The sequence below is a fragment of the Falco peregrinus genome, chromosome 6, assembly GCF_023634155.1.
Source record: "Falco peregrinus isolate bFalPer1 chromosome 6, bFalPer1.pri, whole genome shotgun sequence".
NCBI classification, from domain to species: domain Eukaryota; kingdom Metazoa; phylum Chordata; class Aves; order Falconiformes; family Falconidae; genus Falco; species Falco peregrinus.
Genome location: NC_073726.1, coordinates 59,447,830 through 59,517,292, shown reverse-complemented (window position 1 = coordinate 59,517,292; position 69,463 = coordinate 59,447,830). Strand labels below are relative to the sequence as shown.

The following is a 69,463-nucleotide window of genomic DNA, read 5'->3' as shown; positions in this document are numbered from 1 at the left end:
CTTGCTAAAAGTAAAATGGCATTCAAAACATCCTGCAAACAAAGACCTTAAAATGTTAAAGACAAATTTACCACAGCATTCCTTGAAAGTTTCAACATGAACTAGAGGGGGACTGGCATAGTTTAGCGAAAACATTTTAAGCAGAAGGAAGAAGCTAAGTCGCATGAGAGTTGCATGTAGGGGCAATGAAAGGTTAACATACATATTTTAGAAGCAAAGTGATTACACTAAGTTCACATACTATGTAAGCAAGAGCTCTCACCTCAATAGACAAGATTACTTACATAGATCAGTCCTGAGTAGTATCTCTCCTTTAAGTTGTGAAGCACAGAAGCCTCATTCAGGCATGTCAGCTCCGCCATATCTTCCACTTTAGAGAATTTGGGGGGGTTCATCTTCTGGATGTCATCCTTATTTACTTTCACCTTCTTCCCATTCTCTGCCAGTTCCACGATGGCTTCATCTCCTACTTCTTCCTTCAGGCTAGCTGCCTCAAACCCATTCTTCTCTGAGGGAACCCATACCAACTTCTTAGCTGCCCAGTCAGCCTGAGTCAGAGGGTTATTAATGATGTTTTTGTCCACATAAAGGTACTTATCTGCATCTCTTTGCGACATTGTGTTTTAGAATTGGGGACCTGTGAAAAGAAGTGGGGGAGAGATATTTTTAAAGCTTCAAGATGCCTTGAAAATTCCTAAAGGCAGACAGGCACATGCTAAGTACTCTGAGTCCCTGGTCATCACAGCATGCCTCCTCCTCGTTTAGTTTCATGTCAGTAAGCACTGGTAAGTTGTCAAACTTCCAATAAGGTCAAGGTTTTGCTTGCCAAGAGGATGAAGAAAACCAAACTAGCAAGCAGTTTAAAAAAAAAAAACAAAACTGCAATCCAACAACACACTGACCGTTAAGTATTTGGAAGATGTTATTTGGCAGAAAAAACACATTAAAGTGGCAAGCATCAAACACTTTGTAAGATGCGCCAATACCCATAGCATCAGATGCTATATCAGTAACGTTCAGGTCAAGATTAGCCCTTCACTGCTCTACTTAGTAGAGATATTAGCTCAGAAATATAATCATAACTGTTTAATCAACACTTTTACCTCCTGTGTTCTTGTTCTGATAAGCTATGAATCAAATACCACAACTTCTTCCAAATGCCTTATACCAGTCCAGACAATACATAAGACATGCTCTACTTCTAAAAGACATCATCAATAATGAAGACACCAGTTAAGACCAACATCAGATATTTCCTATCACCAGCTTAGTAGCATCATCCAGCCCACCAGTCTGAATCTTTTTTTCTAGACAACGGTCAGTAGCAGAATACCTCCAAGACACTAACAGAATAAACCGGTGGTCAGGAAATTTAACAGCCAAAAATCCTCTATTGGGATCCTTCTACGAAGCTATGGTCAGGTAGAGGAGAAAGTATCACTCCTCAAAATGGAGATTTAGGCAGTATGCTCCAAAAATGGCACCCTAGATTTAGTGTTTCATCAAAACCATAATGCTACTGCCAGGGATTTTCCAGTTTATAAGGCAGCAATTTTATTGGTGCCATTCAGAAATCCTTTCAATCAGAAGAAAGGACTGCATACGTCAAGGCTCATTAACCACGTAACAGCAGCCTCTTTACAAGGTCCCATAAACATTACTTCTTGAATCCTTCCTCACAAAGATACCAGTGTCCTCAATATATTTTTTTCATAGCTTGCATAGAAGCTAGAGCTCCCTACCACCAAAAGAAAAGGAAATGAAAACATCAATATTCACATCATGGAAGGCTGTCAGGATCTACAGGGATCACTTTTCTACAGAACGTACTCGTATTTACAAACCAGCCTGCAAATCAAGTAAGTGAAGTCTGACTATAGATACCACAGACAAAAAGGTACTGAGAGCAGGACAGAAGCAGTTCAACTTACAAAATATGCCTGAGAGCAACAATAGTTGTTGAGTCCCAGCATTAGCAAGCAGTGAATGAAGCCAGAAAAACATTAGCTATAATAACGACGGGCACAAATACCCACACCATTAATTTGTAAGCATGTAGGGAAATGCCCTTCAACAAATCTATCACTGTAGGTGGTACACAACTTTGAGCCAGAGACTGTATGGATAGCTGTATATTCACAGTCAAAAACTCTTTAGCTAAGAAAGAGAAAATTACTCTATAAATAATAATATCCTTTAGCTTGAGCATAAAATCTTTGCCTTAAGCCTTACAGGATATGCCAAGCAGCTATGCCACACTTTACCTCACCTTTCCTTCCCCACTGGGTTGCTGACACTTCCACTTCAATCACCGCAATGGTGATTCTCAGAGCAATTCCTCCTCCCTAGCTTTTCATACTTTTATTGAAAAATCCAGATTTTAATGGGTACACAATGAAGAGATTTGTTGCAGATAAGATGTAGTAATCAAAAGGCTGACATGAAAAACTTGAGCTGTCAAGAGAGCTCCAAGATCATGCCACAACAGCTAGCCTGACAGAATATGTAGGAAATAGAGAAGACTAACAATTCAACAGAAGATATTGCAATTCCATGACACTGCAGCGTAGCATCTGCAGGTTGTGGTCAAAGGGTTAAAAAAAAGGGAGTGGAGGGAAGAGGGGGGAAGAATATTCAATTGTGTCCAGAGCTGTATCAGGTTTGGCAAGGCAACAGCTGTGCTCTGCCCTCCATTACAGAGTTTCCTGCCTATGCAACTCCCAGAATCTAACCAGTTGCCTTTTTTGGCTATAATCAGGCAGGACACAGAGGCAGTATGCTTCAGCTAAATTCAGTTTCATCATTTCCTGATGAATCCTAAGTAACCAGCCATCTGAAGTGTCCTACATTACAGTGAAACATATTCCTCACTTCCTTACTGTTAAGAGTACATGCATTCAATCCGCCTTGGAGATTTATTCTGGGATAAAGACTAATTCTTTTTGGATAAGAAATACTTAAGACCACAAGAAATCTTTCAAGGGGTATCCCCAGCCAGTTCTAGATCTGAAGAGAACTAAGGAAAGAAGATAGCTGCAGAGAGGTTAAATGCCTCGTAGGAAGAGAACCCTGAATTATCTCGCATACAGCAAGACTGCATTCTTCATCCAGTAAGGGATCATTCTATAGCATCTATCCCTTTTTATTTGGAAAACAACAACTTTCACAGTAAGAAGAGAAATAGCCTAACATAGCTACTCTAAAATCTCAAACATTTAAGTTTTTTATGCCAGTACTACCAAACAGTGGGGCGATTCAAAGATGGTCTGCATCTCAAACTTTAAACAGACTTGAAAATTACCCTGTTGCATGGCGATAATAGGGCTGTGCGCTGCTGCCATCTTAAACTAGTTTTCATACTCTCCAGAACAGAATCATCAGGTACTAGAACTAAAAAGCTGGAGAATCATGCTAAGATAACATAGCATTAGTGCTATTCTCGAGGCTGACTTCTAACCCACAGGGCCTCTAAACTAGCAATACCACAAACCAACCATTAATTTGCCTTCTCCACAAGAACAGTACCAGAGGAATCAGATTCAGCAAGTTCCATCTCTCAGCCTCCAAAACTTATCTTCCTAGCTTATGCTGCATGTCACTGGGCATTTCTAAAAACCCCTTAAGTGGTCAAGGAAGTAAGCCCAGTAAGCTCTTGCAGCCTTACAGCAATCCTAACAAATGCAAGTCATGACCATTTTAGAAACAAATTAGGAAGCAATTTGTTTGCCTAGTAGTTTGCATTTTGGGTGTAGATAATTATGTGAGGTAAGGACATTTATCTTTACATGACTATTGTGTAACTGCCAGATGAGAATACCGTTAACAATATTCTTTTTGATGCAACACCAGTCTATAGGTAAGACGACCAAAAAATAGAGAAGGAAGACACACCATCCTTATTTTGATTTTAAATGCCTCCTTCCTAGTATTGTTTCCAAAAATGAAATACTGCAGTCACTTCCCTGTTAACCCAGTATGCTCCCTTTTTGTGGTTCACAGCAGTCTGAGAACAGGCTGGTCAAACATTGCTTGTTTTCCATTATTTCAGGCACCAAGACACTCTTTTGCCATTTAACTACATAGTTGTCACAAAGATGCCATATAGTTAGAGGTGAAGGCAAGGCAATCTCTACAGTCATGAACAGAATGGGACCCAGATATTAATATGCAGTCCAATACTAAAAAAAAAAAATCCAAGAACCCTTTACATACATATTTCCCTGCAGATTCTTTTGCGATTAATGAATTAAACACTGACTTTAAGCTAGGATGCTATATATTCCCATTGAACTAGGCAGAACTACCCCAAACCCTCATTTGAATACAATCATATGGACAGAAGTTTGCCTTCGCCTCCTACAATTTCATACCCTTAAGGCTTGAATTATGAGCCACTTTGCACACTCCTCTCCCTACTTAAAGCATCAAGTGCTTCCCAAAAACCTGGACACAAACACCTTGTCTGGATTGGAAAAGCCTAAAAGCTGACTCTGCTATATGGTCCCTTCCTTTCAATTACAGTGTTTTGCAACTACTAAAAGCATAGAACATTATCTGTTTATAATTTTCCAGAAATATTTGTATTATTCCCCCCCCATGTTTATTCTGTCAGCAGCCACAGAATTGCTTCTGGGACTGAGCCACTGCTCAGTAAATTGAGCTTGGGCTATGCTAAACTATCGAGCTAAGAGCTGAAGTAGAAATAGAATATTCAGAAGAGCATTAATGGCAAAAGTTTAAGCATCACACTTACTAACAAGTATTAGAGCACTAGCTAGGCAGAGAAAGCACTTCTAGTTCTGAGTTATCTGAACCACCATTAAAAAAGTAAGGATCTCCAGACTGTTCTTTTTAGGCTTCAGTCTCTTTATTAGCAAAAATGCATTATTGCATTGGAATAGACCGCTTTAATCACAAACCATTTCCCTACTTTAATGAATTATGAGAAGTTTGTGAAATACTGGGCTATAGATAGCCAGATACGTGTACTGTATACTTTCTGATTCAGATCACTATTTCAGAACTTCACTAGAAGACGGAGCCTGAATGAAAGGGCACGTATGTCAATAAAGTTTTCTTCTGCTTCATATCTACTAGTAAGGCACTGTTATAAAAACTTTCTGTGATTGCACATGAAATGATCCCCCCTCATGGTTTGTCTAGTGGCTTTTATACTAGCAGTGCAAGAGGAACTGCCATAAAGATCAGGGTGACAAAAAGAATGAAAATAGCATACACATTTAGACTAAGTTAATTTCCCTTTGTTCATACAGTTCACATTTTAAAAGTATTTCTGGGACACAATTCTCATGCCATTTTCCAAAGGGGCTTACCTTTAGCAAGTGGTGAGAGAATGCAGCACAAGACAAAAGGCCTTTCACAGACCAATAGGAATGTACACCATTTCTACAGCATGACAAGACTTTTACACTAGAAACTACTTTTACACTAGCACTACCAGTCACTTACAGTCCCATTTCAGCTACAACTAAATTGTCCTCAGTGAAGAAACTTGATTCTTTGTTAATACACAGCATTTAAAAAATAATCTGACTTTGAGAAGAAGCTAATGATTCAAACTAAGTCTGGTCAGTAACATTCCTATGATGGGAATCCTTGTTAAGTGTACAATCCAAACAGCTAATACTTGCATTATATTTGCAAACTCAACTATTTCACTCTCCCCAGCCAGCTGAATACAGTTCATCAAATCAACAGAAACAGTCGCATTAAGCGCAGCTAGAAAGCACAGTAAGTAGACTTTAGTGGCCAGACTGCCTACAGTGACCATGAACTGACAACATTACAAACCAAAAACCTAACCCACCAAAAAAACCTCGCTACAATTCCCTCGTATTCACTAAGAAACTGTTCAGATCTCATCTGTTTAGGACATAACTAGGCTGACACTTCACAGCTCCATGTGCCAGGATGTTTATGGGAAAGAAAACTGCTAAGTTTGTTAGCACAAACTGCTCCAACTTCTGACACCTATATAAAAACTGAAGTCTGAATCACTAAGGGTGAGAAATTAATCCCGGGGGGTGGGGGTGGGGGAAAGGGAGAAATGGCAGGGGAAAAGCTGGCAGGAAGCTGAACTGATGGACTGACTGGTTGTAGCTGCTTGTTTCTCAGTACATTGTGACACACCAGTACTTTATGCTGAACTAAAGAATCATGAATTTCAGTTATTCCACTAGAGAATACAACCACCAGTCAAGTACACGAGTTTGCAATTAATACTCCCCCATAGATAGCCCCTCGGAGCTGAAGGCATTCAGCTACACTTACCCTTTTTGTTCAGAACACTGTGCTGCCACACAGATCCATTTCTTCTAGTTCAGCTTTATTTGGGATTCATAATGATTGCTGTTAGGCTTACTGTAGTTCACTGCTTTCCTCTCTAGTCACAGGCTGATGTACAAAATACATTGTTGAAAGATTTATTTCACAACTGGAATGCAGATTGCTGGCAATTACTGTTGCATATTCAGTTTGACTGTAGTGCTGCCCAGACTTGCCAGATACCATGTTTACTACTGTAAGTTAAACTCAAGGTAGAGCACTAAAGTGCCCTCTCTGTATGCACAGGGCTCCAAAAATCAAGGAGGACTCTAATATGTAAATGATACCTGTGTTACACAAAAGTAATCTACCAACCAGACTACATGTAAGACACATCAAACAAGTTGAAGGAAATTCTGTATCTTCCAGGTGACCTAAAGGTACTTAGCACGCATCCTCAGCACAAGAAACATGGAATAAACGTTTCTCAGTTTCTGCATAGCCAGCTCTCATCAGCTGTCAGGCACCACTTCCCGGTACATGTGAAGCAGCACTTGTATATTCTACTGTAACAGCTGACAAAGGAGGTATGCTCTGTGAAAACCTGAGACTTTCCATCACAAACTGCAAAGGCCAAAAAGCCACATACAAGTAATACACTGTCCTTACATGCCACTTAGCAGTCACCTTTTCTCTCCACTGGGTTCAAATGAACGGCAAGATTTTGGAGAACAGAAGCTACAAGCACAGCACACGCAGAAGCAATGTAAATTAATGCCAAGCTGAAGAGGCTAGTTTTGGGTAGTAAAGTGTGAAAATGGCATAGTGCAGCCTTCACCACAGGCTATACAAGAACAGAAATGATCCTGGGTAACTGCACTGCACACCATAAAGAAATTAACCCGTGCAGATTATGGGCAAATAAGGCCAGGCATTGCTTCCCCAAGTTAATGTTAGGGAGGGTATGCGTGACCCTATTTTAATTACACCTTCTCAGTTCAGTGAGACACAAAGACACATTACCATGTAACATGGCACCAATGAAGTTAATCAGTTCTGTGAAGCCTGTGCACATTGTTTAAACACACCAAACACTGGTTTAGGGAGGGGGAGGGTAGCCTTCTGTTGATTTCGAGTCCAGTCTTTAGCATGACAAAGCTAGGCTGGCTGCCACCCAACCCCATTCACTTTGAATAAATATTCAAAGTTTACAATCCTGCATAATACACTTTCTGCAACTGTTGTTTCTCATTAGTGCGTGTACAGTACATGCCTTCTCAGCAGAGGAGAGAATTCCTCTTCCAGAGACAGTGTGCCCACAAGGAAAACATTCCAGGGGGAGAACACATTCTTCGTGACCACTCAGCAAAGTAATCCCACTTAAGGAGACAGCTGTAGTTCAGAAAACTGCAGCCCATCCCTGCTGTTCAAGCTGTTTTGCTGGAAGACTTGTTTTCAGGAGGCATAATGGACTGCAAAAGTTCTGATGAGGCATGCAGAATTCCCTAGGGACACTGCATGAGAGAGGGAGGAAGAGCTTGGAAAGTTTCAGCCTGTCCTTATTATCTCGGGGTCACTTTTCATCCCTTCCATAATATTCTGATTTAAGGCTAAAAAGCTATCTGCCAAGAACTCTCTGGGGCACTGAAGTGTAAGGTAGCTCTTCCAATACAGAGTTCTATATCAATTAGCGCTCCCTACCATCTTTGTCAATGCCAGGTTTCATTTCATCACAAGAGGGAACAAGGAATAAAAGAGTTACATCTAAAAATACAGGAAAAACACAGTTCTGGTTCACTTTTTTAGAGACAAATATTTAGCAGGCATGTGGCTAAGATAAAGTCATCTTACAGGAGCAATTATTCTTGCTTACATTAACTGAAAAATTACTTTGATCACAGCATCAATAATACTAACTTTCTTCCAGCTCATGTTAGAAAGAACCAAGAATCAGTGCAAATTTGTCTGGCAAACCATTTTTAAAAAGATTATTTTTACACTGGAGCAGGGAATCAAGTTTCTCTAGACACTTACGGCTTAATCTACTGTGCCAAACTATGACCCTGTACAAACAGCCTTCTGCTATATCTTGTATTTTATTCTTGTTTCCGATAGTTCCACTCCACCATTAACAGCAGCTATGGTGGTGGTAGGCAAAAACTCTGGCACAAGAGAAGCCTACCACCTTTACAGGGTCTAACTTTAATTTTCAACTCTTCTAGCCATACGTAAGACTCATTAAGAGGATGTGCCTCTGTTTATGAAGGTGATCTTGGGGGGGAGGCAGGAGGAAAATTGCTGTTTCTGGATATGAGAACAGCAAGTCCTACACCGAAGGAAAAACGACATAGCCTTAAGTTCCAGAATGTATAAGGAGGCCAAGTTGAAAGCCTTGCAGAGCATAAATATCAAGTTCAGAATGGTGTGAAAAACCTTGAAACATTTTGATTGTGACATTTCCCTATTGCATTCAAGGTCTTGCAGAGCTTCATGGCCCCTTACTTAGCGATCCATTATAACCAATGTTCTAGAGAAAGCCTCTGCTGCAGCAGAGCGCGCAATGAACACTTCCCTCATCGATACCCTTCAGCCTCACAGTTGTTTTCTGGTTAGCTTGTTCCTTTCCTGACCTGTGCTTTCTTCCTCAAATGTCAAATATATCAGTCTTTAAAAAGGAACAGCATTAGGCATTTCTTGTTTTAGAATTCATCCAGCCATGTCCTCCTGTCTGGATCTCCTGATTTTTGCATTAAAAGAAAAGAAAGGACTCATGTTTCAACCTGAAATGTGTAAAAGCAGGGGTACTTGGAGTAGGAACCCACTGCGAACTGTTACACTCATGGCTATATGGCACATAAAATCTTCTCTATCCTGGTGTTACAGGAAAATACATTTTTGGAAAAAAACAGAATTATCCCTTTCTGACAGGAGACTGACACTATGATATTCCACGGTCCCAATAAGTGGAGGCAAATACAAATTGAAAGTTTCCAACAAAGTTTTGCTTTCTGGCATAACAGGATAAAAAACAACATGAGGAAACACTGACCACAGACTAGCAGAACTGTTTCATGGGTTTCTACCATAGTTAACAACATTCTCCACAACCATATACACTGCAGTGCTGTGGTGGTGAGGCACTGGAGCTGGTTGCCCAGAAAAGCTGTGGATGCCCCATCCCTGGCAGTGTCCAAGGCCAGGCTGGATGGGGCTCTGAGTAACCTGGGCTAGTGGAAGGTGTCCCTGCCCATGGCAGGGGGGCTGGAACTAGCTGATCTCCAAGGTCCCTTCCAACCCAAACCATTGTATGATTCTATGATATGCTTTTCCTTATCTACACAAGCAAGAGCTGAACCATTTACTGCAGTTGTACATCTTCCCGGTAGAACTGCATGGTAATATAATACAGCATGGTAATTTTTATCAGTTAAATCTATATCAAGTTTTTAGAGCATTAAAGAACTAAAATTTACCCATATAGTTCTGCCCATTAGGAAAAAACTTTAAATTTGCCATGCAAAATAATTTATTCCCACTATGTGAAGGAAGAAGATAAACTGACTGTGTACACATATATACCAGTGCTACACAGACAATATGTAGATCATTTTTTAGAAGTTACACCAGTTTGTCTCATATTCTGGCAATCCCTTTTTTAAAGAAAAAATATGACTAATACAACTTCCTCATCACATTTCTGTGTTCTCATTTTACATTTCCCATCTTATACTGCATTGAACTGCAAACTCTGTCTTGGGAAGGGTCATAAAAACAATTCCAGAAGAATTTACTGCATAATGAAAGGTCAAAGATTTTAGTATCTGCTATAAACATTCATACTGCAATATAACATAGATGATAAAAGCCAAGTGAACCAGTTTAACTCACAAATACTAAGTCACAGTTTAAAGAGGTTTCTGTACCTGTGGAGAAATCTTATTTTGTACTTGTGCTCCTCCAAGAAAGAAAATTCCCTTTGTCAGTAAGCAGACACATCCGTTTGAAACATGACAGTTTCAAGTACCCAATTACTTAATTATTGTAAATAGTCTACCATATACCTGTATCTATAATCCCATATCCATTTATTTAAACAATTCTGTAAAGTCTGAATAATTTTACTTCATGTCAAAAAGAGATAAAAATATCTCTATCCCTGAACAACAAAAACAAAGACATCTGAACAACATCTATGAAGAATAAAATACATTAAGTTGTATTTGCTAAAAAAAAAAAAAAAAATAATCCATTAATAAAAAAAAATAATCTCGTGGACTACTTCAGATGCATTTACAAGCAAAAAGTAACTAAAGTTGTTCTCTAGATAGTTACCTGCAATTAGTAGTTTATTAATTAAATTGCCCGTTTCTGGATACCTTCATCTCAAATCCACCCCTTCTGATCCGTTCCACTAACTGTGAAACATACAACTACCCACCCCCCCAACCACCACCACCCCCCAAAAAAAAGGAAGAAAAAAGACCAAAGAAAAATGTCAATACCTTCCTCTACATTTTAAACTATGAATTACATGGCCAAAACGGAAGCCAGAGAGTATTTTTCTCCATGTACATTAAAAAAAAAAACCTGTCAAAAGTCAATTTACCTCAACCACCAACTAGTTCCAAGTGCTTAGCCAGGAACTTTCTCATCCAGTTCATCAGTCTGACTTCAGATTTACATTCAGTATTTGTTGCCAAGTTCTTACATTTAAGTATCTTATTTTGTTGAAATATGCCTAGTCCTAAGACAGACTATCAATTTAAGGAAGAGAAACACTACCAGTGAAACTTAATTTGTATTCACACATTTCAAAATAATTGATTTTATGCATTCTGAGCACAGCAAGACTGGAATCTCCTGCACAAAATGGCAAGCAGACCTACAGTGTTAACAGTCCCTATCAAAGAGAGCTTACTAACTGAAAATTTACCTACAAACTGATATAACAGTTGTTTTAACTCGGTCACATTTGGAGAAAGAGACACAAGCAACTGAATAATTATTTTTTTTTTACTTAGAATTTTCCTGTAGGTTTCCTTTTTTTCCCCTTGCATATTTAAATAAACTCCAAGTATGTCAATAAAACTAGCTGAACTGAATGTTGGCCACAACCAACTTGAACCAAAGTCAAATCTACTGCACCTCCAAGGTTGATTAAAAGAGCCTAATTTCAACTGAACTGGTGAAGTCTTGACCTTAAAAGAAAAATACAGATGAATGTACTCTCATCACTACAAACAATAAAAAAGGGAAGTAAACTATTACAAGAACATGCTTTAAATCTTGTATTTTAAACAGGAAGCTACCCAACAGGAAAAAAAATTAATAATCTGACTTGACAATCCTGTGCAAGTTGAGCTGCAAAATTTCTCTAAACCTCTTTTCTTACAAGTCTGAACGCCGCCTTTGCTTTCATTCAAATCAGAACTCCAGTTCTGTGTTGAGGCATATATCATAATGGATTTCCTGCCGAGACTCTTTAAAATGGTAGTTCTTGATGAATAGAAGTATTCATCAGTTAAGGAGACTTTACGATACAGATTTTCAAGTTCAGTTTCCCTCAACGTATATTAATTATTAGCTTGAGTTTACCGAAATCACTCATCCATGTGGTTTTATTTACTACTCTCAGTAGAGTCAGCATACATGCATTAGGAGAAATTTAAATTTCTAGTCATGAAGACAAGCAGAATCCAAACCCTATGTACAAAACTCTAGAGGCATAAATTTCATAAAGAGGTCATAGAGTCAAACCACAGTGTGCAGAGTTGTATTTCATTATACCCCTCTACATCCAACAGCAATACATCTAATATTTCTATAAGAAATAATTTGCAGTAGGCAAGTACGCTAGATCAATTTTACAGTTTCCACCTTGCTATGTTTAAAAAGGACATGACTTAGCAGTACTAACTATCATACAATGAAATCAATCACAGTTCCATCACCGGAAAATTGTAGACACTACTATTTCTTTAGACTTTTTAGGATGCTCAGAAAGGCAACACACTATGCTGAATAGTATCAGGCCAAAGAGCCATTAACTAACAACAGGGACTAGTCCATTACACTGAATATGGCTGGGCTGGAGTGAGGTCAGAAGACGCTAAGCCACTACAGTAGCCTAGGATTGCAAGACAAATCGTTGCTGAGATTACTACTTCAAGTACTCAGAACAAGTTCTCACAGTCACTAAAGAAAAAAGTGAAGCGGATAAACCATAATTAAGATGAACTTGTAAATCGATGCATTTCATTTAGTTGGACAACACCCATTTGCATTAGCTTCCAGGGCAGAAGTTGCATTTGTGTTTTTGTCTCATCATACTGTATTTAAATCAGGTTGCTAGTTTCCATCTCTTTCTACACTAGGAAACTCAATTAAAATCATGGTGTGCTTAAACTGAAAAGAAATTTGAAGTACGAGGTCACCAAGTCACCATTAAGCTAGAGCAACTGCCAGCAAAAACAATGCCGCTGTAGGCAATCCCATGCTACTATAGTTTTGTTCCAACCCACAGAAGACTTAACGTTAGGCACACAATTTCTCTACTTAACATGTAAACAGCTGTGCCTCAATTATGAGCTAAGAAAACAAAGACTAATAAGGTATTTATACAAGAAATCAAAGACAAAATTGGATGTTAGAGGGCACCAAGTGCATTATTGAGTCAAATGAACAAAAACGTATTACATCATAAACTCAGGATTAAGCTTTTGGACACCTTTTAGTAGACATGCACACTAACTCTGAGCCTCTAAAATGTACTTTAGTCATCAGTTAGCTTTAGCACATTACCCAATAACCTGAAGTTACCACACAAGAAAGCAGATGTAGTACAGACGGGTGGGGGATAAGATAACCTTAACTTGTGACTTCCCCTTTCAGTAAACCTTGCATTAACCAGATCGGTTCCCGTACCTCCAGTGGGTACACTTACAATCTCACCCTATTATACTCACACCAACTCGTAAGTGACACAAATCTGGGCAAGACACAGGCCTAAGAATGGGGATAGAAACACAAGATTCAGGAGAATCACAATACCTACATGTCCTGTCCTATCTGCTTATTATCCTGGAGATTAACAGAACAAAATTTTGGGGTTTAGACAGATTACTTTAATCTCTTAGTACAACTGAAGTATGTTTTCATGTAGTTAATAGCCATGCTGATATACATACGCTCCTTTGTACCTGCATGTGAATAGTCTGACAGAGGACTAACCTGTGAATGACCAGTTATTATAAACATTTAGTGCATTATTTTTTAAAGACCTGCCAAGATAATAATCATTCAGGTTTTCAAGATACTTTGTTACAGTGGTAAATGTACCTCTCCCCATTTGTAGTAGAAATATTTGCAGTGCCAAGTGCTGTTGCAAAGAGATTTAAGCACCTGCAGTATCTGACTCCACCATAGTTTTTAACTCAAAGATGAATCTTGTACCGCCTGCTACACAGCTTGAACAGTCTAGAACATTTTACATAATATCAAATAGATGTGCTGGCAACCAGCATATTTTAGCCTCCTAAGTGAGAAATTCTTGTAATTTGTTTCCTACAACTTTACTGAGCAAGTGAAGTTATTTTTTATTATTATTACTTATTCATTAATGGTTTAACACTAAAAGAGAGGAGATTTAGATTAGATATTAGGAAGAAATTATTTACTATGAGGGTGGTGAGGCTCTGGAACAGGTTGCCCACAGAAGCTGTGGATGCCCCATCCCTGGCAGTGTTCAAGGCCAGGTCAGGTGGGACTTTAAGCAACCTGGTCTAGTGGAAGGTGTCCCTGCCCGTGGCAGAGGGGCTGGAACTTGATGATCTTTAAGGTCCCTTCCAACCCAAACCACTCTATGATTCCCAATTCACTTAAAAGATAATTGTGTAGCTCTCAACCTATTTGTCTTCTTAAAATGTTCTCAAGCTTCTCAAAATCTACCCAAATGAAATAATGAAGAAAAGCTTATGCTTTCTTTTTCTCTTCAGATAAAACTATCACTCTGGCAACAATTTTCTTACAAGAGCAACCTGAAGTAAAAAAAAAAAAATAAATCCCAGAACCATGATAGAAATATCCTAGCAATCTATGCAAACAAAGTCCAATAAAAGACCTTCAGTTTCTACACTCATTCTTCTGGAACTGACAGAACCTGACTATTTAGTCTTCCTGTTTATACAGAAACAGCCACATGCTACTCAGCAGAGCAAACTCTGAGGTCAAAGTCTCTTCTCCAGGGAATTTTCAAAATCAGATCTTGCCTATACAAGTCAAGCATCCAAGAGATGACACCATATTACAAGAACCACGTAACTCACCGGCTTGGTGTTGGTCATACTCACTTTGAGGTTACAGATCAGTAAATATGAGAAGTTCAGACCCCTGTTTCCATCCACTACTAGCAATTTTGCAGCTTAAGAGTTACTGAAAATTTTGCCTGTCCACCTCCAGAAAGACACACACTATGAATAAGTGCAACAAATAAAGCTATGAAGAAGGAGAACAAGTCAATTCAAACAGTTCCACCTGACACGAAGCTTCACAGAACTGTTTCATGACTTTAGTTATTTTTACAAGGTCAGATTAGCAGCACAATCTTGTGACTATATAGTTTTGGCAATTGTGATTAACAACTTCAAAACTTTTGTGCTAAAGGCAACCCCACTTACATTTATCAATTGCTTCCTCCTCGTTACAACTTTGTATTTTAAAAAATTTTTGCTTATGTCTTTTCAACTCTGGGAGAGAGCACTACAGTTGCAAACAATGCATCTATGAGTCAATACATATCTGCACCACAATTTGCCATTTTTACTGGAATGCCATGGGTTAGTGAACTTAGTCACATTGTTACCTAGTGACTAATTTCAAAAGCATCTTTACACAAGCAGTAACTGATTTAGAGTGCTGTTACTTTGGTGAGAATTAAGGATGTGTAATTTAATCTTTCAAGCCATGGTTCAATAGCCTCCATGCAGATTACAGTATTTCTTTATAGTGTAGGGCAGAAGCACAGAAATCATAGTCTGCAGGCCAAAGTCCATCTTCTACAGTATCTCTTCAAGTTTGAAGCACAAATTTCTTACACGATACTTCAGAGATTACTTTGTTTAGGACAGACCTGCTCACTTAGAAAGAAAGCTTAGGTTCTTAGTCTGCTCTGATGGAGTGCAGCTCAGGACGTTATGACAAAGGATACAGAAGAAAAATCTATGGAGAAAGAAAGATGAAGAGCACAGTGTTTTAATAGAAAAAAGGGGGAAGGAAAGGAACCGTAAGGGAAAGGGGAGTGGGGGGGGTGGGAAGGGAGTGTATGTAACAGCCACTGCATTAAGAGCTTCCTGACCAAGGCAGTTTACTTCTGAAAAAATCCCACTTCATTACCAGAGTCATGTTACTGCCTCAAAACTCATGTCACCCTGTATTTAGGAAATTAGGAGCAATCCTTATTAAACCCACTGGCTACACACAGCCCTCGGGGACTATGAAACTCCTTACCTTCCACACCTACTGGAGACAGGTTGGTAACGATATCACTAGAATCCAGGTAACTTTCCCTACTCTGTCGGAGGTGATGCCTGAAAGCACACGCTATCTGCAAGAGTTTTTACTGCAAGCTTCATCTTGCCCTGTCACTCCCTCCTCCCTCTCTCCTGGCTTCACCACACAGACCAAACCGAACGAGGAAGTGGAGATCTGAGGGCGGAAGCCAAGCCCATTGCAAGGTCTGCAGGAGGATTGTCAGCCTGTGACTCAGGCTACAGCCCTGACAGCTGCCAAACGGTCCTATTTTCCCCTGCCCGTTACTTCCAAAGGACGGACACTCGAACGCGAGGGGGGAACTGGGGGGAGACGCACCGGGGGGGAAGAGGACGGTCCTGTGAAAAAGAGCGCGAATAACAGCACCCACCCCACCTGCGGGGCGGCCGGGCAGCAGGGCGTGGAGGGAGGAGACGGGCAACTCCCTGGGCATAATGCAAGCGTGCGGCGGCACACACGCTTCCCGGGGAAAGGGGGAGTCCGGGGGGGACGGGGAGCATCCCAGGCACTGCAGGTGGGCGCCCAACCGGGCTGCCCGCCGCCCGGCTCCGCGGGGAGAGCGGCAGAGAGCAGAGGGGGAGCGGCACCCGCTCGGCCGGCCAGACAAAGAGGCGCGAAACCCGCCAGGGGGGAAGCACGGCGCCAGGGGGGCAAACCGGGGGCACCCGCGCCCACCGCCCTACCCGACCGGCTTCACCTGGGCCCGGCTACTGCGGAGGGAGGGAGGGAAACGCCGCGGCGGCGGCGGCGGCTGCGCTCCTCGCGGCGAGAGAGTGGCGTCCTCACGCTGCCGGCTCGTCCCGCAGGCACCGCTACCGCCTCTCGCTCACCGGCACTGCGAGGCGCCCGGCCAGGAAGAGCCGCCGCGGCCCAGCAACGCCGCGGCGCAGCAACGCCGCCGTCCCGCCCCTCCCGCCCCCCCGGCCCCGCCGGCCAATGGCGGCGCCGGCTGCGGAGAGCTGACGGCCGCTGCCGTCAATCGGAGCCGGCCGCAGGGCGGAGGCGAGCCGCCGAGGAAGCGGCGAGCCGTTGAGGAAGGGGGTGGTGCCTCGCGCCCTCTGCCGTTAGCAACGGCCGGGCGCGCGCGGGGCCCGCCCCTCGGCAGCCCAGCCCAGCCCCGAGGTCGGTCGGGTGCGGAGCGGCACGGCGCGGTACGGGCCGGTGGTGGCCGCCGAGGCTCTGGGGAGGGTCGAACGGCGCGCCCCGGCCTCCCCCCACCGGCAACGGGAGCGGGCCGAGCCCCCCTTCCCGCCGGGTCGAGTGGTGCCAAAAGCCGCTCCCACAACCCCCCGCGCCAGGCCGTGCCAAGCCAGCCCCACAATGCCCCGCGCCGGGCGGGCACCGGCGGCCAGCGCCGGCCTCAGCCCTGCGGGAGCGCGGCCCGCTGGCGCTCTGGGAGGCCTCGGGCTTGCCGGCTCCAGCCTGCCCCCAGGGCTGGGGCAAGGGAGCTCGGGGTCAGCCTCTGGGAGCAGGGCCATGGGCTAAGGCCCCGCCCGCCGAAGGCCATGCTAGAAGTCCTCGGAAATTCGGGGGGGTCCCCACCGGGTCAAGTTGTCCCTGCTCAACCCTGTTGTCTTATAGTGCAAAATAACCACGATAGGAAGGTGCGAGTCAGAATTTTGTTTCATCCGGCAAAGGAACAGTGTAAGCAGCTCCTGATGCTGCTGAGGTGTTTGGATAGCTGGTGTGTGTTAAAGGAGGCCCAAAATGGATTAAAAAAGGCGTGCCACAACTGCAGAGGTGTGAAAAGATAGAGGTGGCGTAATTCTGCCTGTTTGCATTTACTACAGCACTCTTCAAGGCTGAACTACAGAGCAAGTAAAAGGGGGAAGCAGTAGCTAAGACACGAAAGTCCTTCTAAAAAGAGTATAGCATATATAAGTTTGTACGTCAGATCCAGCTATGCAAGTGAGGTTTACTGCACATTTTACAAGCATGAAGAAATACAAGGCTCCCTCCCTTTGGGCCTTCCTGCTTTCTGCAAGGAGGGCAGGCTTGCAGATGTAGGTGCCTGTGACAGAAAATGTGAGGTGACGTTTACCAATGACTATCAAAGGTACAAGTGGAAGAGGCAAATGAAGTGAAAGAGGCTTGAATAAAGTGAGAAGTTAGTGGAGAAGTGTCTCGTGTGAGCACCTCTTGTCCAAGTGAAACACTTCAGGCTTAGAAAGATTCACTGCAGCAGTTTGGAAACAATGCTAGACCTTTGTATCTTAAAACACAAAAGGCAGTGGGAGAAATCACTGCAAGATTTGTACAGCAGTGTATCAGATACAGCGGTGTCATTGTTAAAGACAGAGATGAGACATGTAAATACAGGTGCAAAACAGAAATGAGAATTTGATTTGGCAGTGAGAAGGGAACATACAGGATAGGACTTTGCTAGTACATCAAGGCAAAAAATGAAGCTGGAATTCTGATAACCAGAGATACCAACGTAACCAGATACCTTAGGTGGTGAAACGATCTGTAGTATCCAGTGAGTCATTTTGATCCATGAGAAATAAGTGATCAACATATGGAAAGGATATTTACTGGTTGAACAACAGGGGTTTAAATTCTCCCATGAAAATTAAGCAGAATGAAAATAGTGGAGGTTACTACATATATCAAAAACTTTTTAAGAACAGGAGAGGCTGCCTCTTCAGCCAAGTAGCTGAGAAAAGAAAGGGAAGCAAAGGAAAATAGTAAGTATGAAGTCTAAATAGAGTTCTTAAAGGAGAAAAATAGCACATTAGCTGGGAAAGCTAATACAAAAGGCAGAATGAACTGACAGCAGTAGTAATGTGGGAAATAAAAGATGACTGCAAGTATGAAATAAAGACATAAAAAGGCTGCCAATAAAGTCATTTTTGAAGAGTGTATGATACTGGGCATTTAAATTTTTTAGGTTCTTTTCTGACTCATAATTCCATATGTACTCTGGTCTTCCTGATGCTAAGATTTAAGTCAAGGTAAGACTGGACTGGTGCTTCCCCCCTGCTGCTCCTGCCCCCCCCCCTTTTTTTTTTATTAACTTGAGAACTTGGTTATACTCCTCTTTATATCAGAATATTCTTGATGACTTCAGCAGTAAAGCATCAAAACTGAGTTTACAACAAAGATTGCTGCAGTTTTAACGTATATCCCACCTTTTTTGAAAACTCTGTGTATTTCCCTTGTTGTCAGATCTGTAGATGTGCAGTAGATGAGGCAAGTCAGATTTTCCACAGCTTGATTACTTTGAAAGTAAGTACAACAGGTTATTGGGTCGATCTGGTGGCAGGAAGTTACCCAGGAAAAGAGACACACCTCAGAGAGAAACAAGTATGAGTAAAAAAGCTATCATCTTAATTTTATACATCTGTTACTTTCTACAGATTTGCAGGCAGGATGTTTATTTGGATCCTTCTGATCAGCTTCACTCATATTTTCCATCAATGTTTGCAAGCCAGCATCCTTTGGAAGAACAAGCTTGTAATGGTCATTGAATTCTGATAAACATCATCTCAACAGCAGACAGATTTACCAGTTTGGTGGGAGTATATTAATGGTACTCTGTTTCTAGAGGGGAAAAAAATATTTACGAAGCAGTGAGCATGCAAAGATGCCTCTTCAATTTGCCAGCCTTAATTGCAACCCAAACAAATGCCTATTTTGCTGAACTGCGGTGTTTTCCTCTATGCTGGTCTAATCCAAGACAACTGGGCCTAATTTTGTTGACAAACGGCAATCCCTAGGAGAAGCCTGCAATTCTGTGATCAACAATAAATGTAGGGACATTTGATTTCTGTATCTGACAAGCAGGTAAAGTGGCTCATTTCATTTTGGTGAATAATTTCTAATGCGTTGCGAGGCAGAAGAAATCTCTTCCAAAACTAGTTTCTTACTGACAAGCTTGAGAGACTGAAACAAGAAGAGTGACAGAGACAAAAGGTGTTTACTTCATCGGAGAAGTCACATTGCTAAATGTCAACCACAGTGGGTTTAGATAGAAACCACAGATCTCTACAGATCTGGAGAATGTCACAATCTGGTATTGCTAAGCCTGCTTTTGCAAAAGCCTGCAACACCAGTAGTTTCAGAGCAGATTCATAATTAGAAATTCTCAAAAAAAGCAGCTCTGGAGTGGCTTTAATATGTACAGCCATGCAAAGCAGCACCTATAAATGCAGATGAGAACCCGAAGGGTTTTCATGTACCGTAACAAAAGGAAATAGCTCTTTGAAGCTGGGTCTGTAGAAGAAAGCCACGTATGTCTGTGGACTTCACACCTGTATCCTCTGAACAACTTGAAATTTGTCTGCAATTTAGGCACCATCTATTAGCACATAACTTCCTTTTCCCCTTACACTGATTCTTTATTGTTCTGCTCCTCTAACAAATGCCAAATCCAAATTGTGAGAGTGCAGAAGGTGGAAAACCATGAACCTAAGGTGTGGAAAGAGTGAAAGCAAGTGATGTTTCCACTGGGAGGTCAGAACTTACAAATTTAGTTACTAACCATTTAAGCCCAAGTTCTAGCTCAGTTCATCCAAATTCTACCTGAAGCAGCTGACATAGAAGAGCTGCACTGGACCACAGTAAGGGAAATGTGGCCTGGTAACCTGCCTCAGAAGCAGCCAGTAGCAGATGTGAGGAGGCGAGTAGTCCTTTTCTTACAGAATGATGTTACCCTTAGCATGAACACCCAGCTTCTGGCATGGCTGTGGAAAATGTATGGCTTACTTGGCTCATTTCCATATGTCCATGTAAGATGTTTATTCTCCCACTAGCCATTCATTCCTAGTCATAGGAGGAATGACACAAGCTGTGTCATGGCTTACCACTGCTCCAGCGGATGTTTCAAAAGCCATATTGTAAACTGGATCACTGAAGTAGAGTTAAAAAAGAAGGTTAAGAAAAAAGATCAGTTCACTGATCTAGTTTATAGGCCCACAGGGAGATGCATCAGCACAACTGAAGGGATTAAACTGAGGCACTGTGACAGGAGTCTTTCAAATTGACTTTGCCAATGGAGAAAATTTAAGAGGGAACTATACCTGCACCCCAGGACTGGGGAGGAGCTGTACCTGGCATACTCTAGCATTTAAAACAGTTATTTTACTTTTCACCTCTCCCCAACCCTCCACCCACACAGCCTTGTGTGAACAACCTGCTGAACTCCTGCTCCCTCATTGTGGTTCTTGCTTCAGCTTTAGTAAAAGAGGAACTTGTTTTCACTTTCTTAACACGTTAATGACAGGATCTGCAGCTGAAAAACAAAGCATTTACATAGAGCATCTCTGCTCATTTGGGATACCATTCAGAGGCATAAAGCTCCTATCCATTGGTTGTGTAGTGCAGTAAGTACATTCATCTTGTGCCAGAGTTCCTCCTTTCATGGGAGTGACACCATCCTTTAGAAGGGACCTTTACTGGGGAAGCAGGTTATCAAACAGCTGTGCTCTGAAGTCATGAAGTATCCTCAGAAACACACCTAAATGAAAACTTCTGTCTTAGGCAGAGGAAAACTCTTCTTGGAGCTTTGAGTTCCTCCAAACCCTGAGATGAGATTACAGCTCCAATATGCGTGGTTAGAGACACCACATTCCTGATCTGACATACTAAGAATAATGGCCCAGGGCTCTTTAACTCCAAGCAATTCTAATATAATCATCTCTTCCATTTAAATGCAAGCACAATGCTAAGCAACAGACATTTTTTAGTTCAGTATATCCCCTTCCTAACCATGTTTCCTTTAGCCCCGTTCTCTTGCTGCTCACTATTTTCTATTCAGCTTTAAATCTGGAGAAAGCTAGCATCCAACACAATTATACAGAAGGGCCAACAGGAAGACAAGCCACCCAGCAAAAGTATCGTTGCCCCAAACTCAGTATTTGGAATCTGAGTTTTCTGCCGTGGGCCTACCCAGACTTGTCCAAAATGGCAGCAGAACACATCCTGTTACCTGCCTTAAATAAGCACAGCAACCCTTTGCTGCAGAAAACTGTAACATTTTCACACAATCTGTTACAGCTTAACTCCTTCAGTGATAATTCCGTGAGTATGATGCATGTAATTTTAGGCTTGTCTGTCCTAGCCTCGCAACTCCCAGGTTCAACAATTGCTAAGGATCCTTTATCTCAGATACCTCCTTTTCCTTCTCCCTTTCTCAGAGGGGATAAGAAATGCTTCAGATTCCCGAGTTTAGAAGGGCTTGGGGGCATTCTTCTTACTCAGCAAAGGATAAGCTGAAAGGAGAATAACATCCCTCCCCATCCCTTCTGTCAACCTGCATGCATCTGTTATGCTTGTGACTCTCAGATAGCAAACATACTTGCCAGGCTTGCATCAGATATTGATAAAGAAAAAATATTGTAAAGAGATTGAAAAATCAGACTAAACGCTATTTAATTCATCCTGATAAGGTAGGGCTGTGGAGAGCTTTAACGCCACCTTTTCTTCTCTTTTCTTTCCATAGCTCTCAGGCTGGGCCATGTTTTCACAGAACCGAGAACTCAGTAGCAGGGTGACTGCACTATTTGGAAGTTGGGTCTACATACAGAGAATACATAAAGGTGATAGTATTTAACTACTTCACAATTTTTTTCAGTGTTTTAATTGCTTTTCAGTATCAGTCACCTTTAACGGACATCTAAACAAAAAGCATCTAACTAGATGTTCACTGCCCTTTTCCTCTCCCAGCAGGAATTTAGTCTTCATTTCTCCTCCCCCTCACCTACAAAAAAACCAAGAGCGCCCCTGCTTTCAGCTTGCTGCCTTTCCCGAGGTTACTGTGTGAGCTTTTGCTCTGCTAATGTTGCCTCTCAGCTTACCTCATGTTTGCTGTTTGGTTTTGGGTTCAGCCTGCAATAGTAATCAAGGCCAAATATTTGCTCAAATGAAGTGGCTCTGTGGTTCTCATTCCAGGGAGCTGGCTGAGGACAAAGTGAAACTAGCTTTAAATATTCTAGTATGCCCAAGAGATGCTAGGAACAAGGGATTTTTCCAGTGCTGTAGAAAGTCATCCAGATTCTTATTGTAGCTTTGTTGTGGGAACTGCAGGGGAACTAACTTGTTTATAGCCTGCCACAACTAAAGACACCACTTTTGCCTGCCAGAAACCAAAGTCAGTCCAGTCAAAGCCAAACTTTGGGACCATTCTGTCAGGCTGCAACCAGAAAGAAGACTCGATGTGAAGTTACACGAGCATTCATTCTCTCTCTCGTGCAAAACTGAAGCCTGCATTTTTCTGATAAGAGGAGTCTACATCCTTTGTGCTTGCAAGTCAGTGGCAGGTCTTATAAACACACCCACAGATTCCCAGCGTAACATATTGCAAGCTCTGTGCATCTGGAGCCACTGCATGCTTTGCTCAACAACCCCCCTTTCATTTCTGCCAAGATTCCCTCCCACATTTGGGACTTTTTTCCTGCTCCCTTGAGAGCCTCCTCAATTCTCCCAGCTCCTCTGGCCTCCCACTGTCAGCATGGACTGTTCTGCACAGCTTTGCCGGTCTGCTCTGCTTTCAGAAACATATGGGCCAGTGCAGGAAGCTGGGCATAAAGAAGATCCGTGTGTTGCTCTTATTCTCAGCCCTGTCTTTGAGTCAGGTGGATGGACCAGAAGACTGAACTGACTGTGCTGGCACAGAAGGCAGAAAATTAGCCAGGACCTACTGAGGTGCTAGCTTTGTAGGGTTGAGAAAATACCAACAGAGATACATGAGGTACCATCACGGTGGGAAACCACCTTTTAGCCAAGATGCAGATGAGTTCCATTTAACACAGCCATTTTGTTTCCCATTTATCAGAACATCATTTCCTGGGATTATTCTGGAACAAAGAAAACAACTTACTGGGCACCCTGCGTGTTTGCATAACACACATCTCCTGTCAAAAATCAATCCCTCATTGAGTAGCAGCAGGCTACGGAGCTGCCCAACTGCAGACTAGCACCTGCTCTGTAATATTTCTCAGCTACCAAGAGACAGAAAAGTGTTAAAGGAATCAAGCCCACAGGACAGAGTGCTTGGGAGCATCTTCTGAAATTCCTCTATGTGAGGTAGCAGCTTGTGTTAGGCTGGGATATAAGGAATCCTGGCAACCACTGCTGCTTTCTGCAGTGGTCCAGGGAAAAAAAAAAAAAGTTAAAAGTTTTTTTGTGGAAGAGAATATTTGGACTTTGAGTTACAGACCCAAGTGTGATACAAATCTGAAGCATGAAATAGAAAGACAGGTCTGCTCTCTTTTACCTAGTGGGTCAAAGCATTCAACCCATAGTAAATCCTGTCCACTCCCTCCTTGTCTTTTCTGTTTACACATGAAGTAAAAACATCCATAAACCTCCTGCTACTCTACCATTCTCCTCATTACAGCTGCATCTAACACTGAACTTGAAGCACACACCTGTATGTAAGTTTGCTGCTAATTGCGAGACAGCACAGAGGCCTATAATTCTTTGACTCTTTATAGAGGAATGTATATATATAAAAGCCTTCTGAATTTTCATAATCCGCCTTTTAGATGTGGGATAGCAAAATACAAAAAGATGAAAACAAGATGCTCACCCGATGATTCAGCTTTCCTGCAAAGTTTCTTCTAACAGCCATCATAACCCTGAAAATAATCATCCCAGCCCCTTTTTCCTGTGGGCTAAAAACACATCAGCAATGAGGATCATAATTTAAGGGTTTTGTTCCTACTAGGAATCCATGAGAAACAAGCTTTGCATTACATGGAGAAAAAAAAAATCATATGTAGGAAAAGAAGGTATGTGTATGTTTGGAGTTTGGGGTTTTGGGGTTTTTTTTGGTTGGTTGGTGTTTTTTTTAATTTAAGGAATGCTAAATCAGGTTTGGCTTTGCTAGGGGACATACCAGCTGTCTCCAAGCTCTTTTTATTATGATCTCTCTTGTACCTTAATTGAAAAAGCAGGGTGTGGAAGTTTCAACAAAGGCTCCCCTTTGAGTGTGTTAATTAGGCACAGGAGTTAACAAAACCCCTCAGTTATAAACAATTACCTTTCCCCAGGCTTACTTTCATTTTCATGCTGCTGCCTTTTTACTAATTTTCTATTGGTTTTCCAGAGTGGACAAGACTCATTCCTAAAATTAGTATTGTAATTAGCAAAGAAAAAAAAAGAAAAAAAAACCCAACAGGAAAATATGTAAAGCAGGAGGGGGAGGAAAAAAAGGTATAATTAGAAGCACTTAAAGATGGCTTTTTTTGTGCTTCTTCAGGATATAGGAGCCCAAGGCCTTTTCAGATCACTGTAAAGTCTCCTTTAAAGCTGTAAATCTAGATTGTAGTCCCCTGGAAGTGATTCTAGACTTAAATGCCTGGGGGTCAGAAAGAATCTGATCTGTGTTTGTGTGCCCTGAAATGAGTGCAACCCTCACCCCCGCAGGAGGAGGCAATGGAGGAAAGCGAGAGGGGCTGCAAGCTGTAATTCCTTCAGACCCTCTCCACCCATTCCATTTGCAAAACAACGTTTTCTTTAAAAAGAGGGCCCTGCTTGGCTGTGTCCTGGCTGGCTGCTCAGCGTGTGCTCAGACCCAAAAACACACAACAGCTGGGAAGGGAGAGGCCTCTGCCCTCCTCCCTGCCAACACCACGCTTCCTTCTGATGGCGATGACCTCACCTCTTGGCACCGAGCTGTCCCACAGGAGAGTGCCAGCCACCCTGGCATGGGCACCCCTCCTCCTCCCTCTGCCTTCTGGCAAGGGAAGGAAGAAACCCAGGGGTTTGGAACAGCCCTTCTGCCTCAAAAAGAGGCAATCCCAATGACAGAAAATACTATAAGGACAATTGCCATCTTAATGCTAAATGTTTTACACCCTGCACTGGCTTGAGACCTTTCACATTGCTGCTCTCTAATCTTGTTCTCTGTTGAATTTCTGGAGAAAGGTCGAGCAAGGCACTTTAATCCCCAGTATCAGGAGAAGCACATTATGATTCAGTCCCCAGTCAGCGTCACACACCTTGTCACCTGTGATAGTGCTGTTTGCCCAAGACCTTTACAATGTAGAAGGCACCCAGATATTCAAGCATAGATGAGGGGCTACATCTGTGTTCCCTGAAAGTTGCCTTTGCATCCAAGGAGCTGCCCAGAAAGCAAGGAGCAGTGTTTATGTGGGACTGGGGAAAGAGTTTCCAGCAGACCTGGAAAAGACTGTCTAGGGGAAAACTCATAATTCTCAGTGGCAGCTTCCCAAGCATAGCAGTTCTCATCAGGAGCAACCTTGCCTCTCCTCTCTGAAAGAGACTGAGGATAGTCTAGTGAAGATATCTAGTGAAGATAGGCATTCCCCCCTTTATTGCAGCACATCAAATACAGTCCTCCTTTCTCACTGTGTTGTGTGGTAGCACAGACCGATTCTCAAGCCAAGATCAGCTCCTGTTGCTTTCCCCAAAGAGCTTTCAAGCTCAGATGGACCAGACAAACTCCATGTGAGAGAGCAATCAGAAGGGAAGAGAGGCTGAGGCTGGCCCCGGTGCCTGCAGTAGGTCCCAGGCGGGAGCTGGGTACAGAATCCTACCCTGACTGACCAGGCAAGCCTGGGAACCAAGCACTCCATGGCAGCACAGAGCTGCTTCACATATGATGGGAAATGTTTAAATTGCTGTAGTTGGGGCCCACAGGAAACTTTTGGGAAGTGTGCTGGGTCTAAGACAGGAACCAAGAGAGTCAGTGTTTAAGATATGCGCTGACAATGAATTGCTTCATTACTTAGAGAAAAACTGAGAAGCGGGAAGGAGAGAATTGAGCCCCATCAGGAAACAGGCAAATAATTGTCTGACGGATGCACCAGGTCTCCTGACCGCTGGTCTAGGGCTTTGGTGCTGCTCAGCCCACAGTGTCTTCCTCATAACGACAAGCTTCTCCTTCCAGGAAACGGGAAGCTCTCCTCTGCATTTAGGCATTCCCCATGGGAAGGCACTGCATCTCGGAAAGGGCAATATGCCCTCAGATGATCATTTTCCTAGAAAGAAAAGATGGAGGAAGGTGGTGTTTGATGGCTGACATGCTAAGCGTAAGACCCTGAGGACAGCCTCCTCCCTCGACACCAATAGTCGGGTCTGAATGGCACAGCTAAGTCTCCTCCGCTGTGTGCCCCCATGTGTCTCAGGTCCCCAGGGGCTGTGTAGGGTACAGGGGACCCTGCCAGAGAAGTGTCACAGCCATGCTATGGGATTAGGGCTCAGCAGGGTGGTGTGACCCCTGCCTACATGCTGATCAGCACAGCTCTTTCCCCATCATGCAGTACCCTGCCCGAGTGCATCCTCTCCTGCGGGATCTCACGCTCTGGAAAAGAAGCAAGAAGAAATGTCTTGCGTGGGGCTGCTTACTGTCTCTGCTAGTGTCTTGGTTTTCCCTGCTGTACTGTTTTTCTTTCTTCTTCTGCATCTTCCCCTATACATACACTTTCAATTGAACAATGGAAGTGCCACCCTTCAAACTAAGGAAACTTTTGGCCCGTGAGCTGGTGAAGAAAGGTATGTAAACATGTGAGCTACAGCCCTCCTCCTGCAGCACTATGTAAAGCAAATGAATAGTCTCAGGCAGGAGCTTTCTACACTTCAAACAGTCCATGGCAAGTTGTGCAGGGCAGAGCACCTGGAGAAACTGGACCTCATGACCTGGCCTTGCACATCTATGAGCGGAGACATGGGAAACGCTGCCTTTCGGGAGCTGGGGTGGGGAGTGCTGGAAGCTGCAGGCAGGAAGAGTCAGCCTTGGGAAGGTGCCCAGTCTCCGCAGAGGAGGCAGGTAACGATCACACAGCTATTTATGGCTCTTTTTGGTTGTGACAGCCACAGCCGTATATGGCCAAGAGCTGCAGCGGAGGCAGGGCTGCGGAGGTGGAGCCTCAGGGGGCACTCCTGGTGCTGCTCCCAGGCTATCTGCCTGCACAAGCCGCTGACCTCCTTCCTGGGAAAAACCCTGGGAACCCTCGCTGAATCCAGCTGTTTAAATTTCAAACTGCCGAATGACCCAGCTCCCCTCCCCTTCTCCCCCGTAACTCCTGCTGGCTGGAGCTGTGGTGAAGCAGCAACGTCTGCATTTGTCATGTTGTGGGTATCTGGGGGCACTGGGTTGGAGAGTCCCCCCGCATCTGATGTGGAAACCTATTCCCATCTGGTCGTGATAGCACTGAGAACCGGAAGAAAAAAAGAAAGGAAAAACAAACAACGCTCCCCTCGGCCCCCCCAGTGTTGCTTGTCAGGCACTAGCGAGTGTGTGAAAGGCTGCAGCTGGCAAATCTGGTGCACAAACTTCGATCCTTTTGCCTCTGGATGTGCTTCAGAGCCCCTCAGTGTCTCTGGCTGAGCTGCCAGCATGCGCACTGGGTTCTTACACGTTTCAACCCCATGCAATCCACCCAGCTGAACTACGCTGGAGACTGGTCACAAATAAAACCAAACATAAACATGATAAAAATGTCACTGTCATCAGATAAGGTTGCTATGCACATAAAATTCCTGACACAAGTTCATTAAACCAACACATGAAAAGTTAAGTGACATGCATACAGGGGCTGGGATGGGGAGAAGGGTACGCTCAGTGGGAATTCAGGCTGTAACTCTGTTTTTGGGCCGGCTGCAAGCCCATAGGACATCACCTTGGTGTGACTCAATTTCTCCCAAGGGGGAGGAAAAAGCTGTCACAGGACCCGTCCCCTTCGGTGAACACTGGCATATTTCAGGAAGGAACAGCAGGCGGAAGGCAGGGGTTAGCCGTGCCACTTGTGAGCTGCAGAAGGCTGGCCTTCCAGAGGACAAAGCACATGCTGACTGCCAGCACTCAGCAATCTTCACCAAAACCAGTCACATTTAGCACTCCAGGAGGCAGTTATCTCTGTTTTATAAGAGAGGAAACAGGCGCCGAGAGCTTCCTCTATAATACGCTTCTTGTAGTTGTAGCTACATTAAAGTTGCAGAAACACAGGGTTGAGTGGGCTAGATGCTACTACATGGGCTTACCAGTTCTGACACCCAGGTTTGCACAGCGGGTGCATGAGCTGCCAGGTGAAATTACCTTCCCTACCATGCACTGAGTTTTTATAGTTCTCAAGCCACATATTTTAAGAGCCAAGGGGGGCAGGAGCTGTGGAAGTGATTTCAGGTGATCCTCCCCATCTCCTGCGCTTACCACAGCAGCCACCCTTTAGCTGCTTGCAGGCTGTTGGTGGCTCAAGAGATGCTGTGCACCCTTCCGCTGGGGATGAGTGATGTGAGCTAGGTTAACCTGCAAGAGTGGAACATCATACTCCTCCTCAGCCTCATAAGGGTCAGGGTTGGGCGGGGTTGACGACTGTGTGAAGCCAACACAAGTCTGAGCAGCCCCTAAAGGGCTGTTCCCCTCCCTCCTCTGCTCTTCACACTCACTGCCAGCCCCAGAGGACATAGCCAGCTGATCCAGCTGGAAACAAACTTGAACCAAAAGAAAGAGAGATGTTTCCAGCTTGATGATTTCCTCAGTCCATTTGACTACCTGGATGCTAAAGAGGTGCTGGAAATGCACGGTCATGGGCAGCCAGAAATAAGCTGGTCAGAAACTATGAGGGAATCGCAGCCCAGGAGGGTCCAGAAAGCCTCCTTTACAGTGAATATACTCCTGCTGTGTGGCTGGTCACAGGAGTTGTTATAGCACCCCACTGGCAAGTGGTTGCAATTAGTGTCTGAATTAAGGAATGTCTACTGCCAAGCATATAGGATTACCAAAATCACAGCATCATTTAGTATAGGAGGTAAGTTTGGAGGTCTCCAGTCCAACCACCTGCTGGGAGCAGGACCAGCCTTTAGGTTAGACCAGGGTGCTCAGGACCATAACCAGCTGGGTTTTGAACATCTCTGAGGATGGCAAATCCACGATCCCTTTCCTGCCTCTTGTCCTTTCCCTGAGGACCTCCGGCAATCTGGCTCTACCTTCTGCATAACCCCCATTTGTGTAGTAGAAGGCGGTGGTTAGATAGCCCTCCCTCACAAGCCTTCTCTCTTTGCAAACCAGCCCAGATCCCTGAGCCCCTGCTGATGTGTCAGATGGTCCAGCTCTCTGGGTAGCTTCATGCTCCTCCACAGGAGTTGCTCCAGTTTGCTAATGTCTCTCTTGCATATGTAAAGAACCACCTGGTGCAGCCTGAGGAACTATCTATCTCACCTCCTGGAGGAGAGCAGGTGTCTCTGCCTACTTTTAAAAGCACGAGTAGTTGTGAGTGTGTTTGTTGGGGTGTGCATGCACAGTACCACCATATGTCAGTGCATGTACACAGTGTCACGCAGGGAGCTGGTACGTCTGCCTGTCATGTAGATGTTGGCTCAGAAGATTAGGTCATAGAAATGGGTGCAAATTCACTCAGGCCCGCGGAGCTGTGCTGGTTTCTGTGAGCAGAGCTGTACTGCAGGTACATTGTGTGAATGCCATCCGTATACATACCTGTGCACCACATGCTTCTCCTTCAGCAGCTCTGCACCTTAGCAGGCACAGATCCTCCTTCCCTTATTATTGGAGATGTTTACAGTCAGGTCTAAATCTGGTCGGGTAGCTTCGCGATTACTCACTTCTCAGCTATTACTCTGCTCCAGTAATCCTGAAGCGCAGGGAGACAGGGTGTACCAGGCAGTAGCTAGGACTGGAAGTCTACAGAAATCATGTTCTGCTCTGCTGGTGTTGCTGGAGGGCAATGCATCACTACCGTGATGTCATAACTGTGAGGCACAACCTTCAGAGCGTAAAAAAGAACACCCATTACTCAGTGGGCCAGCAGGTGATTTCAAAGGAGGCAAGCGAGGAGACCTCAAAACTTTTACCTGCTTGCTGTCTTGGAGATAATGGTAGGCAGAATGACGTGTCACTGAAGATCAGTGATGCCTTTTGCAATATCAGGATTGCGGTGTGATGAGCAATACCTCTGAAGTCTTCACGACAGATGGGAAATGGGGAAAGCTGAGATGAGCTCCAGGCCGTGGACAGGGAAAATGTACCACAAGGATGTAAGATGTCAGGTATGAGGCTGACAACCAGGTCATGGACATGATCTGCAGGCAGGGAGGGAGGAGGGAGGCAGGGACAGGGCATCTCTGCACTGCCAGCTCAGCTTCCCGCAATCTGCCTAATGCAGCTGAAAGCCCCATCAGGAGGAGTCCCTGGAGAGGGGGCTTGGAGCGATTCAGTGCAGGCCACACTCTTGTTCCTGTGGTGTAGATGGACTGGGCAGAGTAGAACCAAGGCTGAACCAGCAGCTGCCCCAAGCTGTAGAGGCTGCAGCAGAATGAGAAAGCTTGAGAGTGCTGGTTCTCGGCCAGTCATGTCCGCTCCCCATTTTGCAGCAAGACCTCCCATCCCACCTCTGTCATAAGGAGCTTTGGTGCTGCAGCCCAGGGTGCCTGGATGTCCAGCACAGAAGGACAAAGGGTGCCAAGTAAAGAGCGCCTGAGTGTTAAGCCCCAGGCCAGAGGAGGAAAGCAAAGCACTGCAGTCTGCTATGGGGAACAGAGATGTAAACCTGGGTTAACGCAGGGCGAGGTATTTAAAGGACTGGCCCAGTTCAGAGTCAGGCAGTTTTCTCCCCAGCTATAGTTTGTTACAGAAATGCTATAAAATAAGTTTGTCCTACAAGCCAAGGACAAGAATCACCAACTGTTCATGTTGCCCAGCTTCCTTTAGCCCAAAACAATTTGGGGACATGAGGTGGCCTGAACAAAACAGTCAGGTCAGATTTGAAAGGCAGAACTCATTCCAGGGATCAACATCTACTGTTGAGACCCACTGGTAAATCCCAAAGCAAGGCAGGGAGTTAAAATACAAACCTTGCTGACCTTCCCCATCAGCTCCACCTCTGGACCTACTGGTCCCAGCTGGGATGGGAGGGGAGAAGCTGTGTCTGTGCCATCAGCACTGCCGGACATAGGTTAGAGGGCCCAAAATACATGCACAGACACCATAAGCCATGAGACTTTGTCCTCTGCCCGGGGCAGGTTGGCCTGTCCCTCCCAGCTCTGCAGCCTGGCATATCTCACCAGGCTTATCTGGTCGTGTGCCCTCCTCCCTCCCCAGCCTTACCCCCAGGACCAGGTTTTCCTGCTTCACCCCAAATGCTTATTTTTATTATTTTAAAACAGAGTTGCGCCTGTTTTGATTTGCAGGCAAAGGTTAGTGGGAGGTCAGAGCTGACATCTGGGCTGGAGGTAACATTCCCATCTAATTAGCAATCCCTGAATAATGAGGGCCTTCCTGTCCCATCCCCCTGCCCTGGTGCAGGGAGGGCAGAGCCAGCAGAGGCCGTGGCAGAAATGGGGCAGGAGAACACCCCATTAGGTGGCATTTTGTTTCCAGAGGCGCCCAGACCAAACTCATGGGACTGCTGATAGGTGCCAAGCCACAGTTTGCCGAAGGGCCAGTGGTTTTGCCAGTGACCCCCCAAAGCCTATTGTCCAGGGAGAGCCCGTCTGCCCTTTCTGCAAAGCAGGGGTTACAGATATAAACACCCGGGGTGCTACCCTTACTGCTGCATGCGTGGCAAGAGAAGACACCGACGCCGCCACCGGGAGAGACGATGTTGGTGGGAGACAAATGAGATGCACGGTCAGGTCCCCAGAGCGTGGCTGGCCATCCGCTGCCCTCCCCTCAGCCCAGGGAGATAGTTGTACGTTGGCAGTTCTGTCCCCGCTTTCGGGAATTGGATCATTTATCAGGGCGGCAAAGCCCAGCCGGGCTGACATGATGCAGCTGCTGGCGCGCAGCAGTGCTGCGGAGAGGAAGCAGCCACAGCGGGAACCAGCTTGGGCCAGAATGCTGGGCTGGGGGGACAAAGGGACGGCAGTGCTGGGGAGACCCAGTCTGTGAGGGCATGTCTCCCCTGCAGCAGGGCACGGAGAGGCTAGAACACAGCCTGACTCAGCTGGGGGAGAGGCTCCCTGGCTGAATCACCCCAGACTCTGTGCCTTCCCCGCAGCTCCCGCACCGTGGGCTGGCTGTGCCCAGTCAGCGCTTGCAAAACCCCATGAGATCACGGGCGCAGGCAAGCGTGGGGGGGCTGAACTGCAGCCAGGCGCTCTCCAGGTGAGATTACAACACTGGGCACATCCACTCCGTGCAAAACCCCGGCTGACACCCCTTAGCAGAGCTGGTGACACACCAACCTGCCTGCCCTGTCAGCCCTGTGGCAGGGGCATTTGCTGCCAGCAGCCTCCAACATGTGGCCACTCCAGCCAGAATAGCCACGGCCTGTTGATACCTCAGAGGGGACATGACCCTAATTCCTGGCCTCAGTATAAAACCCCATGGAGGGAAGGAGAAAAGGAGGCAGGGGAACAAAGCTCAGGATTTAGCACTGGCAGAGCTCAGCTGCCATGCCCCTGGCTGCAGGCTGGAGAAGATGAGGCTGGAAACCATGTTGTTGGGTCAGCCATGTGCTGCTGGCCACCGTGAGCTGGGCACAGCGTCACAGGAAGGCACAGAATCATAGGGGAGCAGCAGAACAAGGCTATGAGAGAAACCTAAGGGGTTTGCTTGTGACCACAGCCATGTGCTGCCAGTTTCTTTGCCGCAGGCTCCAGTGAGACCAGCAGTGACAGGTGCCTCATGTTCCCATATTTTTTCATCTCAAGGGTGCTACCAGTTTCTGCCTTCCTGTGCAATGCCAGACTGATTAAGAAAACCTCAAATGTGCTTCTTCTGAGTGTCACGAAGAAAACCTAAACTGAGAAGAGAACTTGAGACCAAGGCCAGGGAAAGTGGAACAGGAACTAAACAGGGCGCAGACAGGTACAAGGGGGTTGGTGTGCCGGGCTGCCACATAGTCTAGCATGAAAAATGCAGTGGCAGGCATGACAGCAGCAATCTTTAATATTTCTCGAGCTCTACGAGAAGTCTCCATGCTCCTGTCAGGATCTTAGGAGGAAGACCGTGGGACCCAGCCTGGCTGGGAAGGTGGATGTCCTCAGGTGCTGAGCTAAGCTGAAAGAGCTAAACTGAAGGATCAGCTGAAAGAGCTAAACTGAAGGATCATCCCCTTGAGAGCAAACCCAGAAGTGAGAAAGAAGAACGTGAGGGTTTTGTCTTGTAGCTTCCTGCCAAAAACTGGCACGGCTGTAAACACAAGCACAGAACAATAAGGTCTCCTGTCCCAGCAGCTGCTAAAGCCGTCACCTGGGGAGCTTCCTGCAATCAGCCAGTGGAAGGACAAAAAGGAACTCCCACATGCTTTCCTGCAATTTGTCATTTGCCTGATCTTTGCTCTGCCTCTGCCATCCTCCCTTCCCCCGGAGCTGCCTGTCTCATGCTCCGACAAGAGGATGTGGTTATGAAGACCAGCCTCTGGTGAGGAGCAACCTCATCGTTCAGCCTTGCTTCTCCAAGCAGCAAGAAGTGCTTTTCTTTATGAATTCTGAGTCGCTCAACAGCCTTCCCACAGACAGCGTTTTCCCTGGGCTGGCTCTGCAGGCACTGCGTGAACTCCCCCTGTACCTGGGTCCCAGCACCCCAGAGAGACCCGCAGCACTGCAGGTCTTCTCTGCCTGCCACGTGTTGCAGCTTCAGGGATTACAGTGCCGAGAATTCGCATGACAGTGCCACCAGCTTCTTTTTCAGAGCACCACACCTTTCCAAGAAGTTAATCTCTGGGTCTGAACACTGCCATGCTGGATCTCTCTTCACAGATGAGTATTTTTAGAAAGTTTGAGCTCAGACTATGCAGTCACTCCTGAGCTATGCCAGGATGAAAAGAAAACAACCACTTTGCCTGAACAATACCGGTGTGGAACAAAAAGCCACTGCAAATGGGGTGTTTCAGCATCACTCAAAACTAGCCGAGCTTTGAAAGACAAAACTTGCAGTCAAAAAAAAAAAAAAAAAAAAGAAAAGAGCTTCCTAGTGAACAGAGCTTTGACAATTTACTTTAAAAGCCAGATTAAAGCAAAACAATGTTATATAAATACCGGCGGGCGTGCCGGAGCTTGCACACAGTACGACACTCGGTCTCCATCGCAGCTGCTGTGCTAGCTAGAGCCAGGGCGTTCGTTACCTGCTGGTTGCAGCATGGCGTGGCCCTGCGGTTAAAGCCACTTGCAAGGAAAGGAGTCGTGCAGTGCCTGTGCCCACAGCTACAGGCCCCACGGGGAACTGGGGAAGCGTTATTGCCTCAAGGTGGAGCAAGAAAACGACCTCGGGGAACGCAGCTCCTCTTTGTCCCAAGGTTGTGAAGCTATGCCTGCGGAGCCGGCCGGCCAGGACAAACACCCTCTCGCTGCCAGCTGCGTGGGACCAGCGTGGAGGAGTTGCTGCCACGTGGGTGGCCAGAGGTCACCATCCTCTCCGGAAACCTGGAGCGTTCTGTAGCCTCTGGGCAACTTGAAGTAGATGCCTTCCCCTGAGTGGGAGAGCAAGCAGGCTGGCTCCTGTCCTGTTCCATCAGTAGCTACAGCTGCTGGGGACATCTGTGAGCCCCAGAAGCTCCTGGCACTCTCCACAACAGAGAACAAGAGTACATGAGTGGATAAACACACATACATATATATGTTCAGACATAACTTCACAGAAGCTGCAGACCACGGAGAAAACCCCAACAATTTCAGTGCATTTTTATTGCGGCTGTTTGGATTATCAGGGCACAGGAAGTCGACACGGGCAGGTGGGAGGTTGAGTGCTGCCCTGTTGCCCACAGCCACCAGTTATCCTCCATCCACAGGGCCAGCATCCCCCTCTGGCCTCTCCTCACAGGACCAGATTCCCCATGTCCCTGACCGGCAGGGACCTCTTGCCACCAGGAAGGCAGCCACAGGGTTTCTCTTTGCTCCTTCTCCACTGGGACGTGGAGTGCCACATTTTCAAGCTCTCCCCAGAGGTCTCCTGTTTCCACCCATTTGGCTCCTCTGGCTTTGCCAAAAGTGGCAGCGTCTGGCTTTTGCAAGAGAAAGGGTTTAAGAGTGAAAGTGTTGCTGAAGTTATGAAGCTGCAGAGGCAGAGAAACCACAAAGCTCACAAGTGCACCCCACGCCCTTGAGGAGAGCGGCAGGAAGGTACCCTGTGTGTGGTGATGGACTTGAGTCTGGGTGGGTTGCAGGGGCAGGTAACAAGGACAGGACTGTGTCACAAGTGATCTAGTTTGGTTTTGTTCTGGAAGTCAAGCCCATGGTAGTTTGATTTTTTTATCGCTTAGGATATTGCAGCTGTGCGAGCTGGTTATTCTTTAACTTGCATGAAACTGAAGCTCACAGTGAGCGCTTAACGCAATTCAGCAACAGTTTTGAACAACGCTATGCTTAATGTTGCTGCTAACAGCCTTGCAGTGTTGGAGAATTTAATTGCCGATTCTGTCTGAATCCTATAATTACTTAGTTGAGAAAAATGAGGTGGTGGGGGAAAAGCTCAAACTGATTAACAAACTGTTAGGGCAAACAGCCTGGCAGGGCTGGTGAAAGGCCCTGCCAAACCAGCATCAGTGGCGGCCGTTTCCCTGTTGACATGGAGCTGGGCTTTGTTTTGTTCTCTGCATAGGAGGAATCATGTAATATGTTGATAAAGCAAAGGATTTACTGTCAGTGCTGGGTGCCCGGGCTGCTGAGGCCAGACCTCACTGGAGCCAAATGTGGCCAAAACTGTCCCCTTCAAAGGACCACATATACACAGCCCACTGCGTGCTGCCAGCTAGGCAACCGGAATTTTCTATCCTCTACCAGCACTTGAAGCTGGTCTTGGCGTGGCACCCCTAGCAGAGGAGGCAGCGCAGCTCTCCCTCCTTGCACACACGCACCGTGGCTCAGAGCAACTGGAGGCTAACGTGGAGGTCAGCAGGATGGCACAAACATCGTGGGGAGAGGAGCAGCTGTGTTAAGGCTTGATGCAACTGTAAAGCCAGCAGAAACAACTGTAAAGCTTCTGCTTTGGACAAGACTGTGAGGACAGAGCCTCTCTGTGTCTGACCTCCAGCAGGGAACTCGGCACTGGGTTTCAGAACATACCTAGGGAGGGAGAAGTGGGTTTAGCTGAGCTTTGCTCCCCTTGGGAAGGCACTGACCGCCATGTCCTTTTAAAATAGCAACATTAGAAGCTGAGAAAGCTACTGTAATATAGGTAGGCTCTGGCAGGAGAGAACAAATGCTTAACAGATCAGAGGAGCATTCTATGTGCTTAACTCCAAAAGGGAAAACCAACTGCATCCTTGCTGGAGTAAGCAGACAGCAAACATTTTCACGGCTGACATGGAAAAAGCAGCTACTTCTGAGGAATTACCTGTTGTTTCACTCTTTCCTCTTGGGAAAGACCAGCATCACATTCAGGTGGCATGAAAATTGCTGTCCAGCTCTGCTTTTAACCACTACATAAATACACTGCTGCTAGTGCTTCCCGCTTGCGTGCCCTCTGTTATTAACAGCAGCTGTGGGAATCCCTGAAGCCTCCCCTAGCAGTCTGCAAACAAGGAGCTGAATTAAGATCCCACCACAGAAAACATCCTTGCGCTTTTAAGTCTCATCCTGCAGTGAAAACTGTACAAAGCGCTGGGGGAATCTCAGGCTGCCCCCGCACTCCTCCTCTCCACCTGTTAACACTGTTTCTCAAGGGCTTCCACAGGGTACCATGTATGTGGGTTTTCACCACTTAAAGAAACAAGTTGCAGCTTTCACATAATGCACCCTAAAGCATGCTGGTGCTTTAATAGCTGAATTACACCTTAGCTCCACTTTTCCTCAGAAGGAAGTGATAAAATAGCTAATTTATACTGCCCCTTAATTACACAATGCAAAGTCACTGTGTTTTTTCCTGTTCTGTAGGATGGTGAAGCATGAAAGTTGACTATTGTTGGGTACATGACGCTGTTCCCCTATTTTTCCTGCTCATGCAGGAAAATGGAGACAGCCTTTACTAGAAGTGTTTACAGAGCAGGAACACTGCAACGGCAGGGGAAATGGCCTTGCCTGAAACATGAGCAGGACACGAGCAGCACAGCTTCTGTGGTCTCCCACATAAAATAAAATGCCAGGTTTTACCGATAGTAACAGTTCCTTACCAAATTACATCCAAGTGACACCTCTAGCAGCACACCAGTGGTGAGATAGCCCAGCCTCAACCGGGATGTACCCATTTCTGGGGACCAGCACCACCTTGTGCTGCTGCCCAGGCCCTGGGGGTGATGGAAACAGGTGGGAGTAGTGATACCTGCAGCACTGCAGTTGCAGCAAGACATGCAGAACTTGGATTGCCACACCTCTGCTCCTTCAAGGGTCATAAATAGTTACTGCAAAGGTGCAGAAAAAAATTGCCTCATGGCTTGTAACAACTTATGGCAGGGAGGTGAAATGGAGCAGAGCCAAAGCAGATGTAAGAGTGACTGAAGGAAACAGAAGCTGGGAAGGAAAAAATAAAAAAAAACACAACCAGCTTGTCCATAGTCATTAAGCACTTACAATGTTCTTGTGCAGCTTTAGGTAAGTACACTGGAACGAAGCATTACAGCAGGCACCAGCCGTGGTGCTGTACTCTACCTACAAGCAGATGAGGAGACTGGGAGCACTTAGAAGCCAGGTTGACTGGTAACAGGTGTATATAGGGAGGAGGAGGAAGAGATGGGAAAGGCTGAAGGCTGCTTGCGATAGGAACACACAGCTGCCTCCCTTAGTCTAAAGGTCAGGGTAATTAAAGTCAAAAGACTGCCTTTTAACAGGGCTTACCTGCATGAGCAGATTTAATCATTTACACAAGGGAAAGGGAGGGTCTCAGGCTCCTCAGGCAGGAAAGGAGCGAGAAAAGCATGGGGGGAGCGAGCACAGCTCAGGTTCCTTGTGTGCAGTGAGCCACTATTCCTCTGTGCACAGGAGAACAGTCCTTCCTCCGGGATCCAGCAGCACCCAGAGGGAGTCCTAGAAGCAGCACTGGAAGCCCTGTGAAAGTAATCCACTTGTTTGTTTTTCAGCACATTTCCTTTTAGCAGGGATCAAGTCATAACCTGTGTTCTCCCAACTCATCAGCAGAAACCAGCCAGTGTGCTGCTGATACCCCCTCTCACCTTTCTGGACAGACAAGGGACTTCCCTGCGATTTCTGAGAATCAAGTTTTATTCTCCAGCTAGACAGCAGTGACCAATAAAGTTATCTTCATTACAGACATACAAAAGGAGATCCATAAAATACTTCTGTTTTCTATTTCCTCTTATAAAATTACGATGGGAGCCCATGGATTAGTGGAGCTGTACCTGTTGCAGCAACACGAGGAGAAGGACAAAGAGACAGATTTCACAGACAAGGCAGAGGCATTCTCAGCTTTAAACAAACCCACCCAGGGCAGGTATGTACCCACATCTTGCAGGGAGCAGCTGCCCTCTGCTCTGGGCTATCAGATGCTAGGCAAAGAGAAAAACATTCCTGCTCTTAACTGCAGCTTCGCACGTCAGCTCTTTTCTGATAAAACACAGGCTCCTAACTCCAGCCGTATTCCCCATTTTGAGAAAAAGCAGCCCCACTCCTCAGCACCCTTTACAACTACTGCTGCTCAAGAGAAGTGGGAGTGGGAGGGAAGAGTAACAGCACTGTCCATCTCCTAAATACCCCAAAACAGAAAAAAACCCCAGGCTGTACAAGGCAGCCAGTTCACATGCCCCTCAGCTCTCTCAGGCAAGGAATGCACAATGCGGACGTGTCCAGAGACAGAGGTACAGTCACCCTTCTAATTCAGGCTCCAATGAGTTTCTTGAGGAATGCCTCCAGCTGATCCTCATCCTTTATCCCCACAAACTTATCCACAACATCTCCATTCTTCATAGCCAGCACAGTTGGCACTGCTGACACCTGGGAGCAAGAGAAACAGGGAGACACAGGTGAGCAGAGGCTGCAGGGAGCCTAGTTGCACCTTGGTGGCCCCAAATGGGGCTCTACAGAAGCAGCTATAAGGGAGCTGAGCATACAGCTCAAGGGTAACGTGTCTGCTTGCAGAACACAGGCCAGCTGAGATCTATGTTCCTCCTCTCTGCACTGACTTATGTTGCACTAAGTCAAGGCTGAGCAGCTTTCCAAGTTTAAAAAAGACCCAACATTTTAAAGACAAAACCAAAGCTAATATGAAAACAGCAAGGCAAAGCTTTCCCCCCTGCCCCAGTACAAATTCCTCTTCTCCTTCCCTTTTGTCATGTCATAAGCAAACAAACCAACCCAGTCTTTTACCAGGACATCTCTCAGACTTGACAACCTTTGGACGTCTTATGGCCAGGTTGGTATCAAACTCTACCCATGTTCTTCTTCAGACAGGACTGGAGCTGGAGGAAGGTCCCCGCCCTGATCACTGCACAGGCAGATTTCCTGCTCCGTCCTACCACAACCTCCTCCAACCCATCTTTCCTTTTCTACTACTGTTTCCAGTGGTTTAGGTGGTCACACACCAGTGGCTGTCCACTGCAGATCCCTGATGATTAGGTAAGAAGTCAAAAAGTCCCTCTGCCCAGAGCCAGTAGGCAGCTGCGCTGCTCTGGATGCTGCTTTTTTAGCCCAGGATAGTTTTCTGAGAATTATCCAAGAGGACAGCAGTGGAAATGACTACGCTCCCCAGGGACTTGCCGGCTGACCAGCGACAGAAGAGACCCCAGGGACATGGCAGAGAAGAAGCAACCAAAGCTCAGAGAGCTGCAGTGACATCTGGTCATGTTTCTGACCCCACAGCTTTGGTGCCCTTACCTCTGCAAAGCTCGCACCCCCAAAACAAGTCCTGTCCTCATCTTGCCTTCCGCGTCCCTGCCAGCCTGCAGGGACTTCTCGCATGCACTGCCCCCCCCCTACTGCCAGCAAGCATCTGCAAATCCTTCCTTGGGAAACCCGCCAGAGGGCTGGCTTTTCTCCCATCGGGAGCCTGAAGATGAAAGGGACATTTTGTGCTTCTCTTCCCACCCGGTCCCAGCTGGCCAGTCCGGCGTGGCTCCCCGCAGTCTGTCCTCCAGGCCTTGTGCAGTCTCATCCGAAGGGACAGGAGCGCCGGGGCTGCCGCATCGCACGATCTTCAGCTCCTCCTAGTGACTGGTGGCAGCGTGTCCAGAGGTCTCGGCCCCGGCGCTGGCGACGGTGCCGTCAACACGCTCCCTTGTGATTTTAACCGTACCAGCACTGCTGCACTCAGCTGGTCTCTTCCTCCCTAAGAAGGGCAAACCTCCACTGCGCCTCCCTCTTGCAAAGTGGGTTAATAATGAGCGGAGTTGCCCCAGCTCCATTCAAAAAACCAACATGCCCAACCAGCAAGTCCAAGCATCCGGCCGTTACAGCCTGGGGTAGGGAACGGTTGACTCTTTGAAGCACTATGAACAAGCTAACACAGAGTTACAGGGCTCTGCACGCTGACCAGTGCACCCATGAGCTTCCCCTTTTCGTGTGGGTGAGCAAACCCCAGGAACGTGTGGCCGACCTGGGGCTGGCACTGCAGAGCTGGGTGAGAACAGAAGGCACTGAGAAACTTGCCTCTGCCCAGAAAACACTTCCGACAGCTTCCTTCCTTCTAGCTGCAGCAAGGGCAGCTCATTAATGGAGCACGTACTTTTTTTTTGCTGCTTGAGAAGCAAATGTCATGGGAATTTCTAGAACACAAAGTTGCGGACTTTTTTCCTCTTCTTTTTTTTTTGGTCCCATCTGCCCTGAATCTAAACAAACCCTCCTCCTCTCTCAAGGCATTTCTAGAGAAAAAGTCAGGCTGCTTCTGATCAGCGCTGACTACAGATATATGCAGCCATCCAGGCTATTCCTGGCAGCATCCGTACTAAGGGAATTCTCTCCCATCTGAAACTGGGATTTTATACAAGCTTGGATGCCACACAGTGCAGCACGGGGAAGGATTTCACCCAGGCTTCAGAAAAAGGTGTAACAGAGGGCTGAGCTCCGCTGATGAATGACTGTCCCTGTATCCAGCAGCTCTCCTGAGCTGCCTACTCGCAGCGGCCGGAGAAGGGGCTGCCCTTTCCCAGTGGCCACACATGCAGGCAATGGGCCAAGGCAAGAGATGAATCTAAAGAATTTCAAGAGACAGCAGATTAAACAAAAAAGTATTCCTTCTCCCCTTCTGCTTTTGGGGTGAGAGAGGTCAGGAGTGGGCTGGAGCAGCAGAGAAAAGCCACAACCAGAGATGAAAGGTGTTAGATATAAGCAGGAATCCCCAGAGAAAGAACTTCTGTGCTGTGCATAACTGGACAGGGAAAGGCGCCAGGGTCGTTTCTAGTCGCAGGAAATGCATCCCCGCTTAGTGCTAAGCCGGGACAGCCGGGAGCCAAGGGCAGACGGCAGCCCGTGTGAAGGAATGTGACTGCATTCCTTGGCTCTTCCAGGGGGTGTCTCTCCCTAGTCCTGCCTCCCCCTGCACCAAGGAGGCTGCTGAAGAGGAGCTTGTGCAATCGGGCAGCAAGCAGGCGGCTGCGTGTGTGGGCAGGGGAATAAACGTGGATGAAGGCTTCCGGGCAGCTAGTGGAGGAGTTGTGGGGGCGGCACAGACACCGAGAACCCCCAGAACAAAAACTTTCTCAGCCTGCAGACATCTGATCCCCAATGGAATGGCTTTAAAGCAAATCTTTTCTGATCCCTTCCAAATACCACCTCTGGTTTTCCTGATCTCTCCTAAACACTACCTTTGGTCCCTCTTTGATCTCGATTTAGTGTCTTCCCATCAGCCCTTATGCTCACATCTCCTTAAGTGGCAACTTCCCAGAAAGAAGACGAGCAAAACCAAGCGCGTGCTCAGCACACGAACCAAACTTCTGCCTTAAAAAAGATGCCCCAAACTATAAAGATCAAAGCAAAAATTTCTCCTTTACACCTAACCATCTGCAGCTATCCTACTCTCAGACACTGCCTAGGGGTGGGGTTTTAGCCATGAGGATAATAGCCAAGACCAGATAAACACATCACTCCTGACAGCAGAGGAGGCAGCAACGACCTCCAGACCCTCCTGCTAAACAAAAACTTCATCATGTTTGTATATAAGGCTCTAGAATGAGTTGCTGGAAGCTGGCCCTTGCCTGCAGCCTCAGTCCTGCCTGCACCTACGTCACCAGGGCTGCAAAACAGGGACCCTGCAGACAAATGCGTGTACACTGAAGGCTGTGCAGCTGCTCACTCACCAGCCAGTGGGAGAGTACAAGCAGCCTATCATCAAACCTGCACAACTTGGGGAATTTTCAGCCTCTGTTTAAAAGACCTTTATTCACATGCACACACTCTGCCATTTTCCAGTCATCTGATATTATCCTCTTGTAATCACAACTAATTCAATCTTCTGGAAGGCTTGGAACAATACAAGTGTTGAGCTAATCATCTCTATATTCTCTTCTCCTTTTCTCCTTAGGGTTGTTGCTACCAGAGCTTTGACTGCATCTATTAGGATTTACCCACTTTCTGACCACCACTGAAACAATCTCACGGTCTTCAACTTCTTACCAGCACCCTTGTGCTATGCAGCCTTCGGGCTTGCCACACACTGAGTACTGCTCAGGAGCCAGCAGCCATCTTCCTTGGCCCGGGGCATATCTGCCAGAGCACCGGAGGCTCCCATGCTCATCTTGCAGAAGTGCAAGGCACGATTGTGGGTGCCAGCTGAGTGGACACTCCACCACAGCACAGGCAGAAAGGTCTCCTCGGGAAAGAGTGGGAGGCAACAAGCTGTTTCCGCTTCCTTCTTCTTCTGGCTCGGCAGGGTGTGGGAACGGCACAGTCTCCTCCAGACTCAACAAAATGACAGCTTGCTCAGGAGATGGTTCACACTTTGCTGGGCAACTTGAGGAGCTTCCTGTTGAACCTCCACCCTGGGAGCAGGACTTCATCTGCAGAGGGGGAGTAGCTCCATCCGCATGATATACAAGTGAAAATTAAGCACTTTCCTCCCTGTAAAACACAGCAGCAGGATGCCCTGGCTCCATAGACCGAGTTGTTTACAAGGAGAGACAACGGAGGTGAGCACAGTTGTCAGAGAATTTTTTGTGTTTCTTAAACTAACCTATTCATTGACACAGGGCAAAAATACATAAATCATGTAAACCAAAGCCATGGCCTTCTCCAGTCACTCTGCTCCTTCCTGGGAGCAAGGCACTGCAGGGTACACACCCAACAGACGCGTAAAAAACTAGTGTAAGCACCAAGGTCTGTGCTTGTCAAGAGCGGGATGAATGCTCCTGTTGCTCATGTGTGCTCTCCAACTTGGCTCCTACCTGTCCCAACAAAACCCAGCAAAAAATCTTGAACAAGGAAGGGAAAGAGAGGGACAGGCTGTCTGCATTAAGAACAACATTCAAGAGCAGAGCAGACTGGGGCTTGCTACTTCATGTTCCTGCCCTGCACCTGAGCAGCCCATGCACACAGTAAAACACTCTGTATATGCTGCAGGCTCCTCAACACCAAGCAAGCATTTATGTTGACAGATGCCTGCAAGGCTCAGAGGACACCTTTCTGCAAAATTAGATGTGGGGATGCTGAGCATGAGCAAGAAAAGCCAAGCAGTGAAATCCACCTACTCACAAGTGACCCAAGGGGTCAGGAACTGGTAGGCACTGGGCTTCTCCTCACCACCAACACCACTGCCATGCAGGCACACCTCTCCCCAGGGAAGGACCTTTGCACTACCAGCAAAATAAAAGTCTGCACTCTTCTGGCTCCTACCTCGTACTCAATAGCAAGGTCTGTGTGATCGTCAATGTCCACTTTCGCCATCAGCACCTTCCCCTCCTGCTTGGCCACCATCTTCTCTAACCTGGGGCCTAGGATCTTGCAGGGGCCACACCACCTGACAGAGAAAGAGGAGAGGGGACATCAGAGGAGGTAAGCACAGCAGCAGCTGTGGAAGGCTTGCTGGTACACCAGTGCCTTTACCACCACTGCTGTTCCATTCAAGAACCAGGTTGGGAATACCATTCCCAAACCATGATTTAGAAAAACGTTTCCCTCACAACAGAGCTGTCAAAGGGTTTTTATCTGTGTGTTCCTGTGGTGGTGGGAGCTGAGTAGAAGAAGAGGTCACCATTCAGCATTTGCGGTAAGCATTTTGATGTCATTTTGACCATACCACAGTCTGCTCTGCCAGCCTTGGTGGTCCTCCTGCCTCCTCTTCTTAGCTGTTCATCCCTACCCTGCTTTGCATCCTCACTGGTGTGTACGTGCAAAGCTGTGACCCTGCTGACCACAAAATTGCCCTAGAGCAAGTGCTGCTGCCAGGTGTGGGGGTCACAGCCCACACTCAAATCGTTTTATGCCAATTATCAAATCACAGACATCCCCTCCACACTCACCACAGGGTTTACAGAAACTCCCCTTTAGCTGCAAAACTTACAGAGGCATCACATCTGTTCAAAGAGAGACCACCTATTCCAAGCCCAGATGCAGTAACAGCAGACTGCAAGGCCCTGTACACAGAAAACATCCCCTACATCCTCTGACTGCACATTAGCATAGTATGAACTCAGTTCAAGGAAAACATAAATTAAAGCTCCAAGTGCCCTTTTTAAAAAAAACCTGAAGCTCTGGAAAACTTTTTTCCTCTTTAGCCTCCCTCTATACCAGGTTTCAGGCTTTCAATCATTTGTCCTCTCCTCCCTGGATGATCCCAATTAACATTCATTTTGGTTTGTCAGTTTGGTCTATTTAGAGCAGAAGTTTTTGGGCTGTTTCATAGTGTTTGCCCAGAATCAGCCACAACAGGCTCACATGACAGCACTGTGGGTCTGTGAAAATATTTGAGAAAACAAAGATAATCAGTATTGTTAATCCAGCAGATAACATCTAGGAATATTTTTACTAGCAAGAGAATGACAACTTTTTTATTGATAACAAATGCTGCTGTTGGTATCAGTGGCTATTATTAATACATAAAGGCATTTGCTGTCAAGATCCCTGCCTCGAGAGCATGCAGCGTAAGAAAACCTGAAAGATGCAACATGATGGTGCAGGGGTACACCAAGCGCAGTATTCTTCCATGGCTCTTTAACATCATGTAGTGTTTTTAAGAGGAAGTTTAATCCACAAAGTTAAAAAAGGGAGGCATCAGAGATTTTATCTTGAGGTGTCTTTTGCAGGATGATTCAATGCCAGCACCAGGGTGACACCCAAGCACTTGGGAGGTGCAGCCATGCTGCCCTGGGGAGTGCCTTCCAGGCACTAGTGTTCTACACTCCTGCAGGGTGTAGCTATGCCCACAGTGGTGCAACCTAATCAGTTAAATCTCTACGGATTGCGCCATAGAGGCAGAAGCACCTTTCCACATCAGATGTGGCAGCTCCACAGCTTGGGAAGCCTTCACATCCCCAGTGCACCCGGAATGCCACTGTGTCAGGAAAGCAGCAGGGGACACACCTACATGTTTGATGGCAGAAAGAGGCTCAAGAGCTGTGTGTGTGGGAACTTACTGTGCATGGAAGTCCACCACAACGGGTTTGGGGTTGTTCACCACCCGGTCCTGGAAGTCACTGCCGTCCTGCACATTGAAGGTGCTTCTGCAGGCTGCTGAGGTGCCGAAGGCCCTGCCGTGGGGTGCCAGGGGGCCCTGGGGAGGCAGTGTCCTGGAGGTAAGGGACAGCAGCTGCCGGAGCACCAGCCTCTGGGCCATCTGTGGGAAGAGGAGGCATGTGGGGTGGGTGCACCTCATGGCCAGTCCCACTGCAGCAGTGCCTCACTCACAGTCCTCTCAGCAGGGCAGCCCCCAAGCCAGGACCTGCCCTAGATAGAAACACATAGGGCATCGAACAGGAGCGCTTACTCCCCCTAAGCCCAGCCCTTGCCAGCCCACTGCAGCTTCAGCCACACTGCTGTAGGTCCCACCCACCCCGGAGCCCCCAGATTCCTCCCTATTTCTATGAGGTAGGCACAGGGTTCGCATTTCCCACAGCCCTACAGAGCAGAGCCCTCCCCCCGGGCCTGTTCTTTCCGACGCATAGGGCAGGCCCCCCCAGCCACGGGATCCCCATTCCCCCGATACCATGGGGCTTGATTCCTTTAGCCAGAGGGTCCCAGCAGCTCCCACCAGTGGAACAGGGCACAGTTCCTCCCTCAGCCCCCCAGCCCGGTAGGGAAGGCCACTCCTAAATCACGGGAGGCCTCATTGCTCCTCCAGCCCCAGAAGGCAGGATACTCCCGCTAAGGGGGCCCAGCTCCCTCCTCCAGCCCCTGAAAGCAAGCCGCCCTAGCCAAGAAGGCCACACGGACAGGGTCCCCGTCCCCGCCCCCCCCCGGAACCCCCCTAAGCCGCAGCCCCCGCCCCGCACCTTCCCGGGCCCGGAGGTGACCCACACCCAACTGAACTTCCGGTTAATGCCCCGCCCACCCAGGTACTGATTCGCCGCTGACACAGGAAGGCCAACGACGGAACGGCCACCCTCACAATCGATTGGCCGCCGCCCCAAGCCCCGCCCCCCCGTCTGACTGGCCGCGGCGGTCGTCCTTCAAAGTCCTTTCCCACCGCCCCATAGGGGCCGGCGGGCTGTGTCACGCGGGGCGAGCCCTGAGTGCTGATTGGCGACGACGCCTTCCAATGGCACGCAGCCTGGGGCGTGGCGCGCCTTCCGCACGTGGCGCGGGCCCCGCCCCGCCCCCCCCGCGGCGGCTCTCGGCCGGGGCCGGGCCCGGGGACCGCCCGTGTCTCTGATCCGCCCTGGGAGAGCGCAGCCCTGCAGCGCCCCCGGCCCGCAGGTAACTCCCTCCCGCACGGCGCGCCCGGGCCGGGCAGCAGCACCAGCCTGCCACCCTGCTGCCCCGGGCAGACCCGCGTGTCTTACTGTCCCCCGCGGAGCCTGCAGCCAATGCCCAACGGCACCGGAGCCGGTCTCCTTCCCGCTGCCAGCTCCGACGGCGTCGGGCCCAGCAGAAGCAAGGCTGGAAGGCGCTGCTCGCTTGGCGGCACCCAAAGTGAGGGGACTCAGATCCTCATGCCCCAGCACCCCTGGAAGTCACCAGGTCCAACCCAGGCGGCAGGCGCAGCGCACGCTGGCTGTGGGTGCCATTTTTTCAGGTTGTTGCTTTTCTAAGGGGAGTCACAGTTTAAAGCGACACATACACTGTGGACGTGCAGCCTGTGGGTCCCCTGTAGGCATTTAAGGATGGAAGAGGAAACATCTGGAGAACGTGCGCTTCTGTGGGTACAACGGGGCTTTGCTCCATGCCAGCATGTACAGGGAACAAATTAAACGGGCGCTTGGTGACAGCCAGCCAACCCAATTCAGTCACAAGCCCTTTTCTTCCCCTGGACAATCCCAAAATAAAAAGCCTACAGTGCCAAGGGTGTAGGAAGTAGTGGCACCACCTCAGCATCTACTGGCCATGACAGCCATTCCCGGACTGGCCTTGGAGCTGGGGCAATGGGACGTTAAGCCCTCGGAAGGATGCCGATCGGTGCCAGCTGAGGTGATTGTTTCCCCTTTCCAGCTGTGCGTAAATATAGGATCTTCTAGCAGCAGTAGCACTAGCATAGCCCAGCATTCCCCAAAAATAAGGAAGAATTCATTTGTCATCTCCTTCATCTCTTCTGCTCCCCAGCCTCTCCCAGCACAAAGCAGTGGCAGGGCTTTACAGAAACAGCAGCTGAATTTGGAGGGCTGGGAGCATTTTAGGTTTTAGCCCCCCCCAGTTCAGGGTATCAGGAAGCACAGGTGCAGGGGGGTATATTCTTCTAGATGCTAAGGGGCTGGAAAATGTGTGTGGAGGTCAAAGCCTGTTCCCTCTCACCCCTCCTCCATTTCCTAGAAATCGTAGGGACATTGTAAGGTCAAGTTCAAACTGCTCTTGCTTTGCAACCCCAGGGACGTGGAAGGAACCCACAGGGAGGGGACAGACAAGTGCATGTGGCTGACAGAGGCAGCAATAAAGCGCAGACAGCCTCCCAGTCAGCACTGGTAAGACCTCAAAGTGACCAGAGAAGAAGAGAACAAGCATTTTAACAACATCAAAGTCCACCCAAAACTTTCTTGATGGGACGTAGTGCAAATAGGAGAAATATTGGTCATGCTCTATAAAAGACAGGGGCTAACCTTTCAGGCTCCTTGGTGTGGGGGAAGAAAACTGTGATGACACCAAAGCCGAACTCAGTGTAAGTCTCTGTGTCCCAGGCATTCCAGTCAAGCTACTCGTACTTCATTCTGGTACCCTTGGAGTGCTCTCCGGAAAATGACAAATTATCTGACCTATATGGTAACTAAAAACCACCCTTCTCCACTCAAGCTACACAACTGGCCTAACTCAAATGCAGGAAAAACAACGGGAAGTTTGCCTGGAGTACCACTTCGGGATTCGGTGCAGAAACAAATCTTCAAGTGTGCACAGCGTACGGCATCTGGGGACCAGAGAGCCTGAACTGGGCTGCCACAGGGTGCAGGCAGGTCACCTCCAAAGAGGGATGTGATGTTTTAAGTTACCCAGGCATTCCTGTATCTCTCCTGTGACCTCTGTATGTTGCTGCAGATTCTGGTATGCGAGATAAACACAAACAACACCTCCAGGCAACTCTGAACTCCACAAGGACAATATGGGAGCCTCTGCATCACTGGATTTCGGCCCCTCACTTATCCTTCAGAACACGTTGGTCCTCTTTGTAACAGGAAGATCCGAGCAGGTCTTTGGCAACTCATGATCAGTGGAAGGCATTAGGATGGAAAAGGTGTATGGGAAAGAGCAGAATCCTGCTGTGGATCTCTGTTACAATACTGTCACAACAGCACCAATGGGTTTCAATGTGGAGCGAGAAAGGTTAAAGCTCATCCTTGGCATTAACAAGATGCTGCAGTGGGCGAACCGGTATTGCATGATCTCTCAGCAGCTGGTCCTGTGACCCTTCATGGCTGTCAGGGGGTCTGTCACCTGAAAAGTCTGTGAGAGCATAATCCTCCAGCAGGCCAGCTTCTACTGCGTGGCGCCGGAGCCCCTCGCTCCCCATGAGCCCTTGCATTCTCACATACCCCTGCTGACAGAAGGGAGGCAGCTTCTGATGGGTGAAGGCAAACATGAAACAGGACTCTGCAAGGGAAAGAATCAAAAATCAGGCTCAGGAGAGATGATAACCTGTAGAGAAAAATTCCCGTAAACTCTTGAGGACTCACTCAAAACAAAAGGCAGAGAGGATGAGGGAAGCTGACTGGGATTTCCCAGCCAGCACCTTGCCCTGCATGGCAGCAGAGTAATCAATCCACTTAATTCTGCAGAGCTCAGGAGATGCAGGGTGGGATCTCCACTCTGCGCTCTGAGGGGAAAAGGAGCTGGATTTGAGCTTGCAGCCTTCTGGCATCTTCTTCATACCACAGGATTGCTTCCCTCTGCATGCCATGTGGGGTTCCTGCAGAAGGTTCCCAGACCAGGGAGGGACAGAGGCAGCAGATGCTCTCTAGCTCTCACATCCCAGCACTCCCCTTTCCCATGGGAAAGCAATACCATCATTGGTACATGAAAAGAGATCTGGTACCCAATGGTACAAAGGAATGTTCAGATAATGGAGGAGAAAGGAAAGCTACAGCTAGAAAAGGGATTGAACCCAACTTCATACACCTTTCCCCAAATCTAGGTGTGCCTGGGGTGGTCTCTTTCTAGTGGTGAGCAAAAGCAAAGGCTATCTGGGAACATACACACAGCACAGGCACTTTTTATTGTCTGTGAAGTGCATCAAAGAGGTGTGACTGACAGTGAGACCACCAGAGTGCCACAGGGAGATCTCAGCTATTTACAGAAGAGATCGCTCCTGTCGCTTGTCCCTCACCTCCCTCCTCCTCCTCCTGCCACCTCAACCCTGTGCTCAAATTACCTGCAAAAAAATTGCGCAGGTCAGTGCTGAGGCAGTTCTCCAAAAAACGCCTCAGAGGCAGGATGTGAGCATTCGGGGCTGTCCAGTCTGTCAGGAAGTCCTCCACAATGTGATGGACAGCATCTGGGCGGGGGAGAGGCCAGTCTGGGGGCCGAAGTCTCATCTCATGCTCTGCCAAGAGAACATTAAGGGAATCTCTTGGAATCAAAATGGCATTAAAAAGAGCTTGGAGAGTGGAAAGCAGCTATGACAGCTGTTTCAGCTTTTGTCCCGACCTTTTAATCCCTACCTTACTTTAATTTGCAATCCCCTCTGCTAGCTCTGTCCTCAACCACCCTGCCACTGCACAGCTGCCCCTTTTTCCTGCCCACAGTATTCCCGTCATTTCACTCCTGTTCCCCCCGGGTAGGGACTGCCAGATGAGCTGAGCTGCGTGCAAGCTTTAATACCGCTACCCATCACTCTGCTCCGTGTAAGGCAGGCTGGACCCTGACCCTAGGTTTCTGGAGCCAAAGATTCAGCACACTTACTTCCCAAGGAAAGCTATTCCAGGCATGTGTGTTTGCTGGATATAACTCTCAGCCTTTGGCTGTCCCTGTCATTGCATGACCTGTCAGACCTGGGCCAGCCACAGAGAGCAGCTTTCTTTTGGCAGTAACACTGAACAGCCCAGCCTCGTCTGCCAGGACTGCCATAACACATGCAGGGTACCAGCTAAAGGAAAGCAATGTTCCTCTTTTTTTCCTGTTCTCAAATGTGAAGTCTCTGGTACAGCCCTCACCTCCCTCCCTGTATTGGTTCGTCTGATGAAAACTTCTTGCCTAACTCCCAGCTTTTTTTTCAGCTCACAGTCGGGGTGGGTGCCTCAGAGGATGGACATGAAAGAAGTGGAGGAGAAGGGTGTGCAGTGCCTTCAGGTCCCCACCCCCCTCCCCACTTTGGCTCTGAAGTATCTTCATCCCTCTCCGTTTTGCCTGTATCAGATAATTAGCAGGAAAGCTTACCTGTTGGGAGGTGTTTGTAATAGTAAACAACAGGGTGCAAAAAGTTAGACTGCCAGGCATGCTGTGCCTCTCCCACGGCTCGGTTGTAGTAGAATACATCCTTGTCAGCCCCAGAGAAATTCCTCCCATACTCCATGATGACGACAAAGAGCCCATCGGGAGCCTTTCTCCCCGTCTGCATTTCCAGCTCAGCCAGGACTCCAACTGGGTACTCTTCCAGGTATTCAAATGTCGTTGCATTCCTGTGAATTACAACCACAACCATCAGACTTTTCCACCAAAGAAAAGCCAGCTGGGATCCAACACCCCCTCAGCTGGTCGAGGCTAAGGCCAAAAAGCCATCGGATAGTAATTATTTTGGTCATTACAGATCTGGGCTGGACCACAGGCAAAGCTTATGAAGGCTGCAGATACTGTTAGAAGACTCCATTATTTTCACAGATTATGGGATTCCTCTCTACATTAGCACTGCTCAAGGAAAGCTTTTCTCTGGGTACAGTAAAAGCGCAATACGCCTCTGAGCCCGGAGGGAAGGTCTGGACCATTTCAGCCCTTTAAGAGAGATTAAGTAAGTGGCAGAATTGGGCATAGTGGCACCAGTTGTGGCAGCGGTACAGGTTTTGAGGTGGCTGCCTACTAGATGGTAATATCAGCAACAGAGCAATCTGTGTGGTGGCACCACAAGAAGCAATGGTAAAGAGAAAGGAATGAAATGATGCAGTGCAGTGCTGGGAATAATTACTCACTCACTCTCTCAGCAGTATGATGTCAGCCAGGACACTGAACATCTGGTAGAGGCCCGAGGCCTCATTCACCCGCTTGATGATGGAATTGGTCAGCTGTGTAACAGGGTGGACTGTGGATGGCCAGGGGACACCATGGTGACGATTTTCCAATAGGCGGTGGACTGCACGAGCTAAGTCATTGAGGGAAACAAAGACAGCTCATTTAAAAATCCAAGCTTATGCTTTTAAGAATTCTGATTGCTCTGCTGCAGCACACAGATACTGGCAGGACACAATGAATAAGCTTTACAGCTCATCCGTGCTCACGATCTCCCACCCCAATCGCTGCTAACTGCAGTGGAGATGCCCTCCGAAAGCTGATGTGATGCTAAGTGGTTGGTGAGGGGGCGGGGGGTCCTCAGGGATATTTTATTACTTCTGAGCAGTCCTTTAATGATAAGGATGGGCACACACAAATAAAGACAGAAATTCTCTCTGCTGTCCAAAACCGCTGGGTTTTAACTCCACAGCACAGACCTCTCACCCACAGCCTGTCACGAGGCAGAGCATCTGGCAGGCAGAAATCTATTGTGTTACATAAATAAGAGGCAATGGGCAAGAGAGACACAAGACAAAACAAAGACAGACAACCAAAAACTTCAGATATGACCCCAAGTCACTTCTTCTCCACTTCAGATGACACAGCTGCAGCTGGGCTGTGTTTTGTCATTCTTATTGCCAGCAGAAGACTAAGGGTGATATCTTTCCGGCAGTAAGCTATGAACTGTTCCTTTGAAGGGAAGAACAATTCCCAGCTCTGCCTTTCCTCAGCCCAGTACTCACTTGTATACCGGAATCCATGGATGAAGCCCCCGGCAGATTTCCTGAAATCAACAGAATGGCTAGCAGTGCCGAGAACAAAGAGACCCCGAGTGCTTCTGGACTCATAGCTGGGTTTGATCTGAGGATATTTCTTTTTACTCCCTTTTCCTGGCATCATTTTAAGAGATCTGATGTGCAAAAGAGAAGAGCAGGCTGTCAAGAAGGATGGGGGTGGAAAAATAGAACTGATTTCTCATAAGGCACACACTATAATGCAGCCACTGCAAGACACTGCTTCATGCCCCCGCTGCCTTCAGTGCGATTCGCTCCTACAACAAGGATCTTCCAGAAGACAAGGATGCTTATCTCAAGGTAGCTCTGGACAAGACCAAATTCTAGCCTGAGCCATTGACAGTGAATTTTGGAAGTTAGCAGTACCATTTTCAACTGCAGGATGTACTAGGAGACAAACCAAGGTAGAGTGAAGGTTGCATCCTCAGGGTAAAAAAGCAGAAAAAAAAAATCTTTCTGTAGCAATCTGTACCTGTACCATCCTCATTGCAAAGAAAACCCAACACATAAAACATTGCTAGCCTTCTCCATGTGATCTGGCAGGTCAGGCTGTTAAGTTCTAAAGGCACAAATGTTTCTGTGTCACCCAGGTCCCACCACTGCCAACTGCTCAGCCTTAGAGCCTGTCAGTCAGACGGCAGTGGCACACACACTCCCACAGGGACAAGGCCATAGCTGCAGAGTAAACAGATGTCTGTACAGCACCAGGTAGCTCAGAGCATGTGGACGTCTGGGCAGTGCTGCCAGGAGAGGACTTGCTCTCCCCGCTTGTCCCTACTCAGGCCCTTCACTCTAAACACCAGCTTCCCTGGAGATCCTGGTTCTCCCTCACCTGTTGTAGATAGAGAAGTCAAACTTCCAGCCTAGGCAGCGGATAACACGGTCGTAAGGTGCACGGGTAGCAAAATTATCCAGTTCATCCTGAGGGAGGGTGATGGAGTCGATGCCTGCGCTGATGTTCCTGTTCTCCAAGTAGAACCGGAGCGTGATGTGCAGCTTCCCTTTCTTGTCCTTCACGATAGCCAGATCTTCCAGGTTGCCCTCCAGAAGCCCATCCAGAGATTTCAGCTGGTAGGTGTCTAGCAGGCCATTGTTAATTGCTCTGCAAAAAAGAAAAGGAGAATGTAAGAAGGGCTAAAAGAAGGGAAGAGACGTGGGATCCACACTTCTGTCTCAGCTGCTGAAAATAGGACATCTTTACCAGGCATCCCACGCTCTCCTTTAGTGCAAAGGTTACTGCCAGAGCCTCAGGGCTCACAGGAATAGCACAGATAACACTGCCTCACTGCCCTTGCAGGATGTAGTCAACCTCTTATCTCTCCTCTGAGACTGCAAGCAAGGTAACTAATTGGGAGCCAGCACTTTTTAATAATATAGTTTCCAACGGGACGTTTTCCTAATCGCACAGGCCTCAAAGAGCTCTCTTCAAGGTCCTGTGTCCAGCAATTGCAACCTGGACTGCTTTAAACAAAAAACGTAAAGACAGAAGGCCCCACGCTTCCTCTGCAACCCCCAGGACCACAGCACCTCCTGTGCCAGTCTGGCTTGTCACCTGGGCAAGAATCGATTCTCCTTGTTTGTACTCCAGCTGTGTTAGAAAGAGGAACAGGAGTGGTTTCCTACCTCAGATCCCCGACGTAGTGGGTGGCCCATGAGAGGCGCACACGGGACCGGCTCACCATGTGGATGAAATTTGTGACACCCAGAATGTTCTCCGCTGTCTCAAAGGCAGAGTTCCCTCGGCCCAAGATCAACACGGTCTGTCCAGCAAAATCCTCTGGGTTGATGGACACAGTCTCGTAACCTTCAACGTATTCTGAACCAGGAAAGTTTACCACGTTGGGGACCCACATCCCAGTGGCGACCAACAAAGAGCTGCAAAAACAGGGTAAGCAACAGGGAATGCAGGAATTACAGGAGTGGAGGCATCGCTCCATCTCATCACTCCTTCCTTCTCCTGCACAGTCCACAGAAGACAGCTTTGATGGGCCCCCTGCAGCCATGCTGGATCAGCTGCACAGGTCATGGTTTCAAAACAAACCTCTCCTCAGCTTCACTTAATGACCCTCTCTTCTCTTCCCTATCCTCAGGCCAACAAAAATTGTTAGGAACATCACTACATCTAGGAAAAGTCAGCACGGATCCTGCACATATATGTCTCCCTCCATTGTTTATGAATGTGCGAGTACTACTCATATGTACCCACCGACAATACACATAATACTGAAGTTTCACAGGTTGATTATAAGTCGCACAAAAATTTACTTTGGTTTAAAATTTGTGTTGCCTTTTAGTACAGCAGAACAAGAGTAATTTTTAAGAGGGATAGAAAACGGTTTCAGTATTTCAAAAATGTAACTCCTGGTCATAAAAGCATGTTGGCAACCTCACTAATTTTTAACACTAAAATTAAGTACAATAATCTTTTTATCTCTCTCCATAAGAGCTCTTACTTAAATCTTAGCAAAAGTTTTGTGACTTAAGATGGAACCAACAGGTAGCCAAAGCTAGCAGCACTGTCTGCTGTCCCAGCCTTGCTCACGCAGCTCCCAAGAACAATTTGCTTGTGGTGTGTAAGTGTCTGGGATTGCCTTCTGTCCCCTCTGAGCTTGCCAGCCAGCGCACCTCCAAGCGACAGCCAGCACAACCTGCTGTCGTGGAGCTGAGGTTCTCAGGAGAGGTGAGAAATATACTCCATATGTTCACACTAGTTACTTCTAGGTTTTTAGTAATGTAGCTCAGTGGTGGTATGGGATACACACGTGTAATTATGACAAAGAGAAGGGGAATTCAGGGACCACCAGTTACTTCTCTACAGCAACAGCCACATTTTAGTGTTTTCCCCCTGCCAGATCTGTGCTAGCCCAGGGCTTCATTTGGCTGGGGTGTACTTCTGAACACATATGGGTTAATGGAAGTGAAGTGTCCTCACATTGACTCACTCAAATTTGTAATAAAGGCACCAGTGGCTACAAGAAGTACAACCAAATTATTTTTTTCAGAGAATAATTATTTAGTGATAAAACAAAAGTGATTTCAACCATATCTATCAAAGATGGAAATCTCAGCCAGTTTGTCTGCCAGCTCTCAGCTGTCTGAGGCGTAACATCGCTCGCAAAAGGCAACACCTTTCCAGGAGCAGTTATTCCACCCATCTGCACCTCCAATCTCAGCAAAATGTTTTCCCCTTGTGATAGTGGTTAAGGCTCTAAAAGGCTGTGAAATCTCCATCCTTGGAGATACTCATGCCTCAACAGGCCAAGGCTGTGAGTAACCTGATGTTGCTGGTCCTGCTTTGGGCAGGGCGCTTGGACAAAATGATCTTTATGAGTCTCCTCCAACCTAAATTATTCTGCAATTTTGTAACTTCAAAGACACCCGTGAAGGGTGGTATGCCTAGCCCTGGGTTTGCCCTTTACCTGCACTTGTAGTTCTGCCTGTCCTGGTCAGTTAGGAGGAAGTAGTGGCCATTCCATGCCAGCTCATCCTTCTCCAGTGTCACGTGGATGATAGCTGTGTTGTACTGAATCCGCAGCTTCAGCCGGGAAGCAAAGTCCTCCAGGTAATGCACCATCGTGTCAGCATCAGGGAAGAAGTCATGGGAGTAGCGTCGGAAAAGCAGCTGGCTGTCGTGGCTGAGGAGTGAGTTCCAGTCATGGCGGAGGTTGAACTCACTGTTGGATTTGCCGGTGTACTGCTTGTTGATGCTGATGAGCTTGCGGTGGCGAGGGTAGAGGGCAAAGAAGCTGCCAGGAGCATGGCTCCGCTCAAAGACGACGTAGTCCCGGCCGGCTCGCTGGAGGAAATAGGCTGCCTGCAAGCCTGAGGGGCCAGCCCCAATGACGCAGTAGTCATGGTAGAGGAAAGTGGTGCCGCTCACCACATGCAGGCTGCTGGCATACAAGGCCAGCCCCAGGAGTGTCTCACAGACTGCCAGGGCCAGGGCCATGGTGGGGCCAGGACTGCTACCCCTGCGCGGGAGAGAACCAGGGAGGCATCACTGAGGGGTTGAGCGCTCCAGTGGGCGCAGGCCTCCCTGCATAAGGCTCCTGGCCTGGCCCATGCGTGCTCACCCCCTGCCTAGGCCTAGCCGCAGTGGTACCACGACCGCCCCTCAGGGCCCCAAGCTGAGGTAGGGGTGTTGGGGTGGGGTCCTGCTCCCTGCCAGCCAATAGCAAAAGGGGTCCCAGGCCTTCCAGCCAATGGGCACACAGGGCCCCCTGCCCCAGCCAATAGCTGACAGCATGGGGTGAGCAGGCAGAAAGGTGTGGCAGCACTTGTGGGCCGCAAGCCCCCGCCGCGCCTCGGAGCCCCAACGGCCAATGGAAAAGGGAGGTGCAAACCCATCAGCCAATGGGAGATGGGGTGCCCCGCACTGCCCTCGCTCCCCCGCCAATAGGGACTGGCCTCGGCCCCGATGCCCTCCCCGCCCCCGTCCAATGGCGTGCGGGGCGTGGCCACCACCCGCGAAGCGCCGCACGTGACGCGCGGCGCACCTTGCTGCCGCGAGCCGGCCGGACCCGTCCCGCGAACGGCCGCACCTGCACCGCAGAGCTCGCGCCGCTCCCCTCCTCCCGCGCCGCGGCCGCCGCGCCGAGGGGGGGAGGGAGGGGGAGGGAGGGGGCGGGGGCAGCGCGGCCGCGCGCTGAGGGGCGAGTGACGGGGGGGGGGGGGGGGGGGCGGGAAGGCGCGCGGCGCGTCACGTGACACCGCCGCTTCCCGCCGCTGGCACCATGGCGCCGCCGCGCGCGCACCACGTGTCCGGGGGCGGGGAGGGGCGTTTAAAGGGGCAGCCGCGGGCGGGAGCGCAGCCCGCCAGCCGCCCCGCCCCGCCCCGGGGCCCGCCGGTACCGCCCCGGCCCGCCCGCCCCGCCGGTGACACCCCCTTCCCCAGCCCCAGGCACACGCAACACGGCGTCACTGAGCAACAGCAGCTTTATTCCGCTCCCACCCCGGGTGGTGTATCCGCGGAGCAGCCGGGCGCCAGGGTGCAGCTGCCGCCCACCCCTCCAGCAGCATCGGGGAGAGGGCGCGCGGGGGACACACTGCCTGGGCCCCAGGCCCCCCGAGCTGGCCGCGGGCTTCAGCTCTCTTCCTCTGAAAGAGAAGAGAAACAGTCATGGAGCATATGGAGCTGGCGAAAGGCTGGCACACAGCCCCCCACATACACCCCTTCTGCCAAGGAAATGCCACAAAGAAGCAGAATATCCCACTTCAGGGACAATCACCGCACCTCAGTGTCCCTGTCACCCCCCCTCCCGCACCCCCTACATCAGCCCAGGCCACACATGCGTCATTTGGAATTACACAACTTACATTCCTGAGCAAATTACACAGCGACCTGAAATTTCTATAATAAAAGACCAGAGCAGCCAGGTTAAGTTTACCGTCTAACAAAATAAAGGGATGGGGGTGGGGTGGGGGGGGGTCAGGGAGGAAAAAGAGGGTAAAGCTAGAAGACATTTTCCGTATCACTGAAACAAAAGCTTTAGGTGAAATGGTTTCCCGTTGTTGACAAGAGTGCATTCAGATCACGTGTCAGGGTTCACAGACAGTTTTAGGCACCGAAGGAGGGACAGCAGTTGTACTCCCACAGGCAGCGACTGTCAGCTTCAACAGTCACTTTATAGAAGCCTTCACTGAGCTACCTCAATGAGGCTAGGTCACCACGTGTTTTAAATGTGCCATAGTTACTTCCATTTCTAAAACTGCATTAAAAAAATATCCTGGTACCAAGAGGAATCAGCACCCACCCACACCCCCAAATCCTGCGGCTGCTGAATGAAGGGCTCCTTGGCAAGCTTCACTTTCCCAGTCGGTGCTCTGGACCTGGGGCCTTACCCCACCCCACCCCCAGTTAAATCATTCCTCGCTCTGTATCCACAAAGGCACATCATCTGCATTTCCAGCTCTCAAGTTCTGTGTGCTTCTGGTTGAGTACTCCCAATATCACTCTCACCACTTCCACCACCGAGTCCCATCCTCAAGACCATGTATTCTTCAGCCTTGCTGAACTCAGATCTCACCCTTCAGATCTGGTCTTTCTCACAGGTCACCCCTTTTCATCCAGACCAGTACATTAAAAGCATAAATCACCAAGTATGCTACGAACCTTCTTCCTCCTCTTCTTCCTCCTCATCCTCCTCATCTTCATCAGAGCTGAAGGTGCCATCGGGCAAGCTGTAGATCCGTATCACCTGCTTGTTGGGGTCCTTGAGAATGAGGTACTTCCCCTCATCCAGCTTCATGCAGATGTCGATGACGCATCGCAGAATGCCCCAGGCATTTTCTATGCTCAGGTTAATCTGGCTGGCAAACTCATTTGGCTTGAACTGCTGGGTGCCCAGGATCACATGGCGGGCAGAGTCCTTCACATGGTAACGGGATACATACCTAGGAGGGGCAGGAAGAAACCAGAGGGGCATCGGGACATTACACTCAACCAGCAGAAGAATGACACCAAGAAAAGCAGCATGATCATCTTAGTTTTGTTTTCTGGGCTGAAAAACCCTAATACTCCCACACTAAAAGCTAAGAGGATCTCCTGGCTACATGCTGTCAATCAGTAATGTAACTGGAATCCTTCCACCACCTCAAATCAAATGAGATGGTACAAAAGATACAGAAAAATTAGTCCCACAGACAAAAATTAAGCAATGCATGATTAGCTGGGAGTTTACAATTAAACAGATACAAATGCATCAGTCCCATATCTGAGTGTGGAACCTAGGATTGCAGAACCCCGGAACAGAGTTAGCAAATACCTCCTGTTCGTTATCCACAGCACAGACTCAACTGGTTTTAAGCCAACAGTTCCAACAGGGATGTGACAATCCTCCCCTCCGTCCAATTTCTCAGTAGTAGAGCACTTGAGGATCTCAATCAAATTCCTGACAGACAGCATAGTCACTGCACTTATTTCCCTCGCTGACAATCTTGGCAAACAGGCTGAGAGCTGCAGAGGCCACCTGCCCATCACACATGTCAGGTCTCACTAGGTCAGTCACAGCAGGGGCACATCAGCCACGCACTGAGGGGAAGCGGCTTACACCAGGACTCGTGCACTCAGCACAAACTTTCCCCTCTTGGCCACTCAAAACATGTGGTGATTTTATGATTACTCATTCTACAAATAGTTCAATTTTATGTACACCAACTTAAATACTGGAAAATTCACCTAAAGGAAGTTTGGTGTTGAAACCCTGGCTTACCCGAGTTTAAGATACTCTGATCCAGCCAGCAGTGCACAGCATGTCCAGCGGGCCAATTTGTAGCTGTTGTTTTTCAACTCTGTGGCAATCACAGCTCCTCTCTGAGAGTCAAGCTTCTGGCGCCAGTCCACTCCATTGCAATACTGACAGGAGAATCAGAACTAGGGTCAACCTAACAAGCCAGCAGCATTCATCTCTTCAGCCATCCTGACATCACATAAGGTAGTTTCTTCTGTTTACCTTATGGTACTGTATGAGGGAATGCAAATAGTAACCTACAGGGAAAGCCCTTGCACTGGAAAGGGAGAAACGCAAACAGCAGGGACTGGCCAACATTTGCAGCACTGGTTAGGAAGGGAAGTTTGTGAGGGAAGAGTTCACTAGGGAAGCATGGGAACAGGCTGGCTGCTGTGCTCAGCACCTGGGGACAAGAGGGTTCAAAACCAGCTACCTGACATCTGGGGGTGAATCCCATCAGCACTGCTTGTCCACCAAAGTTATACTCCTTTAGTGGAACGTAACCACCCAGGGAACACCACCAGATGTTTGTCTCATTTTGCCTGCTGTACCTGGCATGTCAGGCAGCAGTGAAGCTGTTAGAGCTAGCTTTGGGATCCCGTTCTTCCTCACCCTGGAATCCCACTCGTTCAGTGTTTTGATGTTGATGAACGACACTTCTCCATTTGCTCCCGTCATTACTCCATCATGTTCACAGCGGACAATGAGATCTATATCATCTCCCAGCTTCCACCTTCGGTATCTGCCAAGAAACAATCCACCTGGTTATTTCTGACCCTTGCTCTCTTTCAGATCCATGCAGGCACACAGCAAAATCCTCTCTCCCTCTTATCTGTTCACTGTGAGGATGTCCAGGCATCCCTCTCATGGTAAAGCTTCTATCACTAACACTCCTAACTTGTTTTGTTTCCGTTACCATGCTGACATCCTGACCCCTTGCCAAACCCGGGCATGACAGAGATCAACATACCTGTATGCAACAGAGGCTACTTCGTTTTTATCCATGTCATCCTCCACGAAGGGGTTTGGGTTGGGAAACTTGTATTTCTCCTTTCCCTGCAGAAGGAAACAGAAGGGCATGTCAGAAGAAAAATCCTGTGGCAGCTCTCCCCTATGGGTTAAATATTCTCTTATAGCAACAGTAGATTATTTTCCTTATATAGAAAAATGCTAAAATATTAAGACAGATAAGAAGCCCCATCTTCACATCAGTCACTTCCCTGTAAGCAGTACTTCTACTGGCACTTCAGCTTTACTAGGTGTACTCAGAAACCTGCTTGCTTCACTGATGGGAGTGTGAGTTCTTCTTTCTGGAAAAAAGGTGAAAAACTTCCTACAACAGATCACACTCCTCACCAGAAGTAATCCCACCTCCTTCAAAAGTAAAGGAAAATCAGTGTGTAACAGTGTATAACCTCTGTCAATTAAACGACTCCTGTGCTGCATTATTATAGCAGCCTTAACGAAGTCTCAAGACTCTGAAACACAGACCCTACTAGCCAACACTGCTCAACCTTACCATCCTCAGACACTGCTGGGAGAAATTATGATTGATGTAGGTAGCTTCCATGGCAAGGTTGCGTGGAGAATTAAAGGAGTTGCCCTCTTCCTGTGGTGGTTCGTTGGCTGTTTCACTCACTGTCAGGAGGTCTGGGAAGAAAACCAGGCACAAGTGGTTATACTCAGGGGGAGTAAATACATCAGCTTCAGCGAGTCTCCAGCCCCAAGCGGGAGCAAATCAATACTGAAGTTATCCTTGTAGCCAGCAACTGTACTGCAGCAATCAGTTTGTTCCAGGGGTATCAGTCTGGACACTGAGACACAGAATGAACTCAAAAAAGCATAACCTTTAGCTACTGTAACAGAAATTTCTTTCAGGGCTTTTCCTCACCAAAATCTGAATTATCCCTCTTGTCAAAGAAAAGCTTGGATCCAACTCTCTGGACAATGATGTCCCAGGAATAGACTGAGCGAGTGCAGCTCATCAGGGTGGCCAGGATGGCATCTGTGGCAAACACATTCCCTTGGGTCTTGGCCAGCTATGGACACAGGAGGAGGAGAAAACTGTGTTTCAGCAACCAGAACAGACACCCCTTCCCTTCCCCAACCAGGATGAAAAGTGTTAGCAAATCAGATGATTAATATCTTCTCCTAGGCTGAGGAAGCTGGGTTGGTAGGTACACCACCAACAGCTAGACCAAACATTTGGTACTACCCAGAAATCCAGGCCCACCCTCACCCAAACAAGGAAAAAGCAAGAAACGCATTATGAAATAATTCTGTTGGGAAAAGGCATGGCTCCTTATTGCCGACTGGGTCACACAGAAAAATGTTCAAGCTTTCCCCATCTCCAAAAGCAGAAACCTCAAGAACCAGGTCTCTTATATGGAAGTTTCTCTCCCAACAGATCTCAAGTACCGGTCTGCTTGCCCTTCCAGAATTACAGCTGTTCCTTTGCCAGTATTCCTCATTTTGCATTATTCTAGCTCTGCCTTGGACCCAAGAAAAATAACGATACCAGCTAATGCTTCTTTGCAAGCTTAGGGATCCAGAATTCTTCTGCCCTTCTCTTAACTTTGGTCTGACGGTGACAGCTGGTCTCTAACAGCAGGCACTGAGAAACACACTACTGCGTTTTACAAAGCAGGAAACACACCTTTCGGATAACTGGGTCATCAGTAGTAGTGACGGTGTGAAAGATGCGCTTAATGCTCCTCAGTAGCTTCTCATTCCTTGTTGTAATGCGGTCAAAGGCTTTGTCATAGTACTCTAGAGCTCCACAGCACTCTCTGCAGAGGGAAGAGGAGCACCACATTGATACACCCACTACACGTAACACCACCCATGAACTGCCCAGGACTGAGGGGCCCGCTGGGTGTTCCATTACCTCCCACTGCTTTGGTACCTCAGTGAGAAAGAACATTGCGACCAGGCCAGGAAACCCTTGCCCTGCTGCTTTCCCAAAATGTGTTCATTTTTGAACAGTTCAGGAAGCAAGCAAATGGCTGTTTTGTGAACTCACATGTCCTGTGGCTCTGACACCTCCAGGTAGCGCATCTTCATCAGCCTAGGGAAATCCATCTCTTCTTTCACCTCCCAATCACTGCGAACTTCAACTGAGGAGTCACGAGGCTTCTGCTGTGCAGCCAGAGGGAGGACAGATAGGGAGAGAGAAACAGAGACACAGCACATCAGGATTTGTGCAAGAGGAGGGGCCCCGTGAGCATCACCAGAGAACCAAATCATCGCAGCGGGCAGAAAGCTTCTTAGTTTACCTGTGACTTTTGGTCCCATTTCTGCCTCACTCCAAACTGCTTCTGAAACTTCTTTTGTAGACGCAAACGATCTCTAAAATGACAAATATGAGCAAAGCCATTAAGAGAAATTAACTCCTACATGCCACAACCATTCCTGTGCTTCTAGATTACCACCAGAGGAGCAATACTTTTAGGCATCAAGCTGCTGAAACATTTGCTGAGCTGTCTGTTCATCAAGATACCTGAAGCATTAAAAGCTCTATTCTTTACTCTGAGCGGCTCTTTAAGTATTTTCATCTCTAAAGACTGCAACAAAGTTTTAAGAAAGGGTAAGCTCTGCTTTAAAACACCATGTTTGCTTTTCAAATACGATTCAAAAATTCTCCTAAATTCTTAGGACAGCTGTTTGGTATCCATGTCTGTCGCCAACATCAGCAGAGCATCGAATGCGAAATATCCTGAAATTCTTCTTGGCTGACTGTTCACCCTAGTGGGTTCTGTCACAGTAACTTCATAAATGTATCAACAGTATGTTCACACAGTCCAACCCAGTTAATGGTATGTTCACATTTGCAGCCTCACCTCTCTTTCTGCTTGGCACTCTTTGGCAGTGTCTGCATGCTGAACTGCAGCATGTTCCGACGGTCCTTGTCTCTCCGAAGGTTCCTCTGCAGAAATGAAACAAAGGAAAAAACCAAAACATTTGCATTGCAAACGTAATTCTGTGCTGCTGAAGCTCTCCTTTGGGCCCATTTCTGAAAACATTCTACCTGTGCAAATCGCATACGATTCCTCTGGTATGCTGTTTTCTGTGTTCGTGCTGTGTCCACCAGCTGGAAGCTTGTCTCATCCTCCTCGTGGAAATATGCATATTGACTTCCACCACCAAACTGTGACGAGTACTTGTCTGGAAATAAAACAAAGCACCTTGACACCAAGCTTCTAGAAAACCCCTCTGACACTTTGCCCATTTTCCCCCAGAATTCCCTCCAACTGCCTTCACCCAAGTCTGATGCACAAATAGGGACTCCTGCCTTACACCAGCATGCTTCCCACCCCTCCAAGCCTCCCTGAGAAGCCCCAGTTATGAGGCAGCACAAAAATAATGAGTAAGCCCTAAGGACAGGGAGAGCCCCACAGAGCCCTCCCTTGGGTGACGCGTGCTTCCTAATTTAAGAAGCCTCTCTTGCTGAGGTGTGCAGGCAACCACCAGAGAGGGTGTGAGACATGAAAGCAGGAACGCCACTTGGAGAAAACTTGGCAGGAAACAAACCACAAGAGCAGCCATCAGACAACACGTACTTGTATATCTTTTATCCTGATACGTGGCTCCTGTCCAATCAGCCACCTAAGGACAAGCATAAACAGTCAAAATAAGTTAGTGTTAGGCATCCTCCTCCTCAACCTCTGACTTCATATATGCAGGACTTCAAGCAGCAAACACCACTGCATGGTCCAGAACTAATCCTTTCACTTCCCGCCTCTGCTTGCCAGCCCTGCTGACTGTTCACAAGTGTGTTACATGCTAGGATGTGCTGCAAAGGGTGTCAGAAGAGCAACCGCAGTAGTAAGAAGCAAAAACCGGGGGCAGTGTGCAGGGGTGGGGTGCCAGAAGGCACACGGGGCTTGCTCAGCAGCAGCCCAACATGCCATGGCACGACTGCGTTACCTTTCCCAGGCGGTCTCCTTTACTGAAGGGCTGATAGGGCATATCCCTGAACTGCTCGGGCACAGCGCACGGGCCCCAGCCGGAGGGGTTGTCCTGGATCACGGGTGTCACAAACTTCGCCATTTTTCAAACTTCTAGAGGGGAGAAAACCCACGAATAACCCCTAAACCCTCGGCCGCCGCATGGCGAGCCCCGCGCCCGCCCCGACGCCCGCGGCAGTGGGGCACGGGGGGCCCGCGGCCTTGTCCCGGTGCAGGCCCCGGCGCGGCCGCGAGGGGAGCGGAGGGCGCGGAGCCGCCTTCGCCAGCCGGGTCCGCACCCAGCGGAGCGGCCGGGGTGGGCTGGGGACCCCCGGTCGCCGCTGTCACTGTAAGTGTCGGGGTAGGGGCGGGGACCCGGCCCCCACCGGAACCGGTGGCAACGCCGGGGCGGGGCCGGGGGTCCCGATGCTGGCAGGAAGGTGTCGGTAGGGCAGGAGGCCTGTCCCAGGGCAGCCCCAGCGCCCCCCTCACCTGCGCGGCCCCGTCACGGCCCCGATGGCAGCGGATGGCGGAGGCGGCGGCAGCGGCGGGGAAGGAAAGAGGCCGCGCGCAGCCCGGGCCCTTCCTTTCCGCGTCAGCGCCGCGCGACAGGGCTGTCGTAAAATTAAAAAAAAACACCCACCCAACCGTGAAGGAGCCGAGCGCGGCTGCCGTAAAGCGCCTCCCTTAGCGCACGCAGTACGCCAAGGCCATAGAGCTGCTGGAGGGCCGGGCTAGAAAAGCCGCGGCGCGCGGCCGGCAGATGCGAGTCTCTACGATCCGTTGGGGCTGGGCCGAGGCGGGCGGCGGGGGACGGCGGCGGCGGGGGACGGCGGGTGGCGGGCCTGTCTCCTGCTCCCTCCGTGGCCGGGTTCGTGGTCGGGGGCGCTGGAGCTGCCTGTGGCCGGCGCTGCGGGGCCGCGGGGTGCTGGCCCGGAGCGGGGGGCGCGGGGGCCCCCGCACGCCGTGGAGCTGCCTCCCGTGGGAGGTGTGCCCGCCCGGGCCGCTCTGCCTCTCCCGCTTTGTTGTGCCTTCTGTCACTACAGTATCATTTACCGAAATTTCGCTCCCTCTTAATTGCTGCTTAATAACAGAAACGCGTAGGAGAGGGAAGAGAGTGACATTAATGACAGTAAATTCACCCTATTGATTAAAAAGCTTGGGTTTGGCTTTTAAGCAGAAAAGCCGGGGGTGACAGATGACAAAACCATTTGGTTTGTACCCAGCTGTCACAAAGAGGAAGAAAACATTGTTTTCTGTGTCTGCTGAAAGGCCTGCAGCTCAAACAAGCAATGATAAGGTGTCAGAAACATCTCCTCCAGCGGTAATGATGATTAAACTTACTAGAAATACAGAACATCTCTTAGCAGAAGTATTTAAGCCTAGGGTAGGCGAATGTCTGTTGGGAATGGTTTTGGTGTAAATGACTCGCCCAGTAGCAGCACGGTGGGGTAGGTTTAACAGATTGCCGCCTCCTGGCTGTCCTCTACTCATGAAGATATCTTGGGCTTCATGGCCCCACAAAGGACTGCCCAATCTCAAGATTAGTATTTTTTTTTCTCCTTTGGAAGAACTTGAATTAAAATTAGCTGTCCTAAAACAACGCATTGGGAGAATATTGATCTTCAGCTTAGTCAAATTAAGATTTCAACTACTAGCATTCGGTCCCAGTCTGGTTGTGCCAGGTTGCTCTATAGATGTGAGACAGAGCTGTAAAGTCTGGTAGGTAAATTTCTGTTTTCACAGATGAAAGTGGAGATAGAATGAGATAAAGTGAGAGATTTATGACTTTGATAGAGAACAGACTTACAGGGCTCTGGGCATGAAGTGTATCAATAAAGCCATGTGTCAGGAGAGGAAACGACTTAATTCTGTGATTCTTGATTTTCTCCTACACACAGCCTCTTGAAATAAAAATGTATCCCAAACTATGCAATGGTTTTATAGAAAAGCAAGTACTTCTCAGGTTGTGGTTGTATGATTATTAAACTGACTTTGTGTTTTAGAGGCTGTTACAAAGCACTTGGCTTTGAGAGGTAAAGATATGCGAAGAATTGGAATTCATGTTGCCCTTGCTGTATTTGCAATGAGGTATTCAAGGTTTTCGTTGTCCCTGATAGTTTTCCTTGACCTGGAGGGGAGGCCTGGAAGCTAGGATTCAGCCCTACAGCCTCTCTAGGAGACCGTGAACCAGTGATTTAATACAGCATGTGCCTCAGATCCCTGTCTCTGTGACTGGCATAGTATTTCTTCTCAGGGAGTGAGGGCAATAAATCATGAAATCTCTGATGTTCACATGCCAAAATGATTGTAATTTCCTCTATCCCTAAAAAGAGCAGGATCCAGTTTACAGATCTGTTCAGCACACAGGCTAAAAACTAACTCTTCCTCTTCAGAGAATTTTACCGGGTATCTTTTAGCTAAGAAGAGCCTAGATCAATATTTTCCAGGCAGAGATGTGCGTTTTCTTCTTTATTTACCGCTTATAATTCCTCCTTGAGAAAGAACCGAAGCTGCAGCAATCTTTGCTTTGCCAAGACACCCCGCCATTAATCAGAAGTGGGATTATTAAAGCACTTTTCCCTGCTAGCGAAAAAGATCCACTTATAGAAATACACTTTATAAAATACAATTTGTAACTGTCTCACCTAAGCAGCCTTTTTGGAGATAAACATAATTAGTGTTGGAACTGCCTTGTGGGTCTCTGGCAGTGGCTCTTTGCAATCCCAGCTCCGGGTAAACCCCACGGTGCCTGTCCTTCACCCTGCCTGAGCCAGGGCAATGGGCTGAATGGGCTCAGAAAAAAGCACAAAGTTCTGAAGGAAAAAGTGGACTAAGGAATGATTGAAGAGAAGCAATGACAAATAGACTGATAAATGAAAATCCCTTCCTTCCACGGCTTCACCTCTGCTCCTGAGCCTGCGTGAGGAGTGTACAAGAGAATGTAACACTGCTGCTGTCTCCCAGAGATGAGAGATCATGTGCAGTTGAGGCTTAGCCCATCAAGCTACCTTTACTGGGGATACAGTTGGGTACAGGTGTGGGTCAGAGGAGGGAGCAGTGTGGGATATATGCTCCTTTGGGCACAGACATAACCTTCTAGTTTCTTATCAAAGGGAAGAAAGGTTATGAGAAAAAAAAATAGTCTTGAAGTGGGTGAGACTTGCTGCCACATTTAGGTCAAATTTACTAGAAGAGGGGAGGGAGCAGGTCTGTCTCACTTTCTGCTTCACACCAGGCACTGCACCTCTTGTGTTCCATGCCATGCTGCAGCCAGTGCCCCACAACTGCCTGCCCTTCTTGTCCTGTCTTGCTGACCCTGAGCATCATGGCTGCAAATGGTTCGCCACCCAGCCTCTACTCTAGCTTTCATTAAAGGCACGTGAGATATGTCATTTCCCGGAAAAGTACTTAAAATACACTTTCTTGCAATCATTTGATCCTAGATCCATAATTTCAGTTCATCAGTTAATTAATCACTTAATCAGTTAATAAGGGTAATCACTCTTCCCTGGAAGACGGTCATAAGAACAGCCAGGATAAATTGGTCCCATCTGGTTTTCTGTTCATGTCTCCCACTTCTCCGGTTTTGGGCTGTGTGCTGGTATTAGCAGATCTGTAAAAAAAAAGGGCTTGTTCCAGCACCCTGGGCATTCCAGCACCAAAACCTTCACCACCATCAGCCTCCAGCACAGTTTGAGGCTTGTTGGAGAGCTGTTGCAATTTGAGCTGGCTCTGCATTGAGCAGCAGCCTCCTCCTGCTTAGCGGGGACAACGTGCAGCTTGGGCACTGTTACCAGAGGTTTGCCAGGTTTAAATGAAGGAAAGCAAGTTGAAGCGCCCAGCCCGTTAGGGTCCTTTTCTAGAAAATAGATCACATCTGCCTTGACTGATTATGCCTCAGAAAGCCTTAAGACAGGGATTGCTTTCTGGCTTGGATGACTATACTTCCACTTAAAGAGGCAGCTGAGGATTGGAAGACTAATGTTCACATTAAACCACTATTTTCCAGTAGTTCCTTTTATCATTCTTATACTAAATGCATCAAAAATAGCCAGCTGGTTTTTTGTTCCTCACTAAACAACAAACACACCGTATGCCTGTGCCATATGCTTAGTCTCCACTTCCCCACGCTTCTTCACAAACCCAG

The 69,463-nt window shown here is 47.9% G+C and overlaps 4 protein-coding genes across 10 annotated transcripts in view; all 4 read right to left on the bottom strand.

The window, feature by feature from the left end:
• Positions 1-16,667, bottom strand: part of MYH9 (myosin heavy chain 9) — a 74,367-nt gene extending 57,700 nt beyond the window's left edge. Inside the window, exons 1-2 of one of the 3 annotated variants that reach the window (XM_055807386.1) lie at positions 16,529-16,667; positions 285-637 (exon numbers count right to left, since the gene is read on the bottom strand). In XM_055807386.1, the coding sequence (XP_055663361.1) occupies positions 285-617 (333 nt within the window). In that variant the 5' untranslated portion in view covers positions 618-637; positions 16,529-16,667. Of the gene's footprint in view, positions 1-284; positions 638-15,789; positions 15,944-16,528 lie in introns of those variants that run through there. The other 2 variants (XM_055807387.1, XM_055807388.1) reach the window with 2 other exon arrangements.
• Positions 16,668-38,827: 22,160 nt separating this feature from the next.
• Positions 38,828-47,119, bottom strand: TXN2 (thioredoxin 2). Of its 3 annotated transcripts, none has more exons than XM_055807739.1 (4): positions 46,998-47,119; positions 46,143-46,342; positions 44,404-44,527; positions 38,828-39,576 (listed from the first exon to the last, which is right to left on the bottom strand). In XM_055807739.1, the coding sequence occupies exons 2-4, from the start codon at positions 46,340-46,342 to the stop codon at positions 39,460-39,462; spliced, it is 441 nt and encodes a 146-aa protein (XP_055663714.1). In that variant the 5' UTR covers positions 46,998-47,119; the 3' UTR covers positions 38,828-39,459. The 3 variants fall into 3 exon arrangements, with proteins under 3 accessions (XP_055663714.1, XP_055663716.1, XP_055663713.1); XM_055807741.1 differs by having other exon boundaries at positions 47,030-47,051; XM_055807738.1 differs by lacking the exon at positions 46,998-47,119 and adding an exon at positions 46,712-46,912.
• Positions 47,120-48,646: 1,527 nt separating this feature from the next.
• On the bottom strand, positions 48,647-57,794 carry FOXRED2 (FAD dependent oxidoreductase domain containing 2). 2 transcript variants are annotated; one of them, XM_055807737.1, is made up of 9 exons: positions 57,680-57,794; positions 56,558-57,109; positions 54,762-55,013; positions 53,971-54,240; positions 53,088-53,254; positions 52,270-52,435; positions 51,520-51,761; positions 50,516-50,686; positions 48,647-49,737 (listed from the first exon to the last, which is right to left on the bottom strand). In XM_055807737.1, exons 2-9 carry the CDS (start codon positions 57,085-57,087, stop codon positions 49,472-49,474), a joined length of 2,064 nt encoding a protein of 687 aa, XP_055663712.1. In that variant the 5' UTR covers positions 57,088-57,109; positions 57,680-57,794; the 3' UTR covers positions 48,647-49,471. The 2 variants fall into 2 exon arrangements, with proteins under 2 accessions (XP_055663712.1, XP_055663711.1); XM_055807736.1 differs by having other exon boundaries at positions 57,635-57,785.
• Positions 57,795-58,055: 261 nt separating this feature from the next.
• EIF3D (eukaryotic translation initiation factor 3 subunit D) lies at positions 58,056-65,962 on the bottom strand. 2 transcript variants are annotated; one of them, XM_055807734.1, is made up of 15 exons: positions 65,806-65,962; positions 65,294-65,427; positions 64,927-64,972; positions 64,395-64,531; positions 64,207-64,292; positions 63,643-63,715; positions 63,390-63,505; positions 63,024-63,156; positions 62,259-62,406; positions 61,887-62,017; positions 61,338-61,423; positions 60,980-61,109; positions 60,350-60,492; positions 59,251-59,531; positions 58,056-58,235 (listed from the first exon to the last, which is right to left on the bottom strand). In XM_055807734.1, exons 2-15 carry the CDS (start codon positions 65,414-65,416, stop codon positions 58,222-58,224), a joined length of 1,647 nt encoding a protein of 548 aa, XP_055663709.1. In that variant the 5' UTR covers positions 65,417-65,427; positions 65,806-65,962; the 3' UTR covers positions 58,056-58,221. The 2 variants fall into 2 exon arrangements, with proteins under 2 accessions (XP_055663709.1, XP_055663710.1); XM_055807735.1 differs by having other exon boundaries at positions 63,390-63,502.
• Between the last annotated feature and the right edge of the window lie 3,501 nt (positions 65,963-69,463).

What these genes read in the sequence shown, in the direction of transcription:
- FOXRED2 (XM_055807737.1), bottom strand. Translation starts at nt 57,087, where the DNA reads ATGGCCCTGGCCCTGGCAGTCTGTGAGACACTCCTGGGGCTGGCCTTG. An exon ending in GACTTCTCTATCTACAACAG is followed by an intron (nt 53,255 to 53,970) that starts GTGAGGGAGAAC and finishes TTTGCACATCAG; the next exon opens with ATCTCTTAAAATGATGCCAG. An exon ending in TTACAAACACCTCCCAACAG is followed by an intron (nt 50,687 to 51,519) that starts GTAAGCTTTCCT and finishes TTCTCTTGGCAG; the next exon opens with AGCATGAGATGAGACTTCGG.
- TXN2 (XM_055807738.1), bottom strand. An exon ending in GTGGTGGACTTCCATGCACA is followed by an intron (nt 44,528 to 46,142) that starts GTAAGTTCCCAC and finishes TTTCTCTGTCAG; the next exon opens with GTGGTGTGGCCCCTGCAAGA. An exon ending in ACCTTGCTATTGAGTACGAG is followed by an intron (nt 39,577 to 44,403) that starts GTAGGAGCCAGA and finishes TCTTGCTCCCAG; the next exon opens with GTGTCAGCAGTGCCAACTGT.
- EIF3D (XM_055807734.1), bottom strand. Translation starts at nt 65,416, where the DNA reads ATGGCGAAGTTTGTGACACCCGTGATCCAGGACAACCCCTCCGGCTGG. An exon ending in ATCGTATGCGATTTGCACAG is followed by an intron (nt 64,293 to 64,394) that starts GTAGAATGTTTT and finishes TCATTTCTGCAG; the next exon opens with AGGAACCTTCGGAGAGACAA. An exon ending in GTGTCAGAGCCACAGGACAT is followed by an intron (nt 63,157 to 63,389) that starts GTGAGTTCACAA and finishes TTCCCTCTGCAG; the next exon opens with AGAGTGCTGTGGAGCTCTAG.